Raw genomic sequence first — 71,636 nt, 5'->3', positions numbered from 1 at the left:
ACGCCGGGGACACACCCGCCGCACTTAAGTTGCATCCACCGCCAGCGGCACAATCACCTACATTAACCCATCAAGGAATCATTTTTCAAAATCACAAAAAGATTTTATATATTCTCTATATTTATGATTATTATGAATGAATCAAACCCAAAAACAAATGCATGCACACCTCATGGTCTTGGGCTGAACGTCAGATGGCAGGTGAACCGCCATTAATGAAGAAATTTAAAGCTTCCCCCCACCCCCCCATCCCCCAACTTCAAACTCCAAACAACAATCCTCTCCTCCTCCTCCTTATCTGTATGATCTCTCTCTCTCTCTTTCTCTCTATATATACGTCCTTCTCCTCTACCACTTCCTCAGCAATTTCCTTCCCCTACTTGTAATTTCTTGTCTTTCGTATCAGCTGATCGACCAGCAGCAATGGCGTTTTCCGGCAAGCTTGACGTGGAGGTGGAGGTGAAGACCGGCGCAGAAGAGTTCTGGCAAAGCATAAGAGAGTCCACCACCCTCTTCCCCAAGGCCGTGCCTCACCAGTACAAGAGCATCCATGTCCTCGAAGGCGACGGCAAGTCCGTCGGCTCCGTTCGCGTGGTGCATTTCGCCGAAGGTACCTCTATTCATTAATTTAAATTTAGATATCTCCTCCAATTCATATAATAAGATATAGAAACAGATAAATCGAATTGGGTTGCGAATGGGGACACGGACACAGAGAAGAGAAGAGAAGAGAAGAGACAATACCATTAGAGTTGCAGACTTGGTATTTTAAGTGACCTTAAGTGACAATTTCGTCGGATTATTGTGGCTGTGTGTGTGTTATGTGCAGACCGTTTATATAGTCTTTTCATGCAAAATCTATGTCGTGGGAATTAATTGAGTGAGTTTATTTTATTATTGTCGAAGAAGAATGATTTTCATGTTGAATTTAAGGGGCATTTAAGAAACTAGAGGGCAGACTGGGTATTTCACTCATGGATCGGTGTATATGGATGCATAGAAGAAGATTTTATGATCATTTTTTTTTTTTCGTTATTCCGATTATTAATTTTTTATTTAATTTTATTCTTGTATTTCATAACAATGAAATAATAAAAAATTTAAACGAAAAAAAATATAAAAATATTGATTCGGACAACATTTTATATTTAAGTATTTTTATGTCATTTTTTTTTTGGGGTCCTAACGAGATTGTCTTGTTATCGGGACGTGAAAAAGGGTCGCCGCTGGTTAAGACGACGGAGGAGAAGATCGAAGCGGTGGATGAGGAGAAGAAGACGGTGGCCTACAGCGTGGTGGGCGGCGACATCCTGAAATACTACAAGAACTTCAAGGCGACGCTGGTGGTGAGCTCCAAAGACGGGGGGAGCAAGGTGAAGTGGGACTGCCAGTTTGAGAAGGCGAGCGAAGAGGTTCCGAGTCCAAACCTCATCAGAGACTTCGCCGTCCAGACCTTCCAGGACCTTGATGCTTATCTCCTGGCGGCCGCTGCAAATTAATTAATTAGGGTTTCCTTATTTCCTCTTTCTGGAACCTTAATTAGTTATTATATATGGCGAAATGAAATCGGTGGTGGCGTAGTACTAAATAATGTGGAGCACTTGAGCTCTGCAAATCGTCTTTCTTCTTCTTCTTCTCAAGTTGTGGTTTTTAGTCCACTCTTCTGTGAACGTCTTCTGCCTGTTCTTGCAGTTGCAGGTTATAGACATTATACTAATGGAATATTGCATTTTACAGTGGGGCTTCAGTTTCTCTGATGGGTTTAGTTTCTTTCTTTGCTTATAAAACCTAGGAATCTTTGTGCAAATTATTTGAATTTCCCATATTTTGGGTGGGTTTTTAGTCCACTCCTTTGGTGGGCTTTTATTGTCGGATTACATTCATCAGACATGTCCGGCAACTGTGAGAGCACGGGGGTGGCCTCGGCCGTGGTCCCCCCTCCCCTCTTCGAGCCCGTGTCGAATAACAGAACAGGCAACATATCAACACTTATTAATTTTAGTTTAGTGTGAAGAGACTTACCTGGATGATAATAACACAATAATAAGATAAATTCACTCAATCAGTCAGTGATACTGTTTATGGGAAACTACTAGTCGCACATTGTTTAGACCAACGCAAGCATTCAACTTTAGATGATCAATTATTCTGTTTTTGACTTAGATGAAATTGATTATTAAATTGTGATACTCATCTCTAACACAGATTAGATGACTCGATTACAAAACTCTCATTATTGACGCAACTTTAGTACCCATTACCAAAATTTAGTCACTGTCACATCAATCTAATTAACTAGCAGCATTTTCGGTTGGAAAAATTTGAAAAATGTCATTTCCCTTGCATATAACAAGTCAGACATATGAACAAGTTGATTCATTCAGACTATTAATTAACTAATTAATTAATTTCTTGATATTCCAGCCCATGAAACATCACATCTGGCGGTTGAAGAGTTCATATTAATTCTAAGTGTGACAATTTAAACAATCAAATCATCACATTCAAACTTTCTTAATCAATAATAGGAGAGCCCTATAACATCACCACCAATTGATGATCAGGCTGAGTGTTTCTGGGTCTTGTGTTTCTTTATTTTCCTTGTATTTACTGTGCTTTTATCTTCAAATTTATGTTAAAATTGATCTTATAGATCTGTAAGAGATTCTAGAACGAACCGACTGAGCTTACTTGAGTTGGGTTGGTTTGATTTTATTTCGTGATTTAGTTAGTCTTGAATCCAAAATTTTGAACCCGATCACTGTAGTTCCCCAAAATTTTAAGGTTCAAACATTTTCACAACAATTCAAGCCTTCCATATACATGGTACATTGGAAGAAGATGAGCACTTGGTAAGATATGATGCATGGATGCAGCATAATCACTAACCTCATCAAATTTGAACACTGAAAACAGAGTACTTCTATAAGAATCAACTTCTGATGTACTTATTCATTGCCTGATGCAATTTTAAAGGTGAATTCTACTAGAAAACAGAGTGGCTATATGATGAAGATTTAGAAGGTTCAACATGTTACAGCAAATGAATGCTTCCACTGGCATTGTGTGGTGCGAAAACAGAGTACTAAAGATATGATGTACATGAAAAGAGTATAAGAACAACAACTTAAAACAAGAATCATGGGCCTTAATCCCACTAGGTGGGTTCGGCTATGTTAAGTATAACATTCTTTGTTGATCTAAAACTTGAAAGCTAGAAACAGAGTATTTCTATATGGAATCGAGAAAATATGTACTTACATGGATGCCGGAAAGACTGTGACCAGACCAAGAAAATGTAGACTGAATGCCTGCCAATTTGAACATGTGAATGGTGTATTATTCACAGATCAGGGTTAACTGCACCGAGACCAATTTTATGCATGATAACCATCTATGATGTTATTCAGACAATGCACTGTTCCCAGACAAAACAATTGAAAGGAAAGGGTCAAAACACATTGAAGTATAGCCAAATACCTATTAGATCTAAGAAAAATTATCTACAAAAGGTGGCACATTTATTGAATCTTGTGTTTCCAACCTTATGTAATTAGTTTACTATGTGTTCTACGTATTAATCGACTAAATCATCAAGTGTAAAACTCTGTTCTCCACAGTAGGCAAGGGAAAGGATCAAGAAACATGAAAAGATTATTCTATCAGAAAAGTTCCTCATTTCTTGAGATTATAATTGAAAGAAAGAACCTCTACAGTAACCCTTGTTACTGAAATGAAAATTTGGTTTGAATACTGTGCAATATACAACAGAACTACCGTTGCAGTAGGCGTGTTTGATGGGGGCCGACTTTAAACAAAACCCATCAATTATACACCCTGAATTCCAATTAAGAATTGATACAAAGAGATTCCATGATGAATTTAGAGTACCAAATTTGTCTACTTGGTGCTTTGTAAGAGAGGGGCCTGTTCGCTGGAAGATTCCAAACTGCTTGCTCCATTATCCTTCACTTTTGCTTCGTTGGCTTTTCCCCACATAACTGAGTAAAATCCTATAACAATAACAATTGATCCCACCATACTGCAAAATAATATGTTTGAAATGATGGTTACTGTGTTGTTACCCAAAAAGCTGTTCTTTTCTTTTCTTACCCTTATAAGATAAATTGTTTTAACAGAAATAAGTAAGAGAGTTCATACCTTCCCAAGTATAAACTATCACCTAAGAAGATGATATCCACAGCAGCTGCAATAATGATCCCCAAGGGGTGAAACATGGCAACAAAAACAGGCCCCCTCTTGTGCAGGCACCATGTGATAATGCTTACTTGGGCTGCAGAACCGATAAGTCCCTGCATTTGGTGACAAAAGGTCAATGAAGTGGATATAAGGAAGAAAGCTCAACCATCAAATAACTCAAATCATTCATAGAAGAGGTGAAGAATGATTGACGAGCTAGAGTTCATGTGGCCAACCCCATAAGTAGGCTTTGTTGCTTATTCATAGAAGTGAAAGGCATCCTATTAAAACTGATGTACATAATTAATGAGTGATTGTATTGTTTTTTGTGTTGAAATCTGGATCGACATGGATGATGCTGGAGATGATAAATTAACTACTGCACAATCATTGAGTTTAATAACAAAAATGATATAATATACTTACAGAGTAAAGAATGGTGAGCAATCTCAAGGTCGGTTGTAAGCTCCAAGCAGCTAGGTCTCTTTCCACAACCAAAGAGAACATTGCAGACATAATGGCCACAAAGAAGCAGTAGAAAAAGACTATAATCAGTTCTGCACTATATCTTGCTAGAAGCAATGCCTGAAAGCATAGAGAAAAATGTTGGTGATTGGTGTTGTATCTACTTGTTTCTACCATCTCTGAGATCTTTTCAAGGACTACCTGTGTGATGATAAATGCTGAAGCAGCCACACAGTCAATTATAAGGAGCACCCCTCCAATGACGAAGTTCGATCGTTGCATGAGAAGCTGCTGGGGGGTGTTTGGAAGGGACAGGGTCATCACAATTGATGGCCCCTTATAAAGAATCACAATGAGTGCCCCTATGATTGATACTAGTGTTCCAGTGGTTTTGGCTAGGGTACTTGACCTTCTAAAATGGATTTCTTCCATCCTAAAAGCATTGAACAAGTTTAGGCATCTGGAAGTCCTCAATTAAAAACTGTTTATGCACATATGCAGTTGGGTGGTGGATGACTAAAAAATTGACAGCACAAATCCCCAATAAAGAAGCAACTTAAGGTAGTGAAACCTCAAAGATAATCTGCATTCTGACATGAAATGACCAACAACTATCAAGCACAATTCCCAAATTAAGTGATTCTACAATCATGGAGATTGCATTGGGTATTTAAAGGATCAAGGGTGGGGTAGAAGTCCATTGATTTCTCATGTGCAAAAACATCACAATCAGCACCCCCGGTTTATACCTTTGAAAGGGGATCGATTCCAACAAATCACAACAAAGTAGATGCATTATGTTCTACTAAAATTCAGTCAAATTTCATGGAGCTTTCCTCCCTCAAAAACTTAAAATAACACATATTTGACTTCAGGCTAATAAGTTCAATTTACATTATGGCAAGTTAAGAATGTCAAGCAATTAGACAGATAACAAGAGCAGAATGGAACCTGAAAATAACAGCAAGTATGAATGTAAAACCTGGGACCAGGTTGAGCATTGCTGAGCAAAATGATGCAGGAGTAATTTGTATTGCAGCATTCCCTGTTACCTGTGCTATGCATCTGTCCAGATGAACAGTCTCAATGGTCAATCAAATGAAAAAACTTTACAGTGCGTTTGGGAGAAGGGGAGGGAATGGAATGGAAAAGGGTTCTCCCCGTTCCTGCGCAAAGACATTAGTTATGAGATGGAATGGAAATGGAAGCAAACACTTTATATTCATTTCCATCCAAAGCCTTGCTTTCTATCTCCTCCAAATTGGGGGAGAATGAATGTAATAGAAATGAATGGAAAACTTCCTTGTGTGTCATAAAGCAAAAGCCCACTAAAAGACACAAAAGTCCAAAAGCCCAAAGTATTATTTTGTGTTTAAAACGGTAACTGGAACGTCTCTGGGAGACATGGTCTTGCAGAGACCGAAAGAATGGGAGACCTAACAGTCTCCTGGAGATCGTAACCAAGCTTTGATAGGCTGTAACATCCCGGAGCTTGTCTTGTAAATTTCCCCTTGATGGGAGAAGTCCCGAATAAAGCACAAACAAGATAATTTTAACATCTGAAAATTCATTTGAAAGTTTCGCGAAAAGGATATATATTATCCATAAAAATCCTAGTTTTAGTGAATCTAGAAAAACTAGAGATACTTATCACAAATTCTCATGTTCCTCTATAAATAGATAAGCTTTCATTCCAAAAAAGGCACGTCTCCTACGTTCTCTGATCATTCTCTTTCTTGTAGAGTCTAAGTGGTTTGACAAAGACATTCTCAATAAATAAATTTATTATTATGTTTGAACGACCACACTTTCTTTTGTGGTTTGACAACAATAACTTTAATTATGGCTCTCCCAAATTACATTTCATTTTCTCCCAATCTTCAACAGGAAGACAACCCTCAGCAAGCCAAGCAATTTTGTGAACGATCAATAAACCCAATTAAGACATCGATGTGGGTAAACAAGATAAGAGCAAGAATTTACAGACCCAAGTAAGCCAAGCAAGAAGAATTTGCACAGGAGCGAGAAAGTTATTGGAGGACGAACGGATCTGCAAGCAAGGGGCGAAAAAGCAAACAGAATAAGCACATCAGATTATTATGCACAAATGATTAAAGAAGAGCAGAAATTGAAAAGAGAAGGGTATAATTAACCTGTGAAGCAGAAGGGAAAGAGGAAGAAGGAAGAGGGAGGCCAGGGCATTGGAGTAGAAGATAAAGGTGAATTTGGTCATCCCACTCGAAGTGGCGGCTTTGATTGCCGCCATCAGCCCCACCTGAATAAACTGCACCGCCGCCATCCCCACAAACGGCGCTACTTCCTTCACTCCCATCTTGATCATCAATATTTGGGCTTCTCTTATATCTCTGTATGTTCAGATGAATGAATCAACAAAAGAAAAAATTCACATCTTGTTGTGGAGATGAAGAAATTCCAGCAAGTTCTGAGCCTTCGGCAGAGATGGAGTTGTCGTCTTGCGGAATTTGTTTATTTAGGCAAGCTGTGGTGGTGGTTCTTGGAATATTTAAGTATGAGTCTCGTATATGAAAAATTCTATTTGCAATCACAATTTTTACTTTTTATAATTTTAATTTTTGTTATTTACAATTAGAGTGATTACCTTTTATAATTATCTATATTTTAAATATACCCTTCAAACACCCATTCCTCAAAAGTCACCCTCTACGTGCAATAAACCCTCTTCAAATCACTATTCACATCAAATCTTCTTCAAACCACTGTTTTTTTGCCATTGTAAGAATCGCTTGCCTCGCCCGCCCACTTCACTGGAGTCTCTCACTTGCGGTCACCCATCATTACAAAGTTTTCATCGGCCACCATGTCGCTTCTACTGACGACTGCGACGAATGTGCCTACCCATCATCGCACCCAAACTCCAAGGTTCGGGGGCTTTGAAAGCACCTGAATCCATGACTTTAGAAAAATGTAATTCTCCTAAACCCCATGAATTCTGAAAAAATGATTTTTTCCTAATCAATGGATTGGACAAACACAACATATATATGTAATATAATATTGCTCCATATATGTATGTAATATGAAGTCATTTTTATAAAATATTGTTGCATTTGTAATATTATAACTATATAACATTATATAGTTATAACTATATTTTATGAGAAAACTAAAATTTTATTATATATATATACATACATATTATAATTATAATTATATATATAATATATAATTATATTACATAAACTATTATATACATACATATTATGATCAATAACATATTCTCAATTCTCTTGCACCATGGGTACAGGAGAATTAATTTTTTTCGAATTCATGTTGTTAACTCTCCAAATTTTGGGGTTCCAAATTGCCTGAACCCCAGAGTTTGGAGCATCCCCTAAGCCCCAAACCTTGAGGTTCGGGGTGCTTTAAACCTCTCGAATTTCGGGGTTTGGGAGATGCCCCAAATCCTGGGGTTTGGGGAACCCTAAATCGCCCGAACCTCAGGGTTCGGGGCATTTCCCAAGCCCCAAATCTCGGGATTTGGTGCTTCAAGGCACCTCCGAAAGATATTTATTATTTTTATTTTTTAATTAATCTTATTTTTTTTAATTAATCCTTCATGTATGTAAATTATGTAATTTAATTCATCGGCAATGTATGTAAATTATGTGATTGAACTAGTTATAAATTATGTTATTTTTAAATATAAATTATATAGATGCATGCTATTTGATAATATTGAGAAATTATTTTAATTTTTAAAAATATTAATAATTTTTTTTGGTCTTATATTGATATAGCTATAGTTGCTACTATTTGAATCCTACTGGCTAGGTTTCTCATTTGTTTGAAATTTACAATATTTTTCTCATTTGTTTGGAATTTACAATATTTGATCATGTGAAGTGAATTTTATGTTGATTAAGGAATCAACCATTTTTTGTGTTTGAATTAAGAATTGAATATATATATAAATAAGAAGAGCACACTTATTTAATTAATAGTTATAGAACCTTACCAATTTGAAATAGCCGTCAAGAACACACTTATTTAATTAATATCTAACAAGTTTTGGACTTTATCCATTTAAAATAGCCCTAAATCTTTGAATTCGGGGACCCATGCAATTCCCCAAATCGAAAGATTCGAGAGATCCTCGAGTTCCCGAATCCTTAAGTTCGGAGACTCAAGAAGTTTGCGAATCATTGGATTCAGGACATATTGACTCTCCCGAATTCAAGGATTCAGGGGATCCTTGAGCTCCCAAATCCTTCGATTCGAGGCACACTAACTCCCCTGAATCTTCGGTTAGGAGACTCAAATTGCCCTAACACTCAATTTGTCTCGTCAGTTGATTTAGTGTGATTAGATAAAAAAGAAAATCAAAGATGCAAACAAAATTTAAATACTTTATAAACTTTATCTTCAATCGATTTGTGTTGTTTCTCGTCGGAATATGAATATTTGTTATCTTATTCGTCAAACTCCAACATAGACATTTACGTATAATAATCTTTCATCGCTAACTGTAACTGTTAATCGGCTATGGCGAGGAGAACTGGGCTGAGCAATGTTGAATAATAGTTGCTGCGTGATGTTCAATTGTGAGCGAGTAAAGTGGCTGTGGCGATGGCCAGTGAGAAAGTAGATGCACGCGCTTGAGGAGTAATGGTGGATGGTTGAGTGTCAACGATTTAAATGAAGGGCAAATATGAGTTTTCATTTGAGAATATTTTAAAAATATTAAAAGTAAATTGCGAAAAACAAAAATTATAGATACAAATAGAATTTCCCTATACATATATACATAAAAAAAAAATTTATACATGTGAGTCACTCATACACACATAGTCCACTCTTATAAATTTTTGTTTATGATAGATAACTTGTTGTTATGTTAGTAATGACCTATATCTCTTAAATTAATTTTTAAGTATTAAATAAAATTATATTTAATATAATTATTAAAATTAAAATATTTAAATAAATTTATAAATTTAGGAAAAGGTTTAAACTTCTTTTACTATTTACCCTATATAATAATAAACTAACGAATGAATTTTAAACTTAAGGCTAAATTTCACCAACCATACTTAAAAGATTAATTTGTTTAAATTATATAAATTATTTTTATATTCTTAAAAATAACATTCATCTCCCCTTGTGATTAACATCAAGTAAAATGACTATTTTATTATAATATTAATTTTTTTTCTGTTGTCATTAATGCATCTCCCTTGTCGACTGCCACCAGTCCATGCTTCTTTCCCTTCTTCTTTCTCCTTTATTTCTTAGCTCTTTACTCTCTCATTGTCAGCCATTTGCGTAATTTAGATTTGTCTTCAAACAAATTTAGATTCAAACTTAAAACCATAGTGGTGAAGACGAGGCGATGGTGGAGATATATAGCACCACAATAACAAAAATGATGTTTTGGTGACTTTTCTTTCTCTCTCTCCTCTTTCAATGATTTTTTCAAATCAGGCTCGGTCCGAAAAAGTTATGGGCTCTAAATAAAATTTTATATGAGCCCTAACATCTCTGATCCCTAATATTATTTAATATTATATATATATATATATATATAATATGAGATGGGCCCATCCAATGCCAACAATGCTAGGACCGGCCTTGGTGGGGGCTCAAGGGAACTGCCTTAGTTGTCCACTCTCAGGGCCCTACTTCAAATTCAAAAGGTTTGTTTGTAGTCAATAATATGTATTTTTTTTATCTAATTTTTTATATAATTATAACTAGGAGATGAGCATTTTGAGAATTTAAAAAAATAATATTTATTTTAATTTAACTTAATTTTTCAAATAAAATTTTTAGAATGTCCTCTGTAGCTTTTGTTCCCAACAAATTAGAAACCATTTTTAGTACTTTTTTTTATAGGTTTTCGTGTCGAGACAAAATTTTGATGATGAATCCCAACATTTATCCTCAATAAATATGTTTAGCGCATCTCTGATCATGCAAAGTGTTAGAATTGTTGAACAAAACAGCTAATTAGCATTAATGAAGAGATCAAAACACAGACTCTTTGAATTTTGTACAAATAATTAAGCAAGTGCTGTAAATTAAATAGTCCAGCATGTATTGACTTATTCACATCCATTTCATTAACACATGAGATATCAGAATACTTGTGTATTCTTCTATCAGTTGCTTCCAAAGCTTTTCAGCTAGATATAGATATAGATATATATATACATATATATAGATACAAGCCCTAATAATAAATTAATTAAACTTGAGAGTCTGGTTCCTGCAGAAGAGGACGCTTGGCATCAGCTGGTAAGCTCTGATCAGTAGCTTGATGATGAACATGGTGGCTTTCATGTTCTGTCATTTGTCCCCACATCACTGCGTAATATCCTATCCCAACTATGGCTGCTCCCATCATGCTGCATGCGCATGCAACAGAACGTAATTGTTAGATAACTTTTCAAATTTAAATACGATAGAAGATGAAATCTCTCAAAAACCCAAATATGCTGCCTTTTGTTTTCTTTCGTTTTGTTGGTCTCGATCGTATTGTTTTTGGTTTAGCTTGTTAGGTCTGGTTATAGACTTCATGCTGCTTGTGGGAATGCTACAATGGAGTGACACTCGATAAAAAATTTCTTTCTGTAGAGATCGTCTTATGATTTACACTCTTAATATGTCTCCAAAAAAAGTGAAAAAAAAAAAAGAATATGAAGGAAGATGAGATAAAATATCTAATTTTATTAAACTTTCATTGACAAATGATCACCCCCTTAATATTTTAAGAGATAAAATAGTCGAGTTGTTAAGATTATGTGTGTCAAAGATATGTGTACAATAACTCAAGGGATCCTTACCTTCCATAATGGAAAGTGTCGGCAAAGAAGACACAGCCACAGAAGGTTGCAATGGGAATGCCCAGCGGCTTGAAGAGTGGCACATAAAAGGGGCCTTTCAACTTCATGCACCATAGCTGCACCCGGCTGCGAATCACACTGCCAAAAATAGCCTGCCATAATAATTAACATCAAACATATGCTTACGTTAATTCGTTATACTAGTCATCCAAGGTATGCTACTACTTCGTATCATACTTGGACTCGAAACTTCAAGTGTCAACGCAAGAAATCTCACTAGCTGAGCTACCACCTTAAGAGGGTTATAATTGTCGAGCAAAAAAAAAAAACTTAAAAAAATAGGTCATATATATATGTCTGTCCTCACCGTTAGAACAATGATTAGGAGTTGCATGTCAAATTTCACTCTCCATGCAGTTGGATCTCTCTCCATGAACATTGCAAATATTGCAGTTTGGATCGTCCCAATTAAGGTGTAAACCGATGCTATTTTCATCACTTCTGGGCATAGTTTCACAGTCCCAACCTGAAGAGAAATTAAACGATTAATTAATTGCTTCATTAATTATTTGATATATGATAGTACTGCTAAAAGGAATTATTTCTACCTGAATTATGTTCCAAAGTGAGAGGGCTAAAGAGGCAGCTGCCAAGGAAATGCAGCCCAGAACCCAGTTTTCATGCCTCGAGGAGAAGACGAAGATTCGGGGCACCAGACGAAGCAGAAGATGAAGAGAAGAAGAAGAAGAAGAAGATGATGATGATGATAATGAATATGGCTGCTGCCTAATTACTGGCCCCTTATAGAGAGTGAGTGAGATTGCTCCGGCTATTGATATCAAAGTGCCGATTACTCTCGCCCGGCTGCTCGACCCTCTCCAATCAAACGCCACGCTCCTAAGTGCGACAATACATAGTTAATCAAGCACACATCAAAATGAAGACTATAAATAAAAGTAACTCAAAAGTTAAAAGACTTTGATATGTCGTTCCACGGGGCTAGCTAGGCAAGCTGCGGAGCGGTTGATATTAGAACCCTATAATTGTGTGCATGATGGCTATTATAGAAGATACAGGGTTCCTAAACTATACATTGACAGTAAACTCTTTTGTTAGATCGATGTTTAATCATGACTAAACAGTACTCATGAGTTTGGATATTATCAGGATATATAATATAAATGTTCACAAAGAAACAAGAGAAAAACTGACAACTTTTCTCAATCTACGATCAGTTTGTAATTTGTAAATTAAGAGGTTCGGGGGAGATGCAATTTATATATACCTGACAATAAGACCAAGCAAGAAGGAAAGAGAGGGGATCAAGTTGCCCATTCCGCATGCCACAATTGGGGAGCTATAGCTTAGCCCAACAAATGCCAGGTTTTGAGCAATAGTTATCCTACAAATTAACCGCAAAAATAAATAAATAATTGTCAAGTTTATCCCTTGTGATCGAAATACAATCCCCTCAAAATGAAAAGTCTTAGTACATTAAAGAGAGCATTTTTTAAGATATCAGATCAATAATCTGCTCACCAGGCTAGGCATGAACAGTGGCTTTGTATAATATATGTTCAGTACAGAAAATTTAATCGGCCCAAGATCAAAAGCTGAAAACTTCAGCTATGGGCACTAGGCCTGAGCCAGCCCATTGTTGCTTGACATGGCCAAGGCCCAAGGCCCAGACACATACCAAACCAATTCAACTGTGAGAGAGAGAGAGAGAGAGAGAGAGAGAGAGAGAGAGAGAGAGAGAGAGAGCATTACCCTACGAGACCCAGGACGAAGCATCTAATGAGAAGAGGGAAGGTGATGAATGGCTGTTCTATCCTGCAATATATGTAGCAGATCGAAAACCAAAAATATTCAAATATAAGAAGAATATGAGAGAGAGAGAGAGAGAGAGAGAGACCTGCTGTGTTTGTAAGAAGCCAAGGAATAGGGGAGAAGAAAGATGGAAGAAAGAGCATTGGTATAGACAACAAAAACAAAGGGGCTCATCCCTCCAGCTATGGCCGTGGTTGCCGTGATTGTCAATACTATGGTACAAGCCTCCATTGCTCCCATCATCATCCATGGAATTACTTCCCCCTCCATCACTTCTCTTGTCACCACCATCATCTCTCTCTTTCAGTATATTTACCTGGCTCAAAAGCATACAAGACCTTCCTGCTTACCACGCCGGATTCTCCCTCTTCTATGGCACCCTTTCTCCTTTCCATCTCTCTTATTTATGGTGTGGCTGAACATTTTTTTTTTTGAGAGAGAGAAAGAAGTAGCCTTTCAGGGAAGGGTGAAGGTACCTGGGAGGGAAAGAGCAGCTCGTGTGTATGGATTGTAAATGTTTAAGCATAAAATATTAATAAATAAATGGACTTGTTAAGTGTTCTTGTGGTTGATATCCAACAAGGCCCTACCACGAAAGGTTTAATTATATAACAATAGGTTTTATTGTGGGGTCCTTTGCGCGAAATGGGCATCCATAGCCCACCATTTGCCCCTGCCCATACACCTAATCTAAAGCTACTATTTCATTGGTAGCCACTTCACACTGTGATTGAATATTCAGTGACCCTAGCTAGCTAGATCTCAATAATATTGGTGAATCATTCTTGGATCCCACTAATATTTACTATATCTATAACATTTGTTGTAGACATCACTAGTTTTTGGTGGTTATGTGATATATATATATATATATAAATATAAGACACGAATTTAAGGATAAGAGAATTAATAATCTTGTTTTGTATGATTTTTTTAAATAGGCCAAAAACATATTTATATCCCTAAAGTTTTGCATTTTTTTCTTGTAAAATTTTAAATTTTTCATAATTTTAAATGTACCCATGAACTTTTCGTGACTCTAAATATGTCAATTTTTTGGTGTCTCCTCAACTCCATTTCTCTCTCCAACTATGGTTCCTATTCGACATCTCTTACATTTCATCTAGCTGGGCTATGTAAGCTAGTTAGATTAGACGGGTCACTAATATGCTGGAGTCGATAATCATCTTGACATCTAAAAGGATCGAAGATAGGACTAGTTTGGGAGTAATATTTCTTGTAAGAGACGCAAGAAACGTCAGAGAGAAATGAGATGTAGATGAAGATAGAGATGGAGTTGAGGAGACACTGAAGAGGAGTGATTTTACATAATTTATGGACATATTTAGAACTATGAAAAATTTAGTTTCACAAAAAAAGAAAAAGAACCAAAAGTTTAGAAACATAAATATACTTTTGGCCTTTTAAATATTCTCAATGATACGTATATTAACTTACATTAAAGTATGATTTGTTATTGGAGTTTCAAATTAGTGATACGTGATTGTATTAATGAATCTAAAATCTTTAAATTCTTGTGAGTCTTAGGTATTTCTCTATTAAATTCATACTATATAATCTTATTTACATGACATAATGGTTACATCAAGTACTAATTCTCCCTTCTTTTGATTGTTTTAAAAATGTTCTCTATATGATTCTGGAACTAAATACATTTAACAAATTGTATTTCCTAAACTGGCTTCAAAAACTAATGGTCGTGTTTTTAATTATTTATTAAATTTTTAATTTTTTAGTGTTGGAACCAGACTTTTAATTTGTGCCATCGTCTATCTTTTGTTATAAGATCATTCGTTAATAAACTAATAATTCTGAATGTCATGTATATTCATCTTGTTAAAGGTATCAATTGCTTAGTTGACATATATATAGTCGATGTGTCTAATTTAGTTCATCATGTTTAGCAAGAACAGATTGCGAGAGAAGTAATATATATGGTATTTTAAATCATCTTATTTGGTCAATTCATTTTTATTAAATCATGTCATTCAATTAAACGTGACAAATCAGAAATTAATGGTCTCTTCTAAAGATAAAATCGATACTAATGTATATTTAATATAAATTAAAAGTCCAGACTTAACATTAAAAAAAATTAAAAGTTTGGTACATAATTATGAATACAATGAACTTTTTTCAGGATACTGGACGTCTATATATATATATATATATATAAGCGCCAGTGATGACCAAAGCTGGCACCTTCTTCTCTCTTTTATTTTTTATATATGTATATATATATATATGGACTTTGTCCGTGTCATGTACCTTAAAAAATTCATTTGACAATGAAAGTTTAATTTATTTTAACAATATTTACATGAAGATGAATTCAGGTGCCCTAATTAATATAATTTGTTTTATGTTATATGGGAGAGATTATGAGTTTAAATCATCTTGTTTACATAACAAGTTTTTATTAGTTAAATTCATATTTTTATCTTTTTATTTTCATATATTTTTCATGTAATTTCCTGAATTTTTTGTTGATAATTTCAATTACACCCCTAAATCTAATTTTTGAATCAATTTAATTTATGTACTATGACATTTTTTTCATGTGACAACTCAAATTTTTCGTGTTTCAATTACACCCCTAGACTTGAATTTTTGAGTCAATTTAACCCTTATACTTTTATGTGTAAAAAAAAATGTAAAGTAATATGATAAAATACACGTTATACTTTATTTACGTTAAAATACAGAGATTAAATTGATTTGAAAATACAGATTCAAAAATGTAACTAAAACAATGAAAAGTATAGCTTGCCACATAAAAAAAAAAAATTTAAAGTACAAGGGTTAAATAAACTCTAAAATGCAGATCCAATGATGTAATCGAAATAACAAAAAATTTAAATAATCACAAAAAAAATGAAAATACAGGTGTAAAAATATAGGTTTGACTAGTTTATATTTGTTTAAATAATAAAATAGAAACATAGGTGGGTGTGTATTTAATTGTTGATTGTTTTTTAATTACAAGTATTTTGGAGTAGACTAAGAGGTTGCTAAAATTGCTGAATTAGAAGGGTCAAAATATTAGCTTTTATAATAGAAGTAGTCTTTGTTGTCTATGTTATACTTATTACCAGCATCCAATGAGCTAATTATTTTAGAAGTAGTCTTTGTCTGTGTTATAATATTGTTTGAGTTTTGCTACTCTTCTACTCGTCTTCTTCTTCTTAATATGTTTCTTTGCATTCATGAGAAGCCACCCTTTCAAGAAAGGAAATGGTATTTTGATATTTGGGAGTGATTTTTAGTATAATATTGTTATATTAATTAGTGCATTATATTATGTGTCTAATCAATATAATTATATAATCTACTAATATAAAAGTATCACACACCAAACAATGTAAGTATGTATATGTACTAATCTCTACTTTTGTGTATTGACGATACAAAAATTGAATACCAAATTATTTATAGATTATAATATATCAGTTGATCATAAATTAATATTACAGATCGTAAGAGACTTGAACCTTAAAGTTAGTAAGACAAGGACTAAAACTCCTCTAGGACATTGTTGGAATCGTTATTCAATACTCAAGTCTAGTAATAAATTAGACATAAATAATTAATGAAAAGTGAAAAGAAGAAAAAAATAATAGCATGAGAACGATAAAGTTGCTGATACTAAGAGATCTTAAGATATAAGGCATGAGAAATATATTATCGGATATAAATCATGGGGTTCTAGATCTAAGTAAAGCTTAGGATCAAGGCATGAGAAATATAACATCAAATAAAACTTATCTTGTTAGTCGTGAAAGGCCTTTATCTATAGATTTAAGGAGTTCGGGTCTTACTAGAATTTTATAGTGTGATCAACTAAATTTAGAATTATGACCCAACAACGTGTCAAGTGTTCTAAATTTCTGGCCATCATATATATATATATATGTGTGTGTGTGTGTGTGTGTCTGTGAGAGAGAGAGAGAGAGAGTTGAAGCAATATGTTAGAGAAAAATTATGTTAAGAGATTGACACTTCAACTAGCACTCGATACATTAACAAACCTGAAATAAGGGAATAGGCAGAAGAAGAAAGAAGCCCTTATATTTGGCTCTTGTTGATATTTGGAGGCACCAAAAAAGATGCCTCTGAACTGATGAGGACATGCCCAACACTTTAAGTCGGATGACTTTCTATGTTACTTTGGGCTTGTTCAAACATTTGAAAACTGGGGAAAATTCCCATTTCAATGACTAAATTAAGATATTATATCAAAATATTATTTAGACATTTAAATTTAATATTTGTACATTGTGGTGATATTCTATTTTGATATCTTATATTTTATGCCATGTTAATATAAATATACGAAATATTAATATAAAGTATTGTTACAAATATCAAACTTGAATATTTAAATAGCGTTTTCGATATATAATTGTTAAGATATCAAACACTTTTCTTCGACTATCTCCCTCAGTTAAGCCAAGATTTTGTGTTGGATTCTTTATAATTTTATTTTTGGTATTTTGATTTTTTTAAATACTTTTGTTTTTATAATTTAAATAGCATCAAAACAACTCATTTGGACTCTTAACCAATTGAGTGAGATATTAGGTTTGAACTTGATGAAGAAATCTAGATCGTTCCTAAGTTTGAAAATATCTCTCTCTATCGCCAACGATCAATATTAGGGAAGAAATCATCACCAATTGTGGGTTTGTCATTTTATAATTTTTTTTTTTATTTTTCATTTTTTGTGTGATTTTAGGAGAGAGTAGAGAAGGGGAGAAAATTTTGTGAATTTGCACAAAATTAACTATAGTTAAATAGACAAAGGATTACATGTTGTGCGGTAATGAATCTCAATTAAGAGAGGTATGTGACATTTAAAATATAAGGGTAGTTGGTGCAATTTAAATAAATTTAAAAGGTAATATGTGAAATTATTTTTTCTTTTTTATTTTCTAAACTATATTTTCTTACCTTTATTGAACAGTTCAACCACCTAGCTAATGAGAATGATTAATTAAGGGACACTCAGTGTGAAAATGAGAAAGGGAAACCAAAACAAACTGCAACAAGTGATCCTTGAAACTGATACAAAGCCACTTCTCTTTGGAAGCATATTATTTATGGAGGATACAGTTTGCAAACTCTTCTAATTAAGTTTGCTCAAACATGGTTTCCCAATAATAGCGGAGCCTTTTCTTCTGGGATTGGTTCCTGCAGGCCACTGACCCCCTGCTGCTGCTCATCGATGGGCTTCCCTTCTTTGGCTTTGCCCCAGATTATACAGTAGAACCCAATGATAATAACAACCGATCCCAACAAACTGCACAAATTTTATATGTCATCTCATCACTTCAAAATAGTTATTATAATGAAATACGGCAACAAATGGCAAAGAAACGGCATCTCTTACGTTCCTAAGTAGAAGGAATCTCCCAAGAGAATGATGCCAATGACTGCCGAAGTGATGATCCCCAGTGGATGGAACATAGCCACAAAGAAAGGGCCCTTTTGATGAGCACACCATATACAAACCCCAACTTGGAATGAACCCCCAAGAACTCCCTAAAAATAATTCACCATTATACATATATACCATCAGTATTAGCATACTTGTTATGCTTTTTTTTGGCTAGAATATATGTTATGGCCAGGAGTAGTAATATTAACAACACATGCAAAAGTGATGTAACACATCAAAATGTTTGAAAAAAACAAAATGACCCCTTAAAACCATTAATGTTGGAGAGAAGCACAAGAGGAAGAGGAAGAAGGGTATTTTTGTTTTTTTTAAATTAACATTTTAGTACGTTGCTGTCACGTCTCTATGGTCAAAGCTAAGCTAAACAAATAGCATACAGAAGGGCCAAAGTCGGCTGTATAAGAGGGGAGGTCAAAACTAACAAAAGAAAGAAAACAAGAAGGGAGCAAACAAAGGCCTCTAGTCCATATATATAAAAACAAAGGAAAAACTAGAAAGCACAAAGCATATATAGTACTCTTGATACTTATAGCTCTTGAATTGTGGGGGAAAAAGAAAAAAAAATAATGGGTTTCATCAGCTTACCGCGTAAAGAATAGACAATAATCTAGAAGTAGGTTGCAAGCTCCAAGAACCATGGGATCCTTCAAAAATCAAAGAGAGTCCGGCAGATAGAATTGTAACGGAAAGGCAGTAAAAGAACAGTATGATCAGCACTGCTGGGTATTTCTTCATCAACAATGCCTGGATATATAAATAAAGTTTACTCTTAGCAACCAGTGTATATATGTATATGGAATAATTGTTGTAAAATGTAACTGGAGCAAGACCATTGCAATGACGAAAACTGCAGATATTGCACAGTCGAGAGCGAGGAGGGAGCCTCCGAGAAGCATGTTAGTTTGAGGAGCAAGAAGATGGTGGGGAGAGGAGTTTGAAGAAGAATTTGAAGCAATTGCGAGGTTGAAAAGAAGAGGGCCTTGATAGAGAGTGGCAATGAATGCACCGGCGATTGAAACTGCTGTTCCTATGGATTTAGCCACTGTACTTGAGCTTCCACAATCTGCTTTCTCCATCCTACAATCGTTCCCATCAATATCTGATTTTAGAGATGCATATATGTTTGTAGATCGATTGTCTGTTCACATTCAAGCAAGATTATCAGCAATGATCGTCCCCTCATTTATTCCTTTTGTTCGTTCTTCTTCTGTTTTCTTTTTCTTTTTTCAAAAACCCAAAATGTTTAGCTCACTAACTAATGAAATTAGGGATCCTGAGTGTTGTTGTTCGACAAAACCCAAACAAGTAACCCACTGATCAAAGAACCAAACGAGAATACTATTGGCAATTAATGAATGCAGGTCAACAGATGACGATCTATGATGATGAAGATGATGATTGTAGCACACAAGAAGAGTACCCCAAAATAATGGCGAGAATGAAGGTGAATCCAGGGGTGAGGCTCATAATCGCCGACGCAAACGACGCTGGAGTGTACTGAAATCCTGCATACCCAACGGCCTGCACCGAGCACCTGCATTAATTAATTCGGATCCATCCCTTCATGGTCAGTACTTTACATGATTAAGAATATATATATAAAACACACAGTAGGCTTCAACAATGATCGTCTGTTAGTTACCCGATTACCCCTAGCAAGAAGAATTCACAGAGAAGGCGACGAGTGAGAGGAGGGCGGGATCTGTGTATGTGAGATGAGATGATGAAGTTAAACAGAAGAAACTAATAATCTAATATACATATATAAATATATATATAGTTAATGAAGATCATGATCATGAAGAATGAAGATGATATGCATAACATACCGGTGGATGAGAAAGGAGGACGGAAGGAGGAGGAGAGTAGCCAGAGCGTTGGAGAAGAAGACGAAGCCGAAGCTTCTCATCCCACTCAACACTGCTTCTTTCGCTGCTATCACCAGCCCCCCCTTTGCCACCTCCATTCCCACCATCGCCACGTACGGCGCCAGCCCCCCTCTACTCATCCCCATCTCTCTCTCTCTCTCTCTCTCTCTCTCTCTCTCAGCGCACTTGCACTGAAAATCAAATCAGAAATTAGGGTTGCAGGATCACCTTATTCGTTAAACGGGGAGCTCTAGTCTTTTAATCCCCTACTGCTTGTACTGGGATAACAATACTCTAAATATTAATATCACTATCACATCGTTCTCTATCGTTTCCCACTTAACGTACCGGCACTTCCATTAATTAATAAATTTTATTACTTTGCTCTATTAAATGACAAAAATACCCCTCACTCAATTACAAATTTACTATCTTTCCTTGTCGGTCTCCTCTCTCTTCTCTCTCTCCTTTTTCCATGACTACCTCATTTCTCTCGTCGCCTCATTTACTCTCTTTCTTTGTCCGCCTCCTCTCTTTTCTCTCTCCCTTTTCCATAGCCACCTCGTTCTTCTCGTCATCTCATGCTGACCACCGTTGCATTCTCCCTCTCAACACGCAAAAGACAAGGCGACATGGGACAAGACAACGAAAGGAAGGCACTTGCTGGAGATATAGTTATGGAAAGGGAAAGAGAAGGCGACCAAAGAAATGAGGAGTAAATTTGTAATTAGATGAAGAGTATTTTTGTCATTTGAACATTGTTCGACAAACCTCTCGAGCAAAGTAGCAAGACAATTAATTAATTAGTTCATCTACTCATAGAAATTAATTAAATTAATTGTTTTGCAACTACTAGGAATCTTATTGAAATCTCCAAGGATCATGTATCATCTGAAGATTCTGAACCGAGTTGTCTCCTTTTAACTCATTAGATTATATTCACCGTCATGTCAGGCTGAAGTGGGGTTAATTAATCAATCAAGCTTAAACTAGCTCTCGAATCAATCGATTATGATTATAAAATTGGCAATTAATCCAAAAGCATCGGAAATGGTGATGATGGAATGCAAGCTTAATGCTAGCAAATGAACATGGTTTAACGTGGGGGAAGGGAAACTGATTTATTATCCTCCCTTATGTGGTACGGATTCCGGCTCACGTGGTAGTTTTATAAAATATTGTAAGTTTTTAAGATCTAAGATTTAGAATTTAAAAATATTATTTATACACTTAATTATAAATTTCTTTTTTGATAACTTAGGTTGCGTCATCTTTACTGTTTTCAAGTCATTTATAGTTTTTAATTTTCTAAAATAATAAAACAAGTTCTCTTTATTATTTTTAAAAATGTATTTTTGAAAATAAAAAAAAATTATAAAAAAAACTCAAAATAACAAAAAGTTATTTTAACTGTTTTTATGCAAAATAAACTCAAAACTCAAAACACATTTATTTATTTATTCATATTTTATTATTATAATGGAAAAAAATATTATAAAATTCATTAACTTTAAAATGTATATATTTTTTAATAATATATTAACATTAAATATTTTTCATTTATTGAATAATCAAATTTATTAAATAAAATATAATTAACAAAATATTTTCAAAATTTCAAAGAGAACACGTTTTCTAATTTTCTGTTTTGAGTAATAGTTTTTCAAAATGACAAAGAAAACGTGTTTTCAATTTTCTAAAACCAGACTACCAAAATAAAAAACTGAAAATGAATTCAAAACTTAAAACTGAAAATTAAAAAGTAAACAAAACGTAGCCTTAGGTTCCGAGTGTAATACCCCATATCTGTGTAAGGTCACCGCATAATTTAGATGAATCTAAAATATCGAAAAGTGGGTTTAAAAGTAAAATAAATCGTCGAATCAACTGGAGGGAGTACCTCCGGACTTAGATGTCTAAAGAAAATGGTACATCAGTAACGAGCATCCTGAGAAAAGAATTATGGCATCGAAAGAAATGAGATCGAGAATAGTTTTCGGTACAGTAAAAATACAGCTGTCGATTAGGTCGTAATACCAAATTGTTATAGACGATGTCCAAAAAGTCAACGGAGTGTGTCTAGGACTAATATTTTATGTATAGAACAACCCTTAAGTGATTTCAGGTTGAATCGAGTGGATTTAAGGTCAAAACGATCAGTCGGGCCTAAGTGCAATTTTTTGAATTTGCCCGAGCGAGGTCAAAACGATAATTTTTTGAAAGTTTCAAGGGAGAAATGAGAAGTACTAATTTTGAGGGTCTTAGTGATGGTACTGTAAAGATCAAGGGCTTGAGGATAAGGACCAAAAAAGAGAAACTGCAATTTCCGAAAAATCTGCTCAAAAATGGCAAATCTGGTCGCGATTTGTGGCCGAAAAATCTGGAGATTGCAGCTGTTCTTCGACAGGGCATGGCCAAGGTCGCATAAGGGCGAAGCAACGGCCTTTGATTGGTCGGAAAAATGGACGAATTTGGTTATAAATAGCTGAGTTTTTGTGAGGGTTTGCATCAAAGATTTTACTTCAGATTTCTCACTTTTGGGAGTGAATCAAAGGTCGGGGATAAGGGACTTTTGTTCCCCAGGTTGTGAGGAGCAATTCTGAGAATTTTGAGGATTTTTGGAGTAGTGTAGGGAGTGTTTTCGCATATATATACATTCAATCGTATATATATATACATATTGCATGAGTATTAAATCGGGTTGTAAAGTGATCGATTGAAGGATCTATTAAGGGGATTTTGGTCACAAGGCTATGGATAGCTAATCTGGAAAGTTTCGTGTCAATCGGAGTTCGAATCGAAGGTCAATTTGGCTCGCCGGAGTTCGGTGGCGAGTGGCTTAGACGGTTTGTTTTCGGTCAAATCGGAAGGCTTCTGGTGGTTTTTTCCGAGCAAGATGGGTACCATGGGGATCGACTAAGGGAGAGGAACAGCCTGGTGTCATCGCTTCAATTTTACGGTGTGCCGTCGCCGGAGAAGATAACTAGAGGTATTTTCTGTATTTTTTTAAATGCTGAAAATATAGAAAATTCGATAAAAAAAAATAGAATTAAAGGAATTAAAGTTCTGTAAAAATATCCGGAAATTCAAGGAAAAGGAATAGTTTATTTTGATGAATTTTTATCTTGGAAATTTCTTGAGGAAATAATTATTTTTGATTTTTAAAAGGAAATGTAAATGAAAAATAAATATGAGGGATTTTTAAAAAATTATGAGAAACTTCCAGAAGGATAAGGAATTTATTTTATGAGTTTTGGTGATTTTTATTGGAGGATATTCGAAGGAAATCAAGGAGAAATAAATTTTTCTCAAGGAAAAGTAATTATGGAAATTTGAGAAAATAGGAGAAAATCTGGAAAATTTCCAAAAAATTTCAGAGGCTGATAAATATTGTTTTATTAATTCTTGTGGAGAAAAATTTGGAAAAAAAATACTTGAGAGGATTTATTTGGAATTATCGAGAGAAAATTAGGAAGAAATTAGAGAAAATTTATGAGAAAATTGAGAAAATAGATATTGATTTTCTTTTGAATACATATGATGTCTAGGGTATTATTGAGACTCGAATTTGAACTATAGAGCGCCTGACACGAGAATCGAGGTTGGGCACGCATTTCGAGGAATCTTAAACTTAGCCCCAAAAGTGAGTGGTTATATCGAAAAACTCGTTTGTGGCATATGAATGGTTTACTATGAGTGTTCATCCTCATGGCTAGGTTTATTGATGGTTTTACAAATGATTACTTACACCTGTATTATATTTCGTATGGTAAATTACATACATTGAGATGTTGACTTTATGCATGTTATGATTTTTCGATTGACATGTTGTGTTGTCCATGTGGACGTGGGTTGTTAACCCGTGACGTAGCTCTCGAGTGTCAGCACTCGGAATGCGTGCCAAGGGTTAATGTTATGTGACCCACTTGGGACAGGACTGAGACAGACTTCATCCTACGGTATTCAAGTGGCGGGGCTGAGAGTGGACACCATCCCAGGTTTCTTTGAGCAATAGCATTAGGGCCGAGGTGTCGTGGATTTCGGGGATAATGCTGATGTGACACTCTTGGGGCTAGGGTTGCGTTGGGTTTTGGAATGCTTTTGAGTAGGAACGTAAAGCCTAACAATAATAATGGGGTGATTCCCGGGTTCATATGTCGAGGTTGTCCCTCTTAAGCATGATTGGTTTGCCAATGGGTCGGTGCGGTCGTGTCGCCTTTAGAGAGATTGCATTTTCCCCGGTTAGGGCTAAGTGCTATGTGGGATTCTCTTAGGCTAGGGCATGTCGGGATTTATCGATTTTATATATGGTTTTGCATATCTGCATGAAAATATTTTTGAACTCTCACTTAGATGATTCAGCATCTAATTTGGACTATGTCCCTGGAATATTCAAACGTTTCAGGTGAATGCAGTTGTGCCAAGGGAAAGAATGTCATCGAGATGTAGCTGTTATGTTTAGTTTTCGTAGGTTTTTGTCTATGATTACGATGTTCAGAGGTTATGTAATATTTTGATATTTTCATGTAAAACATCGATTTGGTTATTGTAAAATGAATTGTCGGTTATATATCATTAAGGTTTCGATCTTGCTTCCGCTAATGTGATTGATAATACATGTCTTAGTCTATTAATTATTAAATTTTGATATGTTAAGAAGGTACGATCAGAATTGTCAGGAAATGATTATGATGAAGGTATGTGTATCGAGAGACTTATGTTATGTGTTTGATATTGAAAAAAATATATATTCCCGAAATCTCGAGGTAATGCACGTTCTGGGAAGATGCGGCGTTACACCGAGTTTAACCCGACTAATCTTGAGAGACAGTGGTCTTCTCTTCTGATTCGCTCTCCAAATAAATTCAAATGTGGCCGCATTTTATACACATTCGATGGAAAACTTTCGGGAGGTAGTTTTTTTTGTGGACCTCATCAAGACCTTATCTCTACAAAGATTTGAATCTCCGATACTCAGTTCAACTTTCAAGTCCTTTACCATTAAGCTATGGGTGTAAGGGCACTCCATTGTGATTTTGTATATAGTGTGTTACATTGATATATATACACATATATAACATATTAATGCATGAGTATTATAAAAAATATGGAAGAACCTAGAGCAACTATCTATTAATTTGGGTTTTACCCGTAATAACCTCACCCTCGTAAGGACAACTCCTTAGGCCCAACCCTGACATCCAAAATATAATAAGATCAGCCCATGAATGAATTCCCGAAAGAAGACCCAAACGCTGTCTTTTGGGCTCAGAGAAGGCCCATTAACTAATTGGGCCAACGTAATACATGCAGCCCAACTTTGTAGGAACCTTTGTGCTATATGCCAAAAATGGTCATTTTAGAAAAGGAAAAAAAGTGTAAATCAATTTGATTCAGAGTAAATTTATATTAACTTCGACTCGTAATAAATATAATCGATTTAACAATTTTAATAGCAAAATTTGAACAAATCGACAGCCTCCAAAAAGGAGATTTGGTTTCAATTATTGAGCCCATTTTATTTCTTCCAATGCTCCCAACTTTCAGACCCATTAAAAGTTCAAAACTTTCTTTATGAGAATAGATAACAAAGAAGCATCTTGGCTGGCTAGAAATGTGGCCATGCCCCCCCCCCATGTGATGTGCCATCCTTTCTGTAAAGTGAAAATTAAATAAATCAAAGCACTGATGATGATAAGACATTGTTGGGACATCTTAAAGTGGAAGAAAATGAAATAAAGTAATTAGTTAATTTAATTTTCAATTTTATATATATATATATATATGTATTTATACCATGGTTGGTTGTTAGGAGGAATTCCTCCACCCATCTCTCAAGATACGCCCTCTCTTAGGGCATCTCCAACCCCTTTAGCTGGGATAAAGGTATAGTTTATTCTTTTTTTTTATTATAAATATTATTTTATTTCTAAAATTATTTATTTATTTATTATATATCAACTTAAATTATTACCTAAAAATTATATAATTAATTTTTTTAATTATTAATAATATTAAAAAAAAAAAGTATAACAGTTATTATCTCAATTAACAAAACATTATATTGAACACGACAAAATCTGGATGATTCAAACACAAAATAAGTTAAGAAAGTTGACCATGGTTGAATATACGAGAATATTTTTTAACTGAACATATGAAAATTTAATTCCTTTCATAGAGGATCCGAATATACGAGAATATTTTTTAACTGAACAAATGAAAATTTTATAAAAAGGGACTCAACAACAAGCTAGTGAATCTCAAAATACCCCCGATTTCTTTTACCAATTTTTCGATAGTATTAGAGGATCCAGAAGTGATCTATCTAATTATTAAATTATTATTTTTATTTATGTAGTATTTAAAATTCAATAATATGTAGTTTTCAAAATGTATAATGTTGTAGTGTTCATTCAACATAATTTTAATTAATTTTAATTATCGTGTTTGTAACTTTTATTTAGTAATTTTTAATTTAGTACATTTAATAATTATTAATCAATTATTATTTAGTAATTTCTAATTTAGTGCATTTATTAATTATAATTTATTAATATTATTTAAATATTATTAATACTAATAATAAGTAAATAAAAAATATATAACAATGGAATATAAAAGAAATTAAATTTTATTATAATTAAACTGGGGGCAAAATTAGAATAAACATATTATCCTAAATTTGAGGTCTCAACCAAATTTGGGGGTAATATTATTCACAACCCCAAATTTGGGGTAGAATTTAAGAGTGTGATGGAGCGGATTTTAGGCTTTTTTTTTTTGAATTATTTGATAAATTATTATATATAGTTAAATAAATTACTCTTGAATGTTGAAATTCATTTATAATGAATCGCATATAGAATTTATTTTCAAATGAATTATTATGTTTACAATAATACAATTTAAATAAATTTCATAAACTTATATTTAAAATAAACCCAAAATTTGTTCTTACTTCCTAAAGTACCTTTGACATAATAATGTTCTTAAAGTTAAAAAAAAAAGAAATTATTATTATTAAAAATAAAGAGAAAAACAAGATATACATACATAGATTTTTATATTCTGCAATGTTTAGAAATTAACTAAATATATTATATTTATTAATTTAAATATAATTAATTAATTAATTAAAATAAATTATATAAAAATAGCTTAATTTGTAATCCTTAACAGTGATGTCAGAGTAGAAAGGGTCAATGTCAACGTCAAACAGTGGTGACAAAGACAGAGATAAGTGGTGGCTGGCTATGGCTAGGGAAAGAGAAAGAGGGTATTCTTATCCACAAATAAATTTTATTTTTAAATAATTTTTTTTATTTTTTTACACCCTTCTAATATATATTAAAAGGATTAATAATTAACGCTTAAAGTAAATGCATACACTGGGGGGGGGGGGGGGGGGGGTTTGTACTGGCAATGGCCCATGAGATTTGTGAGTGATTTGATGATCAAATGTCACTATCTAAGGAGCCCCACATATCTCAGTCCTCTGTCTTGAGCAGACCCTTAGATGCTAATCTCTGTCTCTCTCTCTCTGTCTCTATGATTGTATGTCCCTTTTCAAACCCTGTTAGGCCATCAAACTAACATCACCCACAAACTCTACCCGAAAAGTCTTTTGAGAGATAAAAAAGCTTATTGACCAACTTATTGAATGAGGTAAAAATATAAAAATATCCTTGTCCACTTCGTAACTTTGTAAAGTAAGTCACTGTTTTGCTTTATCCTCCTTTCTCATAGTAGTCGCCTCATCACTGACTTCACCTCGCTGCCATCGATGAGCCGAAAGCAACGGTGAAGCAGCCGTCATGGAAAGAGAGAAGAGAGAGTAAAGCAATAACTCACTTTACAAATTTGTAAAATAGACAAGGGCATTTTAGTATTTTTGCCCCTATTCGATAAACCCCTCTGTCATTGTGTCTGGCCTTGTAGAAGAATCCACCCAACCTAATCTCTCTAATAACCAATAAGCATAGTTATATACATATATATATATATTATAATTATGAAATACGCACCACTTTAAGAAAAAAAAATGTTATTAGTACTTATTGGGCTATAATTTGAACTACCTAACTTGCGTTGCCTCACCACTCGTGCGCAATCGTCGCTACATCTTTATGGATGATCAACACGCGAAAGGCCAGATGACAAGGGGATGGAGACACCGAATAGTTGTTGGAGACGGGCCATAAGAAAGGGTGAGAGAGGAATAAGCAGGCAGACATGGGTTGTTGGGTGGGGAAAGTAAATTTGCATAAAAAAAATAAGTATTTTTGTCATTTTAGCATGTGTGTGTAGTGCTTCTTGTAGCCTAAGGAGTACAAATAGTATGGTTCCTTTATGAGACACATAAAAGGTATAGCTTTTTTAAAAATAAATAAATAAGAATTTCATTGAAAAAAAAAAAAGCGTTTGTGGCTTTAATATAGAGTATACCCCGATCGAGTCTTGCAGCAAAAAGCCAAAGTAAAAAATCTAAACAAATAATAAAAATATATAATCCTCCTAACATTAATAAAAAATTGTACAACCATCAATTAGAAAAATCTTTATCAATATTGCATTCTGAATCCATTCAGAAGAAACAACTTCTCTAAGAATCACTTAGGATACATAAATATACTTATAGCTCAAGTCACAATTTTATATTAATGTTGGTATTTGTGATGTTAACCTCAATTACTAAGCAGTCCAAACTAGTGAAGTACACAACGAATATTAGAATAAATCGTCAATTAATACTCATAGCCTATTTGAGGTGGGGGCTACTCATTTGGGTGATATAATTAACAAAATTCTATCTTAAGATATATATTAATGGTCTTTTTTTTTTAATTTTAACATAAAGATAATGAAAATGCATTATTAACAATTCATAATCCTTAGAAAAATTCATGAATCGACAATTCATTTTAGTGTTCGTCTCTATTTTGTTGGTTTAGACTGTTTAGTAACTAAAGATTAACATCATAAATGTCAACATTCATATAAAATAGTGACTTAAAGTATGAATACGTGATTCTTAGAAAAAAAAAATTTAATAAATTTAGAATGTGACGTTAATGAAGATTTTTTCTAATTAACGTTTGTACATATTTCTTTTAATGTTAGGATGATTGTATATTTTTATTAATTTTTTAGATCTTTTAGTTATCTTAAAATTATACACGTTTTCTTTATTATTATTTTCAATAAAAAAATTATTTAAAAAAATGCATTATTAAGAATGAAAGATCATAAAGATGGAGTTGTTTTTAGGGGGGGAAAAGGTAAGAAGAAAGTGGCTGTCTGGCTGTCTTTTCTTTGCTTTTACTTTCTATCTCTTTAATTTCTTTTAATTTGCTTATATGCCTTTGAATGGTATACACATCCGCTTTTTGTTACCCACAAAATGCCTTCACGTGATGCATTCATGGTTTTTTTTTTTGGTATAAAAAATGCTATTTTCACACTTCGTATTGATATTTATAATAATATTTTATATTAATATATTATATATATTTTATATTTTCACACTTCGTATTTGCTTAATTTACCCTAATGTCTATATCTATCTATATTTATACTATTATATAAATAAATATTATATTTTAATATTATGAAACTTTGTCAATAAAATATTATTATAAATAGTTTATTACTCGTGCAAATGTACCTTATAATCTTTGGGGATATTTATGCATTGACGATTTCAAGTTTTGTTCATGTCCTTCTCAAATATCTTCTAAATGAGTACTCTTCCGAGCAACAACTAATTTCCCAAATCGCTTGATTATCACATCAAAATTTATTTTATTTTAAAATAAAAAAAATTATTATTACTATTATTAAAAATAATTTTTATTTACACGTGTATACTAGGGACCAACCCTCTAATATGTTATGTTAAAGTTATGAATTTAATATCCTAAAGTATTTTCACAAAACCCTAGATTAATTAGTAGCACCGCCTTATTGCTTTATTGGGAAAAAAATTACATAAATTGTTGTCCCTCTTTTTTATCCTTTCCAAAAACAGAAAAGACAGTTACTATTTCTGTCTAGTGCGTGCACGGTTTTCCATACATTAGGGCTGCCGGTTAAAATAGTTCCCTCCCAATTGATCTTAGGAATGCTATACTTATAAAATTGTAATAATTTTATTATAAATTAATAATAAATTTAATGATTATTATAAATTATTGTTAACTTTAAATTAGAACTATTATAAATTTTATCAATTTATGGGGGTTATTTTTTGTTAAATTTATTTATAAATATAATATTTTGTATCGATAGTATTTTTTATTAGAAACCCGACCCGTACTTTATTCTTGTTAATATTCAATCTCTAAGTGTCAAGCATGTTTTCTTATCTCGGAGATCTTGCTTCTTATATAGATCGAGTTTGCAATGGCGAAACTAGATTCTCAATGAGATTTATAATCAAGATCTTCTGATTTAAAAGGAAATTCTTTAATTATGGACCTTTTTTATTATGATGCGAGTAGAGAATCTAGCAAAACATATTTCACTGTATTCTTTATTTAATGGGACACATCATGACATATCCTAAAAGATTCATCGAAAGGCATTCTGGGAATAGATTTATAAATAAACATGAAAGTATTAAAGTAAGGGAGAAATTGGAAATTCACCCATAGCTGTTTAAAGGGATAATTAAAAATTATTTATGTACCTTAAAATAATAAAAATTTGATCGCTAGCTTTCTGATTATATATGGGAAGATCCAAAGAATCAAATTAACACCCATATTGGAAATTGTGGAACTCATTTTAATATCTGAAAAGTTAAAAAACAAATGCAGATATGATCATCTTTGTTAGTTGGAGAAAGGCATTTCATCACTTCAAGAATCACTGAAGTCTAGAAAAAAGAAAAAAAGAATCACTAACCACTGATCATCTTCTTCTACGTACTTAAAAGGCTGAGATTTGAGGGGAATATATATATATATATATATACCTTAATTTTTGTTATAGTACTATCCTTGTAATCTCTTCTTATTGGTAGTTTTTTCTTATCTTGTGTCTTTCTTCTGGGCATGTCTTAGTATGGACTGTTGTTGTATCCTTTTAAAAGGTATCCTCTTTCTTTCTATATATTTAATAAAATTAAGTCTCATTTATAGAAAAGAAGAAAAAATCAAAACTCAAAGCCTTTTAAAAGGTATCTAATTAAATTTATTTATTATTTATAATTACTTTTAATATTTTTAATTTTTAAAATTAAGTATCGACCTTATATTATAACATTATCGTTTCTTTTATTATATATTGTTGTTCTCTTTACTGATCTCCACCCCTCAAAAATTTTATAAATGATCTATTGCGTGTCTTTCCTTTTTGAACATGCATGGGATCTATCAATATTAGTCTAATTCTATAATATGTGGTACGCAAAAAATAGTGGGTGTTTAAATAATATATATACATATATTATTTTCGTGTTATGCATGTGTAAGAAGAATAAAATATTTTAAGTAAAAATGTATTGGGTGATGCTTGACAATAATTGTTTATATTTTAATTTTTTTGGATAAAATTTTAAACAAAATAAGTTTGAATATAATGGTAAAGTTGTTTTAGAAATTGGTTATTGTTTAAAAGTTATGAGATAGTTAATTTTTATTTTTTTAAACAAGATAAATAAAAAGGTAAAAATACTTTATTAATAGGATTTTGTAACACTACCACTTACTTAATATTTATTTATATAATAGTATTGATATACATGCACTATTGTTTTTTTATTTCCTAATTAACTAACTCTTTATATAGCACCCTCCCAAGAGTGCGCGATGCATGCATGCATGGAAATAGGGATGGCAATTGAAATTGAAATTATAGGGAATAGAACTAAAATCGAACTGATCAATGCGGTTAAAAATTATTTGACTGGATAATGGTTTGATTTGGAGAAAAACCAAATACTATTTCAATGGATATGGTTTGATTATAGTTTTCACTAAATACAAAACAAAACCCGAATTAAATGTGTAGATAATTGAACTAAACCGAACTGAATATACATATATATAATAGATATTTATTTATTTAATATATTATATATACACACATAATATATATATTGACTAATATATTTTTTTACAAGTATTTTAACTAATGTATTACAAATATATAAAATATTTAATATTTATAAAGTAATTAACAAATAAAAATAAAACCTAATCTTAAATTATTTTATTTTTATCAATCAAATAATTATATCTAAAAAGTTTGAAGTTAATTTGTAATTTTATGCAAGAAGAATATAATTTTATTAGATCAATTTCAACTTTGAACACCAAATTTGGCGCTAATTTGGTGTCCAAGAGGGTTTTACACTAAATTTTTTAATAACAAATTAGTGTGGTCTCCAATGTATAACACTAAATTGTGTAAAAGAGAATTTTTAAAGAATATTTTATAAATAAATATTAATTAATTTATTTAACTTAGCATAATATAAGAATAGAAAGCATTTTATTTTTAAGCCACGTTGTTGTTGTTTTTACAACTTTTTTTCTATTTTCATCATGTATTTTTAATTTAAATTAAAGAAAATGTTATTTTTTTTATTATATTATTGATTTTTTGTATTAAGAATATTTTCTTTCTATTAAATAATTATTAAAATAAAAAACTTTCATATACATAAACAAAAATAGTTCATTTTATATTAACATGGTATTTATAAAATATATTCAATATTATACTCATTTTATAGATCTTAATAAAATATTTACATCGCTATATATTTTTTTATAACAATTTAATTTATATTTCTAAATATTAATTAAAATGTACAAATATAATAAAAGTGATAAATGATATAATGGGAATAAGTTGTTTTAAAGTTATACAAATAAAGGTAAAATTAAAAATAAAATAAAAAATAAAATTTTGTGTTAGTAAATAGTATAACATCAATTTGGTGTTATACTATTCACTCAACATCAAAGGTGTTATACTATTCACTCAACATCAAATTTGGTGATTAGAAATTGTACCCAGCACCAAAATGGTATATTCGTTGGAAAGTTTTTTAGCGCCAAATTGAAGTTGCGCTGGAAATGATGTATTACTTGGAGTTGCTCTTAGAGTTTGTCTTTATTTATTGTGGAGTCATCAAAAGAATTTATAAATACTATTTACAAAAATTTATCTTCGTTTGTTGATATGGATGAAACTAAAAAAAATTATGATTAAAACTGAAACGAATGATTTGGTTATAGTTTTTAATTTAACCAAACCAAACCATTGCCAACAATGGAAGAGTGAACTTTGTTATATATTTATATATATATATATATATAATATGCAACCACGAAATTTATATAGAAAACTTTCCAACCCTAACGAAACATTCAAAGATTGTGAGTGACAGACTATGGAATCAAGCTAGGGTTCGTGGGGAGCATGCAGGAGTGGGACCTGGCTTGGACTAATGGGTCATCTAAGTAACTTAAAAGGGCCAAATGAAACAAAAAAATGCCCAAAGCAAGAAGATATATATAGATCCCAAGAAACAGACACTAAACAAAAATAAGTCATAAAACAAGCACCGAAAGCTCAACCATTGCCACCTATATATAGGGGCTGGACCGAAAGGAGGAGGCAAGACCTCGCTCACTATATATAGTCTACGTACACCCCAAAATCCATGGCCAAATCAGCAGCAGAACCAGAGGACAAATGTTTCAATTAATTAGGTTCATGCCATCTGTTAATCACCATGCATTGTGAAAGGAAACTGTTAGAAATATTGAATCTCAAACTCAGACAAAACCCAAGTCAAAGAACACAAAATAGGTAATTTGGTTCCGACACAACATCCATGATTTTATAATAATGAGATAAAGTTAATTAATCACTCGATCAATCTTTATAACTTGGTCACTTACATTTTGAGAACTCTTCTTAACTTCATTTGGGGAACATTATCGACTACAAAAATTACGAACATCACATCATTTTAGTGATATTTTTTTTTAATAAATTACCCAAAAAAATTTACAAAGATATGATTATTTTCTTGTGTTGAGACATGGGGCAATGGCGAGGAATCCCTCCAGTTGCTTAATGGAGGAAATTGAAAGGATGGGACATATCATTCAACACTTGAAATGGTAACTGCTTCACCAAACAAACAGAACACTATATATATATATATATATATATATGTTCTCGTGCCCATAATTCTTCACACACCACACACCAGCTCCATTTCTCATGCCATCCCATGCATGCCATATTCTCATTATCATAATTGCACCACACACCAGCTCCATTTCTCATGCCATCCCATGCATGCCATATTCTCATTATCATAATTGCACTACATATATATATATATATATATTAAGAAAAAAAAAAACCCAATATGGTAACAAAAGCCAACAACACTATTAATCTATAATCATCAGTACTACCCATCACTATCCAGCAATAAATCCAAGGCTCCCCCACTGCAACTCTCAATATAAGCCATAGCTTACCTCACTGCATCCAGCAGGCTTTGTCCCCAACTTCTCTCTCTCTCTCTGAAATGGGGTTGCAATGGTAGGGAAAAGGCTAGGAGAAAAAAATAAAGTGGAGAGAAAGCAGCAGCAGCAATGGCTGTCACGTACCATCTACGTACCAATATTGAACCATATGTGTCTCTGTGTGTGTATACAAATTACAAAATGCCAACAAATTAAAGCATTCCATTTTTGTTAAAAATAAATTGGTCAAAGAGGTACTGTGGGGGACTGGCAAGTCCGGCTTCAGTGCCTGTCAGGTTGGTAGAAATGAAAAAGGCTCCAGGGAATTGCCTTCCACCCTATCTACTTTAATTTTCACCATAGCTGTCTACATATTTATATATATAATGTATATGAATATAGTTTCATTTTTATATATACTGATCTAATTGAAGTTACTTGTTAATCAAATCTCTTGCCTAAACTCAGTGTGTCTGTCTTGTATCATTCTTTATCTTCAAAATAGGTAAAATAAAGAAATTATTTTTATATGTTTTTGGTTTTATTTCTAAGTATATATTCTAATTAGGGCAGTGTATACCCACTAGGTTAAGCTTAATCCAGTTAAGCTTATATTAATTTACTCACTTGCACATACTTCATGGGATAGATCATGCCCCTTATTAGGCTTTAGTAAAAGTACGTACCTCCGAGTCCTTTTACCATTAAACTTGAATAATTCTTTATGGTGAATGACCAATCAAACCCTAAATGATAAAGTTAAAGTTGATCATATCATTCGAACTCGAGATCTCTCGATCACGTTAATTCACCTTTAATTATCATTAATTTATCACCATACATGTTTATATATCCATGTTTTCTAAGAAGTAGATAAAATTATTGTTATTTTTTGGGTACTTTTTCACCAAATTAAAGTCATTAAAATAATTCAGGGCTATTAATTTTAGATTTTAATCTAATATATGAGAAGATTTATATTTGGTTGTGATGAAAAATTCACAAAACAAGCCATTGTGTATAATAAGATTCAATGTCATATCTAAGCTTTTATGAGTTGGACAGTGACTGAGAATTCAGTAAACTTTTAGATTCATGTGATGTGTCATACAACTTATTAAATATTAAATATAACCAATTAAATACTAATAATTAAATAAATTTAAAAAATTCAATAAACTGTCCAAACTTTATCTGAGGTTTTAAGCCTTTTCTATGGGCCATAGCTCCATAGACTAAGACTTGCCCCCCAAAAGCGCCATCCAAACATATGATCTTCCAATTACAGAAAAATAATTTTATAATTGCTATTAAGATTTATCCTTGACAAAAATATTTGTATAATTATAAAAAATATTATTCTAACATATAATTATTAATAAATAATATCACTTTATAACTAGAAAAATAAATAAATAAATAAATTACATCACTTTGTACAAGTTTTCTTCTAGTATAATTTTACCCTATACAAAATATGAGCCCTCAATATTATGAACAAGATATAGAAGATGTTACCCGTGTTCGACTTTTAGTCGTTACGGACTTCCTAATTTACCTCCTTTACTATCTTTTGGAATTGGAAAATAAGGGTGCTCGCAAGGCGGCGTCATCCCAAAATATGGAAGATATGAAAAGAAAAATATTTACCATTTACAAGCTTGGATAACAATTGGCGATCTTAAACTAACAACCATAATAATTAAAAATCTTTATTCTATTAGGAGAAGTGAAGCGCGTAATTTCTAGACATATAAAGATATCTTTGTCAATAGTCATATTCTCTATAAAGCTTTTATCAGTGCTTTTTTACGTCGGTCTCTATCTATTCTGTTACAAATTTTCTCTATTTCATCCACTCTCTTGGTACACTTCTATTAGAATTCTCGTTTAAACCATCTTAATTGTTTGATATTTTAAAGAGAGAGAGATAAATGTGAGAATTCCAGGATGATAATGGTTTATATATGTGTTTGTGTGTGTGCGCGTGCGTGTGTATATATATATGAATAGATGTGTGGGTAAAAAAGAAGGACTAATAAGGAGTAGGGCAAGGACTGAAGAGGGAAGAGTAGCAAATAGCAAGATATATGGAGGAAGAATTCAGCCCACTAGCCGTCACTCATCTCCTTCAGCACACCTTGAGAAGCCTCTGCATTCACCAAAACTCCCAATGGGTTTATGCAGTCTTCTGGAGGATCTTGCCCAGAAATTACCCACCTCCAAAGTAATAATTATTAAATTATTTGAAAGAAACCTTCATATGCACTAGAACTCCTCCCTCTTCAACTTATTTGCATTCTTCAATATAAGCTGTAAACTCTCTCTCTCTTTCTCTCTGACCTGTATATAAATATACACACACGCGGATGTTATGAAGATGACCACAAAACTTATGATCCTTCTCTGCTAATTCCTTCTCTTCGCAGTTGGGATAACCAAGGAGCTTATGACAGGTCAAGAGGAAACAGGAGGAATTGGTAATTAATCTCCTTTCATTCAATGCTTAAATTTTCCATCCACCTATCTCTCTCTCTCTCTCTCTCTCTATATATATATATATATATATATTTGTGATGACAGGATATTGGTTTGGGAAGATGGGTTTTGCAATTTTGCTGCCTCAGCGGCGAAGACAACAAGTGGAGAGTGTGGTGGTGGTTCCTCGGGTGAATATCAGCACTGCAATGGACTCCAACCGGAGCTCTTCTTCAAAATGTCCCATGAAATCTATAACTATGGTGAAGGGTAAGCTTTTAGGTCTTCAAATTACCCAACCAACACAGATATATATATATATATATATGAAATCTTTACCTTACTATTTGAGTCAGTTCTATAAATTTTAACTTATAAATGTCTAAAGTTTGTTTATGTTGTTTGAACCAACAAATTTTACGCCAATTATTATCTGCTACGTGTGATGGGGTCATGGGTGAGTAGTGGTTTTCTGTGTGGCAGTGTGATTGGGAAAGTGGCTGCAGATCGAGGTCACAAATGGATATACAAAGACCCAACTGATAAGGAGGCCAAGTTCTTGGGTTCCTGGCAAAACTCAGCTGACTCAGTGAGCAATTCTCCTTGTCCATGATTATGGAAACAAGTTTCTGATGATTTCATGTAATACGTGCCAAATGCTGTCTTCTTCTTACTAAAATGTTTCTTAATTCTCAGTATCCGAGGACATGGGAGGCCCAGTTCCAATCTGGAATTAAGGTAAAACCAAAAAGAAATGAGAAGAAAAAATTACAAAAAAAAAAAAAGGAAACAAAATCTGACAACCTCCAAAACAATGTAGTTTGATCAATCACAGTATCTAAAAACTCACACATCTTGCAGACTATAGCCTTGATTGCAGGAAGAGAAGGTGTTGTTCAGCTGGGTGCTGTTCACAAGGTTCTCTCCCTCTCTGTCTATGTATATATGTATATCTTCAAGTTCTGATTTCTCATTGACGGCATTGAAGGTGATGGAGGATCTGAGTTACGTTGTGTTACTGAGGAAGAAGTTCAACTACATTGAAAGCATCCCAGGAGTGCTACTGCCACACCCATCAGCAGCAGCAGCAGCATTTCCCTTCAATGTAGATGGGCTAAGTGCACCAGAAGCATGGCATCTCCTACCCAATCTTCCACCTCCACCTTCAGAATTCCCACCTGCAGCGGGCTACTTCATCAATATCAACCAGCAGCCCATGAGAATAACTCCTTCCATTAGCAGCCTTGAAGCCCTCCTCTCCAAACTCCCGTCGGTCGTCCCCGCGCCGGCCCCGGCCGACTGTAGTGAGGCTGATCAGCCGCGGTTGGGAATGGAGGAGGTGGCAAAGGAGGAGATTGATGAGGACCACCACCACAACTACAAGCAAGAGAAGCATGTGGGTGAGAGTAGCAGTTCCATGTCATGCCCCCATCTCCATCAACAACAGTGGCTCTTGAAGGGTGATTACTAGCTAGGCTTCATTCAATCACTCAACTCATTTCTGTCTTAACATTGTGGGTTTTAGTGAATCGATCTCAGTGGCTATTGCTTCTTCTCTCCTTCCCCAGACTGGTAATTGTTGCGAATTCCAAATGGTAAGAGTTGCGGGCTCTATCAATTAATTAAAAAATAAAGCAGCAAAAAAGCACAGTAACAACCCAGAGAAAGGAAAATCAGAATGGGGTAGAAAGCTAGGGCTGGCTCATGGCACTGGGCATTGGCATGGTGATATACCCTACCTACCATTTGGTTTTAACAGTCTAAACATATAGTCATTGTTTGTACAATCGAATCTACCACCGTAAATTTAGAGGCTAGTACACTGCCACAGGCTGTTAACTCACACTATTTATGCCGAAATTATGCAGACCCAGAAGTGGGCTTTTGGGAGAGCGTGCCCTAATTCAAGAAGTCTGTTCGGGCGTGGCCCATGGGAACTGCTATGCCGTCAAATAAATTTAATCAATATTTTTTATAAATTCTCACAACGTATATAAATTTATAATAAATTATTATTAATCTAAATAAAATTATTATAAATTTATATACACTGAATTTTATTTTATAACACAAAAAATTAAAAAACTCCATGCTTAATCTTATTTTACCCTTTCTAAAACTCATAATCTATCTATTCCATAACCTTAGGTAAATGGCCAAATTCATTATGAGTCGACCTCAGAAAACCTAATATCTTGAATAAATCTAAATAATTGCACAATGTCATACAAAAATAAATTCAAACCCATGATCTTGCACTATTTTAAGCTCGAGTACATATGATGGACAATTTGTACTACTCCAAGGGATTTATATGCACCTCAATTTATAAGTTACTTGTTAAAACTTATTTGTGAATATAATATTTCTCATATTTGTTATTTTGCCGTTTCAATGTCTTACACCCAGAGCTTGAAGTATATAAATGGAAACACACAAAAAAAAACACACACACAATAGGGGCAGCAACAGCAAGAATCTAGGGAGTGAGTCTATTGAACTTGATGATTATAACTGGAGAAAATTTAACAAAACATGAGTATATTGGTACTCAAATAATGGGGAGAAAGAGAGGAATAGATGTATTAGTTGGCTGAGTAGTGGATTAATTAATAAGTCCTACAACAATCACCTAAAAGGTTGCGTTTAATGACACCATCCCTCCGTCGACCTGTCTCCTACCGGAAAGCTGCAGCTTCATCCCTGAAGAATTTGAGCAGGTTTTCGACACTCATGACTGAGATATCTGCTTTGTCTTTCACGTCTCTCACTCGCAAGCTTACCTGTAGAAATTTAAAGTTATTAGGTTGGAAACAGGGAAGTTGAATAGAACATCTAGGAGCAACAACCTTTAAAAGATGCTCCTAAAATACCCAGATACAAGCAAATAAATACATATGTTTCAATAATAATTCAGTAACTTCGCATATAGCCCATGATTCCCATGAATAATACTAAATCAGACATACAAACAAACAATGACTATTGAAGACTCCATTAACATTTCTAGCACATAATTTCAAAAGCTCAATAACTCGAGTAAACGTCACTAAATTCCACAATTTGCCTACTTGTTTCTTCCTGTCACACAATAACTTCATTATTCAATGTGTCCTAATCCCTGAATGTCAAAAGTTCAATATGGCAATTGAAGATGGATTTACAACTGATCAGTGTCGAACTCAGGGGTGAGATAGTACCTGTCCCGTTTTCATTTCCTCCTCGCCAACGACTAATATGAAATTGTATTGTGCTAACTGCGCTTCTCGTACCTGCAGGGAACCAAAACCGTGAGTACATAGATAGTAGTCTGGTAAAAGGTAAAGCAATTATAAATAAGGGACAATAAAGAAAAGAAAAAGGACCAAATATTAGAATTTTGGATACCAAAAGTAGAAGAAGTTGTCAGAAGGAAAGTCCTTTTTATTCTTTAGTGAAAAAACAAAAATTTAAAGATATCAAAATGAAACTAGTTCTGACTACACGAATATCATCAGCACAAATGGCAACATGACAAGTGAAGAAACAAGAGTAATCTAGTAAGTGAGACGAGGTGATGGGGAATGGATTCATAAGGAAGTCCAAGCCATATGGGAATATATTACAACTCCACATGAATGCAGCTACTTTTGGAAATGGACCGAGCAATATGTTCAGAGTCAAGTTCAATTATATGAAAACATACAAAGGGAAGAAATTTCCAAATATTATGCACAATCTGAAGCTGATTTTGGAATTCACATCAAAACAGGGCTGGATAATTTCCTATGTTTGGCTAACGGGGAGATGGGAAACACCAATTGGCCTCAATTGAGCAATCCCACATTGATAAAGACAAGTGAAATTCAGAATATGTGACCTAGCAGGATAGGGAATGCCAATAATCCCTCCTATGAACTGTTCTGACACAGGAGCTCAACAGTGATTCTCAACTGTTAAAAGTTAAAAGCCACATTAAGTACAAAAAGGGAAGCTGTCTAATGAAGAAGCATAATTCCAGCCACATTAAGTACAAAAAGGGAAGCTGTCTAATGAAGAAGCATAATTCCAAGGTCTGTACAGAAGTCATCCAAGTCAAGTCCATTCCTCTTTGAATAGCTTCTATTTATGTAGCATGCACATTCCTTTTCTTAACAACTTATATCTGTTGACCACGTGGTAGTGAATTTGAATAATGTCTCAATAAAGACCATAGACATATTGCTTCCATCAGTTAACAGTGATATCACCTCCTCATCTCTTCTTGTGCATGAAATAGTCAGGCTAAGAAACCTAACAAATCCATCAAGGTAATTGGTTATCACATTGATTTTAGTGACAATTGTAACATACTTAGCAATGTTATGTTGCAAGGATTGTAAGGTGATACTAAGAGAATGTTTGACTACTTAACATAAACTTTTGGTATTTGACGTCCAAGTAAGAAATTGAAAAAAAAAATCACATAAAACAAAATCCAAGAATTAGGTGGTGGGATTTAAAAGAAGAGAAACAATTAATCTTTAAAGAAAAATTAAGGGGTAGAAGAGAATGGAATGGAGAAGGACAGGCGAACCAAATGTGAAAGGAAATGGCTACTGCCCTGGGAAGCATGGCAAAGGTAATTCTTGGAGAGATAAATGGTAGAGCTTCAAACCTTAAGGAGTCTTAGTGGTAGAATGAAGAGGTACAATTGAAAATTAGAAATAAGAAAACTTGCTATAAGGCTATATATCAGTGCAACAATGAAGAAAACCTAAAAAATTATAAAGAAACGAAAAAGGCAGCAAAAAGAGCTGTTAGTGAAGCAAGATCAAAAGGATATGAGAATCTATATAAATGACTTGATACAAAAGATGGAGAAATGGATATATATAAATTAGCTAAAGCAAGAGAAAAAAAAATAGGGAATCTAAATCAAGTGAAATGCATAAAAGATGAAAACCAAAATATATTAGGGAATGAGGGAGCGATTAAAGAGAGATGGAAGGAATATTTCACAAAATTATTCAATGATGATAGGGACACAAAGAGTTAGGTTGGGACATTTTAGTAACTCCAAAGGAAACGTGAGCTATATATTTTATCGACGCATAAGTTCAAAATAAATAAGGCAAGTATTAAAAAAGATGAAAAATCATAAGACGGTGGGACCGAATAATATACCAATAGAGGGAGAAGAGGGTATCTCCTGGCTAACGAAATTATTTAACGCGATCCTTAAATCAAAAAAGATGTCAAATGAGTGGAGGAATAGTACTTTGATTCCTATATACAAGAACAAATGAGATGTTCAAAATTGTGAAAATTACAGAGGAATTAAGTTAATAAATCATACCATGAAATTCTAGAGAGAGTAATAGAGCAAAGCCTTAAAAAAGAAACAGACGTCTCGAAAAATTAGTTTGGTTTCATGCCTGGTAGGTCAACAATGGAAGCTATATTCCTACTGAGGTGCCTAATTAAAACGTATCGGGATCATCAGAAGGACCTGCATATGGTGTTTATTATAAATCTAGAAAAGGCCTATTATAGGGTCCCTAGAAAAGTATTATGGAGGGTTTTAGAGAAGAAAAGAGTCCGAATAACATATATACAAGTCCTTAAGAACATATATTACGGTGCAGAGACAAGGGTCAGAACATGTAGAGGAGATACTAAACCGTTTAAAATTACAATGGGACAGCAACAATGTTCTGCACTAAGTCCATACTTATTTGCTTTAGTAATGGATGAACTCACTAAACACATTCAGATAGAGGTGTCATGGTGTATGCTATTTGCAAATGACATAGTCTTGGTGGATGAAACAAAAGAGGGAATGAACACTAAGCTTGAGTTGTAGAGAAACAATTTAGAATCTAAGGAATTTACATTAAGTAGAAGGAAAACAAAATATATGGAATGTAAATTTAATAAAAATGCAAGAGTGGAGGATATTATAATAAAATTGGAAGACCAAATCATACAAAAAAAATACCATTTTCGATATTTGGGATCAGTGATTCAAAAATATGGAGAAATTCACGAGATGTCACACATAGAATTAAGGTAGGTTGGCTAAAATGGAGAAATGCATCGAGAGTGTTATGTGATGGTAAAATCCCATTAAAACTGAAAGGAAAATTCTATAGGACAGGACAAGTTTTGTTATATGGCTCAGAATGTTGGACAGTCAAATACCAGCATGAGTAAAAGATGAGCATAGCGGAGATGAGGATGTTAAGCTGGATGTGTGACCATACAAAAAAAGATAAAATTAAAAATGAGGTTATTCATAATAAGGTAAGAGTAGTGCCAATCGAGGAGAAGATGAGAGAGACTAGACTAAGATGGTTTGGTCATGTGAGAAGAAGACCAAGAGACGCTCATGTGAAGAAAGTTGATTAAATGGAACAATTAGTCAAAAAAAAAGGTAAAGACAGACCCAATAAGATTTTGAGAGAGACATTAAAATTTGATATAAAGTGTGTTGGCCTAAATGAAAATATGACAAAAGACCAAAATACATGGAAGTTTAGAATTTATGTAGCTGGCCCCACATAATGGCTGGATATGTTGTTTGTTATTGTTGTTGTTGTAACATACTTAGCAATCTATTCAGAGAGTTACATAAAACAGTGCAGCAATATAGGGCACAAATGTATGAATAGACTGTGCACTAAATATTGGCTTCATAGTTAAGCAATTTGAATAAAACGCAATTTGAATAAAACATAAAAATTCACAAATTCCTATTATGGTATATGCACCGTAGATTTAGTTTTCTAAGGCTTACTTCACTCATAACATGCAACTTCAACAACTGGAATAGAAATTTATTCCTGTCAAAACCTAAACCAGTATGACAATGTGGATATAAACTTCAAGTACCAATTGAAGCTTAATCAGCGCCAAGGTACAAAAAGGAGTCCATCAAACCAAACCCCATGAGCAAGGACAGTCCATTAGTAAATATCCAATACATTCATACTTATGGTAAACTGAGGCTGAGAGAGGCAGTCATTGACTCACCTTTTTCTGAATTGTTCTGTCAGTTGTATCAACATCAACATAAAAACCAGCTTCATGGATCTGGTCCTTTACCTATAAAAAAAATACAAGAAACCGTTCACACCCCTACTTCTGAATAGAAACTGGAATAGAAAAGAGGAGTTGCTTAAGTAAAGCCAGATGCAACATTAGTTTACACACAATAAGCAGTTTATACAAAAATTTCCAAATTATCTTCTTTAAAAGAACAGTAACCCTACAGAAATTTCACATTACAAGTAATAAATAATTGCTCAGATGAGGATGAAAACAAAATTTGTAGCAATAATATGTAAACATCACTTAGAAATAAACAGAGCAAAAATCTGATCAGATTCATTTGAAGAAATTTACAAATCAGTTTCAGTGATTAGATTTCACATTAGCAACAAGTGGAAGTGGCATTTACACCTACTAGTAAGAAGGGAAGAAGGAATGATTGCGATTTAAGTAGATTAAAAAACTATTAGGCAAGAAGCTTAAAAAAGAACATGTGGTTTTATAAATGACAGTAACAGATATCAAAAAAGGCAAAAAAGTTTTATAAACAAATGGCAGAGAAAATTAACAGGAAGTAAAAAAATATATTTAACTTAGGAAGTAAAAGACTTAGAAACAAGAGACTGACAGTGACAGACAGCAAGACACTTCACAATTTATAGAAGTAAAAAAAAAACATCATAAATCATTGTTAAGCTCCCCAAATTGAGGTAAGCAAGGGCAGAACCAGCAAATATTGAGTGGGGGATCAATTGACCCCACTATAAATTCTTTTTCCTTTATTATGCATATGTAAATTTTAAGGTTAATTGTAGTTTGACCCCACTAAAAAATGAAAAATTCCCATTGACCCATTATAAAAAAAACTGCAAAAACTAATTAAAAAATCAGAGATTATGTTACTTGTGGTTTGATTTTTATTGCACGACATTGTTGGACGTCTATTAATAAATTTAGATTATTTAAGCTTATGGTAAGGAAAAAATTATACAACACTTTCAAAACATGAAATTTTGTCATGGACAATGGTACTAAAAAATTATATATTTAAAATGTTATTATAAGCATAGATTTTTTTTGTGGTTATTTCTTTATCTTGTTTGATTTTTAGGTTTAATTGACCCCACTGCCCTCAAATCCTGGCTCTGCCACTGGAGGTCAGCACAAAAAACGAAAACCAACCTGCATTGCATATGACTCTGATTTCTCTGAAACAGGGCACACAATTGCTTGACGTGGACTAAGCCAGAAAGGCCATTTGCCCTTATAATGCTCCAAAAGTATAGCAAGCATACGCTCAACAGAACCTAGAATAGCTCTGTGTATCATAACAGGTCTCTCCTTCTTAGCTTCATCTTCTGCCGAGTATGATAAATTGAAACGAGAAGGAAGTTGGAAGTCCAACTGCAGATAACAGGTACAATCAATTAAATGATAACTACACAACAAGAAAGCAAGAACAAGAAAAGAACAAGAGGGCAATAAGAAGTTAACCTGTAAAGTTGCACATTGGAATTTCCTATTCAGTGCATCAGAAACACTAATATCAATTTTTGGCCCATAAAATGCTCCGTCAGCTTCATTTATCTACACAACAACCCAAAAAGTGAGTTGCACTTCTTGCAGATGCCAAAGGGGATATACATCGCAGACTGCTTAAAAAGTACAATCTCCACCTGGTTATTTTAAGTTTAGACCATTAGCATCCACAACTGAACCACGCCCACCACTTATTCCACACATATATCACTTACAAAACAATTCCTCCAACCATATATGAGATAAAGATGCATGTCCAAATTACCGAAATTTGTCAAAAAATTATTGGTTTTATTAGGATATTAAGAAAAATCATAAACGAGAAGGTTCATCCAATTGGTGCCTGTAATTATTGCACACACCATGCTGTTTAGCCTTAAAGAAGTTTCATATTCAAGTTAAAAGTAAGACTTTAGGGGTTGTCCAGTTGTGCAAAACAAGCCCTGTATTTCAGAAAGTTTTTACAGAAGAGAACAAAAAAGATCAATTTTCGAGTTTCTCTAATTTACACCATCTGTTGGAAAACAACTTCAAGATGTTCTCCATGGTTCAGAGAGAGAGTTATCTTTGTATTTTTGAAATAGAAAACATGAATTTTCAGCCCAAGAAAAATAAATACTTAATAACTTATATTAATATTTATAGTAAAAAGACGAATTTCAAAATCAAAAAATAATAGATAACATTATAACATCGCATTAACAACCACACATCCAGCTTTAATCCCATTAGGTGCGGTCAGCTACATGAAATTTAGCACACCAAGCATTTTTATCTATAATCGTATCTTTTGAAAAAGACCCTTATAACTCATATCATACCTAGAATCTCTCATCAAGTTTTTTTCTGTCTTCCTCTTACCTTTTTTGCTGAAAACTTGTTCCATTCCCTTCATTCTTCCCCAAGGAGCCTCTATTGGTATTTTCTCACATGACCAATCATCTAAACTAGGAGCCATTCTGACCTTATTATAATATGAATAATTTCATTTTTAATTCTATCTTTCCTCGTACGGCCGCATATCCATTATAACATTCCCATCTCTATTACACTCAATCTTGTGCATTTTGGCGCTTCACTACCCAACATTATTTGCCATACAACAGAGCTGATCACATAGCCAACGACAACATATCTAGCCTTTATCTCATTATGTGGGGTCGGCTATATGAATTCTAGACTTCCATGTATTTCTGTCTTTTGTCATATCTTCATTTAAACCCATACACTTCATATCAAACTTTAATATCTCTCCCACTGTCTTCTTGGATCTGCCTCTACCTCTTTTTTTAACTAGTTGTTCCATTTCATCAACTCTTCTCACAAGAGCGTCTCTTGGTCTCCTTCTCACATGACCAAACCATCTTAGTCTAGTCTCTCTCATCTTCTCATCGATTGGCACTACTCCTACCTTATTACGAATAACCTCATTTCTAATTTTATCTTTTTTTGTATGACCGCACATCCATCTTAACATCCTTATCTCCGCTACGCTCGTCTTTTGCTCATGCTAGTATTTGACTGCCTAACATTCTGAACCATAAAACAAGACTAGTCTTATAGTTGTCCTATAGCTAATCACGTAGTTGTCTTACAAAATTTCATTTTAGTTTTAATGGAATCTTACCATTAGAAAAAATGACAAACGCACTTTTTCATTTTAACCATTTTGTCTCAATTCTATGAGAGTAACATCCCCATTAATCTTAGTTGTCCAATATCAAGGCCTAAATGGAAGCACCAAAACAGTATGCCCAATCCTTGTCTGTTAAAAAATAAGTATTTTTCAAACTACAACTTACCACGCCAGTATAGTTGACAAAAGTTTGTGCTTGCCGAAGCTCAAAAAATGCTTAAGAAAAGAACAGCTTCAAAACACTATCATCGTCAATAGTTACATATCCATTGCTTTAAATTTATCTGTATAAAGAAAAAGTAGTCCAAAATAGATTGCGCAGTTCGGTATCTGTCATCTAGATGTAATTCATATTGAGTGTGCACATGAAGAAGTTAATTCAGCCCCAAGACGTGGCCAAATTTAACCCATCAAAGCAGGTTAAAAGAGATCAAGCTGGCTAAAACTTCAGTGATATCTAAAAACCCAGCCTGTTAACTAAAGCAAACAAATGATGCCCGGGGTGCAACCAGTTTCACCAAACAATCTATGAATTTGTGAAATTCAGTTTATTTAAAGCAATGATGTTTTACAACTTGGGTTTTTATTTTCATTCATAAAAAAAAAAATCTTCTTTCCAGTTTCCACTGATATATTCTTGTCAAAAACTAAACGGAGGGAATGTTTATTTGTGGGACACCGACCCCAGTTTTTTAGAAAATTACTCCACAAAAAAAATGAAAATTTAGAAAATTTGTTCAAATATAAATATTTTCTAAATAGAAAATGGAGATTTGGAAAATGTGGTTCTCCAAAATTGTGGTAAACCTGGAAAACTCCTAAAATGGGTTGTTCCAAATTTTCCTTTCTAATTTGGAGATTTGAGAAATTCACTCCACAAAATTTTACCTAAATCATATCCATCTCCTTCTCTAACACAAGATACACAACAAAAAACCTCTCTTTTTTAAACATATTTTCCAATTTTCTATATTGGAAATTATTTTATGTACTTCTAACATTTGAGTGTATTTTTCAAATTTTCTATTAAAAATAAAAATTAAGGATTTTATAAAAAATTGGAGATAGAAAATTGGGAACATTTTTTCCAAAACTAAACAGCCCCTGAAAGTCCTCTTCATTAGCATTCCAAAAAGCTTAAAAGCATCAGGCACTTCACCTACAGGGAAAAGCATATGCATAAAGGTGTTTATGCATAGCATCCCTCCCTCACTCTCTAGAACACAAGGTAATACCACTACAAGCCTAGAAATTTTCCACCAGGAAATATCAAAATCCCTTTGTCTATATATTCTTCAATAATCCTCTCTTTCACACACATGTCTGTATCAGCATGCAACCATAGCCACACAGCAAGGAATCGTTGCAATATATGCATTCACTAACCTTTTCAGTAAGCCATGAATAGAATGCTTTACTGACGATAGAAGTGTGAAAAATGGCACAACTAGACCCTCAACCTTATAAAACAAAGAAAAGGATTTTGGTAACAATAGAGATAGAATTTCAAAGAATTGAACTATATTTGAAGACAATTGTTGTCTTACATAACAGGTATTTATAACTAGGACTCTAGGGATACCTTATAAGATTTACCTGCAAAATAATTAGATAATTATACATACCTTACTTCATAAGACTCATTGGCTATGAGAATCTCTTTATCAATGTGAATTAATTGTTTCCCTATTGCTTTATGAGTAACCTTTATCTTGCCTGCGTTTGCATCCGGGGATTCTACATAGTTCATCTGAGAGTGCAACTCATACTTGTTCCCTACCAGCAGCATTATCTCAGGTTTCAAAACTGTTACAAGAATTAGCAACACTAAAGATCATACGTATTCTAGTCTTTTCAAAGACAACATGGGTATCGTGGAAAAAAATACTATTAAAAATCAAGACGTAAGGATCACCCCTTCAATAGTTGTTTCGCTCTATATTTAGTTCAACTCCCATTCCTTCTCTTCTACAATCAGGCAATTTGCCCCACCAAGCTTAGGCGGCTCCTTTCCATTTGTAGGGTACCAGCTTTACCCTTCTTTCTAATGGTACCACCTTGTAATCGAATAATCTATCTATTTCTTCCACTCAATCCATAAAATCTTCCATGTTACTAGTACCACTAAAATTGGAAATACCTTGATAGAAAAGTTGTTTTGATTTTTTTGACACTTTCTGTTTCCAGCATATCTGATTGAGTTGACTTTAAAAAAAAAAAGTTGTCCTTTGACCTTAGATAACCAAAAATACCCTTCCACTTTGGAAATGTTAAAGAGTTACTTGAAACCCCATAACAATTAGCATACTGTAATATAGAGGACTTGTAGTCAATGGAATTACATCCACATATGACTAGTAATTAAACTTGAATTTATTGTAACTTTAAAAAAGAGAAAAGTGGGAAACCATGTAGAAAAAACTACGTTTGTATATACAAGAGTATAGCTACCTCCCAGGGTTTCCCAAATTCATTCAATGCTTCCGCAAGAGCTGCCTCCGCTTTCTCCCATGTCGGTAAGTCTCCAAGATATTTCTCTGGCCTCTATCATGCAAAGCATGTGTTAACCGTAACAAAGAGTATTCTTCAAATTAAGTATGATGAATAAAACAGAGCAAAGACAAATTTATGTAAATCCATAATACAATTGCCCTTAAAAGAGACGTAAGCTGATTCCTGAATGAATGTAGTATAAATAATACTTCTTACATGTTGCAAAAGATGGAAAAACTTAGGATTGAAAAAAAATGGAACCCATAATTTTATCACAACAAATTGCAATGTCAAAAGGCAAGGACAATATATTAGAACTAATCAAGATACAATTACGATATACTGTGTTCATGAGAGCACAACACAGATTACGTTCAGACCCACCCAAATTGTTCTTTGCCAGGACCAAACTTTAGACCATATCTACTTGAGATCAGGCACCACTTTCATCTTAACTTCATTGTTAAGAACTCAAAAACTGCTACTGATTATAGCTGGTTTTTTCCCCAATTTCTCCTTTGTTTAGGGTTGCATCCTCTTGATGATTTTGTGCCAAGTAATGACAATAACAGTAATGACAACAAATAATAATGTTTCATTTTGTTAATTTGTTTTTATTACGATTAGACCTGAAGCACGCAGTTAAGTCCATGGGGATCTGAGATTAGCTTCCTTTATGGGGTCATTCAATTCTGCTTTTATTAGGTCAAGAATGTTTAAGTAACATACTGGGTGCACATAATGTCATATTTTCAAAATGCAAATACTATTTCTTCTCTGGTAACTTCTTTAAGTCCTAATTACCACATAAGTAAAAGAAGCAGCCAACCAATAATTTATTCTATTTTAATCAACTCATATGTGCAAGGCATTGCCTGAGTCAATGATAAATTGGAAACTGCCATAACATAAAGGACAACCCTACCAATAAAACCATCAGCATCAACAAACAACAGCACATCAAATCTTAATCTCCCTACTAGCTTCAACAAACAAACAGATAACCAACACTTCAACACAAAAATTTTTAAAAAAGAGAGAAAATGTGCTATATGTAATACCGTTGACAGCTTCAAGTCAAAAGTGAATCCAAATATCTCGTAGGTGTGATTGATGAATTCTAATGCACTCTTGACTTCATCTTTTATCTGAACAAATTAAGAACAAAAGTTATGCCAGCCATAAAAAAGAAATAGATAACAGTTCTTAGCTATATATGAGAAAGTTCATCTAACCTGAGACTCCCTGCAGAAGATGTGAGCATCATCCTGTTTCAAACATGTTCTGTTAGACAGAAAAAGGCTTCCACCAGATATGAACTAATATTCAAAAAGAGTATGAACATATTGAGCTTTCTCAACTTTTTTCTTTTATTTTATTCTTCACTAAAGCCTATCTTTACATGACTCACGGGTATAAGTACTTGATGAAGGTTTCCATCCAGACCAGCATTTTCTTATCCTTAATCTTTATATATATCTTAGATGTAGGAAATGAATGATTATGGAAGGTACACCATGCAATATTCTAAAATTACAAAATTCTTCTAATTAAGGAATGGACTTGAAATTGAAGGGACATTAAATGAAAAAGAAAATTAAATTTCTATCTTCCATTCTGTTACAGGCTTAAAAATTTTACTTAGTGACAAATGTGAGCTTCACTTTTCTTTAAACACCACTAACATCTAGATGATTCAAAAGCCTAATTTGGCAGCAGGGCTCAAACATTATCCTGCACCATCATACTTATGACAAACTCGTACCTGGTGGAAACAAGTATAAAGGGGGACATAGAAGAACGCATTATTCCACAATAAGAAACCAGCTTAAGTTCAAAAATTGATATTGCCATGCTCTACTGTAGAATGTAGGCAGTTAAGCAACACAACAGATTACATTAACATCTAAATAGCAAGGTACTGCCTGAATGGATAGAAGTATTCAAAACTCATCAAGATCACATAATTTCAATGTAAGGACTAGTTCCGGCATGATGCACAACCCAAGTTCAGATTTTTGTTAAACCATAAAAGCTACCTGCTGAAATCTCCTGACACGAGTTAACCCACTAAGTGCACCACTTGCCTCATTCCGATGTAAAACCCCAAAATCAGCAAGGCGAAGAGGAAGCTCTGCGGAATTATTGAAAATCATAAAAATAAGAATACAAAAATCCTAGGGTTCAGGTTGCACAAATAGCTTAAGAAAACATTATGATGATGGCAGGACTATGATTAACAGCAAATGCCAGTGATGACACTAAAAACAATTTCATATCAGAAAGATTGAAATACACAAAACAAATCCAAACAACTGGATATTCACTTCACATAATGACACTCAAAATAATACAAAGAAAAATCCCCATCTGATCCATGTAGCACAAATTCTTGACGAGGAAAGAAAAGATCAAGTGGAACAGACATGTAAAAGATTGAAGAAGAGAAGAATTAGGGGAGAAGAAGTTTAGAACAAGTAGATGGCTTGGATAAGACCAGAGAGAGAGAGAGAGGATTCAAGGAGGGGAAATCATCAGTTTCTAATCAATATCAATCAAATATTAATCACTGCTTAAATCATATCCCAACTAAAGATGACTACCTAAATTACAACTCACTTTGGTATGTTTTCATATAGTCTACGTTGTAGTTTGTTAAGTGCTTTATCTGGCTCAACATATTCAATGAGTTCATTCTACAGTGAAAAGTAGGAAGGATCACTCATAGGACCAAACTCGTGGCATGTTGAAGAGTGTGCAAAGGAGAAAGGTGGTTTGGGAATTCTTCAAGGAAAACATTGAAATTCTTCAAGTACCTGACAGGCTTCTTTTGGTACTACCATCTGAGCATCTTTACAAACTTCCTCAACTGCTATAACAGATTCTCCCATTAACTCATGCTCAAGATTTTGTTGGTTAATGATCTGAATTCCTTTTCTTATGTAACTTTCTTAATTTTGTGATCATAATCAAAATAAACCTTCCACTGAAGGTTCAGTTCCAGATATAGTACGGTAAGTAGTCTTCCTAGGAGGCTGTACCAGCACTTGTGTATTGACCGGGTTTATGTAACAACTGTCTCATATTAACAACAGGTAGTGGTGTAAGGAGAGGTCCACTGCCATAACTAGCCACAGGCAAAGGATTAACCAGCAAGGTAGGATCTAGACCTTTGGGATTTGAGTACAGATGCATGAAAAAGTACAATGGATTTTACACTCTTCAAGCAAATCGAGTTTTACATGACAAGGCCCCACTTTTCTTTAGTGCTTGGTAGGGTCCATGTAGTTTTGACTGAGCTTGTGATGAGACCCATGAACAAAGGGATTGCGGTCTATGAGGTTGCAACTTAACCCATTCCCAAGCTCCTAGTACATATTGGACTTCCCTCCTATGCTGATCTCTCTGGTTCTTCATTCTTTCCTGAGCTTTTTGGTTTAGTTTTAAGCTCCTCAGGATATCAGTTCATTGTTGTTGGATCTGATCAACTGCTTCTTTTGGGAACTTGCAGCCACATAATTTGGAAGACAAAGGAGAATTCTGCCACAAAGCGCTCAAAAAGGGCTCATTCCTATAGCAGAAGGATGCAAGTATTACCACAATTCAGCCCAAGTCAGAAGCTGCACCCCCTGTGGCTGGGAATCTCCACCACAAAGGACATGTCCAAGGTTCTACTCACAAATTCAGTTTGACCATCAGTTTGTAGGTCATCAGATATTCCCACCAATGGTCCTCTGTGATCAAGTGGAAACCAGAAAAAAAAAATTGAAAACTTCAGTTGAATTGGCTTATGTTAGAATTATTAGTATAATTGTATATATTGTAATTATTATATGCGTGTGTTTTATTTGTAATTAGATTAAGCCCGTAGGTGTTCAAGGCCTGTCATGCCTATTATAAATAACAAGCTAAGAGAGGTTAATCTCTTAGATTTTTTCTTATAATTATTTTCTCACATGATATCGGAGCTACTGGTGAGAAAAACCCTAGCCGCCGTCGTGTATCTTTTTCCAGCACATAGTTCTGAAAGGCGCGAAGCGCAGCGAGGCGCAAAGGGTCCTGGAGCTTGAGGCACGAGGTGCACGAGGCGAGGCGCGCCTTTGCTAAGCGAGGCGCACCTTTTAGGAAAAAAAAACTAAAAATCTTGTAAAATCATAAAAAACTATCAAATTATCAATAATAACACATGCATATCATTAATGATTCATTATCTTCAAATTCTAAACTAACAACATCAAAGTTGATTCATTCATCATGCAAATTCTAAACTAGAATCATTATCAAAGTTCAAACTTAAAGTCTCAAACTCAAACAAGTAACAATCATCATGCAAAGTTCTAAACAAACATATAAAGACTACAAGTCCACAATCAATAAAGAAGTTTTAATCAATCATCATCAAGGAGATCATCAACATCAAGGTCAATATCTTCATCATCCCCTTCAATCACCCCTTCATCTTCTTCTTCCTGTCCCAATTCTTCTCCCTCTTCCAAGTCTTCATCATCTTCGGTCTCGGCCTCGCTTTCCTCCTCCTCTTCAATCACCTGAGTTACTAGCCGCTTTGAAGTCGAAGTCGAAGTTCAACCCGATTGTGATCGAATTTGTTTAATACATTGGGTAGATACATTGGATCTTTTTCTACTTTGAGGCAACCCCTCCTCATCATCATCATACCCTTCACTAAATTGAAAATCATCATCTAACGGTGCCATATTTCGCTCATCCCTGTTATTCTTCTTCTTTTGCATGTACTCTCAAATCTCTTGTTTTACTAATGGAGGACATTTTGGACAAGTTTTAGTACTCTCCACAACCAATAAACACTACAAGTCCACAATCAAGAAAATGTTTTCATTTTGAAAAATGTTATTTTTCTAATTCTGGAAGATTAGCGTATTATGAGACATATAAGAAAATGTTTTCATTTTAAAAAACTATCTCCCGGTATTTTGATAGCTAATATTCATTGTTGTTAAAATGATTTTTAATGAATTTTTCAAGAAATATTAGGTATGTATTTTGGGGGTGGTAAATTGCTAAATCCCAAGTTTGTACTAAAATCAAAATTCTATTTTCTTATTGTTATGGATTTTGATTTTTTAGATATTTTTATTGATTCCAAATGGGGGGTACTTTCATGCTGGAACCGAGAATAGGGGAGGCCGGAGAGGAGAGGAAGAGAGGATGTAGGCGCAGGTTGAGTCAAGAAGAAGATGGAGTGAGGAGCGAATTGGGTTGCCCAGGTTTTAGTTGAAACCTAGGTTTCATGAGGTGCGCCTCGCCTCGGCGCCTCACCGTGCAAGGCAAGGGCCTCGTTGAAATCGCCTCGCCTTGGCCCAGGCGAGGCGCCGAACTAGCACCTTAAGGCACCTTAAGGCGCCTTGCGCCTAGGCATTCCTTTAACAACTATGTTCCAACAACCTTCAAACCCTAGCCGTCGCCATCGCCGTCACTGCCCATACCAAAACCCCATTGTCCGACCACCACTTGCTAACACCGCCACCACCCTAGGGTTTGTCGCCATTAGATCGGCTGACTGCCGAAGACTTGCTGCCTCCGCCTTCACGCGCTGACGTGTGACGACACATCCGCCGGTCAATTCTCTCTGAATTCTCCAAATCTGATTCCCAACGACCCCTCAAGCTCTTTCCGGTGTCAGAGTCCTCACCATGTCTGATCTTAGTGACGTGGTTTCTGCTGGTGCTACTCCCGCTCCGGCATCTGTTGCCCCTGCTACCTCTCAATCATTTACTGTCTCTTGGGATAGCCAATATTACCACTATCAAGTTGATAGGGTCTGTTAATTATCTATCATGGACAGCCTCTGTCAAAATGTGATCAAAAGGCAAGGCCAAGTGGATCATCTTACCACAAAGGCTGAAAGTGTGCCAAAAGATAATCGGGTTAGATGGGAACAAGTTGATGCCCAGTTATGTAGCCTCCTATGGCAACCTATTGATCCGTCCATCATGCAACTCTTTCGCCCCTTTGAAACTTTTGTTGATGTGTGGAAGGAAGCTGAAGAGTGTTATACAAACAACATCCAACGTTTGTACATTGTGGTCTCTAATATCAAGAATCTCAAGCAAGAGTCGTCCATGGAATCTTATCTGGGGCAGGATCTCCTTCTGATCGTCAATCAACCTCTAGATATTGTATTCTTGTGGGAGGAAATCTAGTTTCTTTGAAAAGTAAGAAACAAAATGTAGTGGTTAAATCTAGTGCGGGGGCAAAGTATCAGGCTATGGCTAATGCAACTTGTGAGCTCATCTGGTTTAAACAACTCTTGCAGGAACTCAAGTTTTGTGAAGTGTCCCCTATGAAGCTTGTTTGTGATAATCAGGTTGTCTTAAACATTGCTTCCAATCCAGTGTTCCATGAGCGAACTAAGCATATCGAAATTCACTGTCACTTTATTAAAGAAAAGCTAGTTGAAGGTGTTATTATTACAGAACTTGTTAACTCCAATGATCAACTTGCAGATGTCTTCACCAAGTCTCTAAAGGGTCCTCGAGTGGAATATATTAATAACAAGCTTGGTGCATATGATATCTATGCTCCATCTTGAGGGAGATTGTTATAATTATTAGTATAATTGTATATATTATAATTATTATATGTGTGTTTTATTTGTAATTAAATTAAGCTCATAAGTTAAGCCCGTAGGTGTTTAAGGTTTGTTATGCCTATTATAAATAACAAGCTAAACAACAAGCTAAAAAAGACTAATTTCTTAGGTTTTTCTCTCATAATTATTTTCAGACAGCTTAAATGCAAGCCCATGCTCCAGTTATACATTCCATTCTAAGAACCCTTACCAATTCTGAACTTCATTAAAACTCAAACCATAACATAGAATACATATATATTACATAGTAGAAGGTGCAGCATCAATATCAACAAGTTAATTGGGATATTATATATGTATATATATATGTGCCAGCCCAAAGCCAAAAATGTTTCTAAAAAGATTGAGATTGCTCAATAAAGATCAAGATGGAGCATAATTTTGCTTAGAAGAATTGGGACAAATAGAACAAGCATGAGAATATAATTCAAGAAATGAAGCAAAATGAACCAACCCCTGTATGAGCGAACTCTATGATCAAATATTAAACAGTGCCCTGGGCAGTTCATTGGCTTAAGTCCAAACTCTTGCTTTTCAATCTGTACAGCAAGCCAGAAATATTAGTTTGAAATAACATGCAATCAAGAATTTATTTTGAAAAAAGAAAAAAGGAAATTTGAGCAAGGAAACAAATTGGTGTTACTCTGATATTAAATGTTAACAAAGAATTTAATTCCCCACTAATTTCCAAAATCTCAAACAAACTGCACCAACATAAAGGATTTTAAGCCCACTGGAAAATAATAAAATCTACAAAGAAAACAGAAGTTACATATAAAACAGGCTCCCAAAATTGTACATAATCAGTGAGGACATATATTATACAAATGCCTAGGAAGTCAGTAGTGAACCATTATACACAGCACAACTACAAAACAATATTACCTCCAATAAGAACATATTCTCCCTATAGTTTGCAGCATGACCAGATGTTTCCCAGAGTTGCATGTTGTAGATATTTGGTGTCACAACCTACCAAAGTTGAGTAACATTATAGACCATAATGAACTAACATGATTTATAGCAGTGAAACAAGGGCATGAATCACTCACCTCTTGGTATCCTCTCTTCCAGTATTGACCTCGTATAAATTCCACCAATTTGTTGTATATACGAGCACCATATGGAAGGAAGACACAGCTTCCCGGACTGGGAAAAAAAAAAAGAGAGAAAACAACAAGACATATCAGCCATAACCTGACTGCATAGATGTCATATTTAAGTAACTAACATAAAAGTCCTATGAAGTAACTGAGAAACTGCACCTAAGTGGGTGAAAAAAGAAAAGTTCCTGATTCTTTCCAAGCTCTCTGTGGTCATATTTCTTTAACTCTTCAAGTCTGACAAGGTACTCCTGCAACCAAGTTTGTATTATAAGTGTAGAATCCAAATAACTATTGTTTTTTATGTTGGCGAAATTCAAGTGACAAAACAAAAAATGTTCTAGCCAATGTATTTTATGACTTGACTTGTAACTTGCTTAGGATTTTGGCCAAGAATGGCCTGGGTGAGTGTAAGGTTTGACATCAATTTTAAGGATATTGAGGCAGCCATACATCAGGGATATGAAAAGTGCCTGTAAGTGCCTTGCATTGTGAATATCAAGATTTGAGAATTCCAGAAGCCACCACAAGATAAATGTGACCGCCAAAATACATGTAAAAGTAGCTATATATTGCACCAAATCCATATAGGAATAGGTAAAATATTGTCAAATTCATTTAAGAATAGGTATGTACTATAACAAATTCATATAGAAGTTAGGAACACATATATAATGTGTCAAATCCAAGTAGGAATCAGTATAAACCATGCCAAATCCATGTATGAATATGTATACATTATTGCTGAATCCATGTAGAAATAGATATGCATATACACATATAACTTACTAGGCAAAATCCATGTAGGAACAGGTATATACAACACCAAATCCATGTAACAATAGGTATATAATATGCCAAATCCATGAAATAATAGGTATATACTAGCTACATCCACATAGAAATAGGCATATATAATTGTGTGTATGCATAGAGGGGGGAGAGGAACACAAAGAAGAGGAGAGAGTCAAACGGACAAAAGAAACATTGGTGGAAGTAGTGGTTGGCAAGTCATAGTACAACCAGGTTTTTCAGAAGATTGTAATCCAAGTTCAATACGAACATGTAAAGTTGGGCTGATTTAGTGATGAGTAAACAATTTTTGTTATGGCATTATTTTATTATTTTGGGTAAATTACATTGCTAGTCCCTGAACTTTGCATTTCACAATAAACTTATCACTGTACTTTAATTTTTGTCACCACAGCCACTATAATCTTTGATTTTTGCTATAATTCAGTCCCTATTTTGATTTTCTTCTCAAATTCTCTTAATGAAACTAACCTGGTATACATTAATATAAACCTCTAAATAGATTGAAGATTTTGGGTATATATTTTTGTATATTATGTTAGTTTTCGTCAATAAAATTTGATGAAAAGTCAAAAGAGGGACTCAATTATAACAAACATTGAAGTTCAGTAGTTGTGGTGACAAAAATTGAAGTATGGTGACCAGTTTATTATGCAAAAAAGGCTCAGGGCCACAGAAATGGGAAGAGCTGGCCACAAGTTATGTTCGAGCAAATAGGGTAAAATCCAAAAAGAAAGAAAGAGATGGCCTTGAAGATAAGTTTTAGCAAAACAAAGTCTATGGTAACGACTCTCCAAACTGAAAACTTAGTTTTCCCCCAAATCAATGATTGGAGGAAGGATATTGCTGAGGAAAATAAAACTAAATTTGGATCCAAAATTTCTTCTTTATAAATGGAATTAGAGAAAGTCAACGCCTATTTCAAGAAGTTCAATGCAAGTACAATAAGACTTGATGAGATTTGAATTCACGGCAATGTAACAAAAACAGGGGCCCTAAGCTATTCAGGGGAGATTTCATCCAAAAATAAGGAAAAAGTGAAGAAGGTGTTAGTTCCAGACAAAAAGGAAAACTAGACCAACCTAAATCCAACAATAAGGTCAAAGCTGCAAGAAATGAAAAGAGAGCTGAGAACCCACCCAAGAAACAAATCTGCATGCAGCCCCATAAATGATGGGTGGAAAGCCCACAAAATTTAAAAAAAAAAAAAAGAACAATGACAAAAGAAAACCATGCAAAGGAAACAGTAACAGTATTCCAATCATCTTCTTTTAGATCTATTACACCTAGGGTACCACAATCTTTAGCATTTGGGCATGCTAAGATTCAAAATTCTTTTTCCCTCCAGCACGCTTCTTTTCTCCCTAGCAGTCAGCACTGTGGCATTAAAAGCAACACAAGGCCTAATTGCACTACAACAAATTTCTGCCTGAGTATCATTGGGACAATGGAATAAATTTGACCTCATTGCCACAATCTTCACAGGGTATAGCATACTTTTAATGGTAGGTCTAAGGGAACCTCAAAAAAAAGTCAACCAAAGAAAAGTCTGCAAGGCATAACTCTCCCCAAAAGATGAACAACAGATTTTCAAATGCCAAGATCATTCCAAAGACCTCCTGAAAGACTTAAAGAGTCTCTATTTCTCTGCAATAGGAATCAGAGGTTTGATCTTCAAGCCTACCTGTCAAAGCTTCTTTCTCTCCTACCTTCACCAATACTTCTATTCAAATCAGGAGGTGTTGGACTTGTCAAGTGAGTCCATGCTTCTCCAAACCTATGGTTGGCCCAGAACTCATCCAAACCTTTTAGTTAAGATACCAAAAGAGTAATATTTTTCCATAGCCTTGATAAATATGAAGCGTGTTACAAGTTTAAAAAGTAAAATTAAAAATCTACTGATAAGATAAATGCATGCAAATATATACCTACAAATCCCTTTTTCCTTGGACATTTCATTGAGGAATTCTAGGATTCAAGACGTCTAACTCATTTGCAAATAGAGACTTATGGAAAAGATATTTGATCTTTTTGTTCATACTTTTCTAATATGAAGAATGTAAAATTAATTACTTATTTACTTGACAACAAAATATGATAAAATGTCTATTACTATTTGCATGCATGTATGTTTTCCCATTTGATGGAATGAAATAGTTTACTAAATAATAAAGCTATGGCATAAATCTTTTTGTTTTTAGTTATGGTTAGTTTGTATGTTTCCATCTTTGAATTAAATATTAAACTGCAAATATATATACTTCTGTCATATCCCTTTCATGACATTTTAAATACTTTTTGATAATTGCAATGCCAACATATTCTTATGTTGCTTCATAGCTTACAAGATGAAGTGATTTTTGCAAATCAATAATTGATACAAGTACTATTAGAGCATAACTTTTTATACCCAGTCCTGCCCTCAAATAACTCACGGAAAAATATGATATAAAATTGTTTCCAGCTTTTCTTAAACTAAAGCAAATTTTGGACATCTTATTCTTAATCTATTCTATTTTTCATTTATTGCAATGATCTTACTTCAAGCAGAAGCCTTTACATGGATTAAATTTCTAGTTCCAGTGAATACTAAGATTGAAAACAAATATCAGTCAGTAACAAGTGATGGTTGCAACAATTTACTATGCCAGAAAATGTAACTTTGAAAGTGAATAAAATAGGTATGGGAAGTCAAAAAAAAGTGTGTGGCTTTGTGTGTAGCAGGTTAATAGATACACTTTATAAGGAAAAAATAAAAAATGGACCACTACCTTCAATCGTTTTTGATCAGGAAATGATATCCCATACACTCTTTGTAAACTTTCACGATCTTTATTTCCCCTCCAATATGCTGATGAAGCCTGAATATTAGATACATAAATAACAGAGATAAAATGCTTGCATACTCAAAGAAAATTAACCAAATTCTGTACCTTTAAGCAAGCCAATGCTTTTACAAAAGATGTATTTGGTATATGGGGCCCACGGCACAAATCTACCAATGGACCACATCTATATACTGTGATAGTTTTGTCTTCAGGCAATTCATTAATGATTTCAATCTGATCAAGACAACTAAAATTGTGAATATAAGACGCATCATAAAAAAATCAAATAAAAACAAGCAATTGACAGATCAAGTATTTTAGTTTAGTTAGACTTACCTTGAATTTATTTTCAGAGAAAATCTCCAGAGCCTGCTGCCTTGTAACTTCAATGCGCTCAAAAGGTTGTTTTTCCTGAAATAGAAAGCATTTAAGGTAACACATGAACATCAAATATTAATGTTCATAATACATTTCATACACATACAGTAGGATTTAACCCCCAAGCAAAAGAAACCTCACATTTTATCATGATTGTACAATTATCTAGATGTGGTATAAGATAATGATAACGTGTGCATGTATGTTTGTTCTTGAAGAAAGAAGATATGCAAATAATATTGCTGTGTCGACAGGAGATGAGATGATAAGAAGGTTTTGAAATTAAAGAAAGAAGATAAGGGGGAGATGAGAAGATAGTAGTTCCATAAAGATAGGATAAGAAATTGTCACTTAAGTTTAAATCCGACCTTATCCGTTGTATCAAATTTAAATTTGTGTTTTGTATCATATCCCTGTATTTTAAGAGCAAGCCATGGCCTACCTCATGTATAAATACTTCCTCTAAACTCAATACAAGGTGAGAAACATTTTATTTGTTCATCTCCAGGTCTACCTAAGGTTTTCCTACTTAGGTTGTTTAATTTGTTCATTTGTGCATATACAAATGTAAGAAAGAGACACATCATGAGTACAAAGGATAAACAGAGAATTCTACAATTATACGGTCACAGAAAGAATGTAGTTCAAATAGAGAAGATAGATTGATGCTACAGCTTTAGACACACAATGTCAGTGTGCCCTTTTTCAGATTTAACAACAAAAACATTGATAACATTTCATCAAAAGGAAAATGGAAAATAACTAGAAGAAAAGCTGTTGAAACAACTATCAAGTATCAAGTACTTCTCAAATTCCAATGCATGAACATAACCAAATAAGAAGAAACAACAAAAGAAAACCGAGTTAACATTGATGTGAGAAAGCATAATAGGGATACCAAACAATTATCATTTTTCATCTTGCTAGTATTTTTGCACTGCTCTAAATTTATAGCTCATTTTATCAGTAGAAATATATATTAGAATTAACTAAATTAAAAAAAACAACAATTAAACACCTTAATAACAGAACAGACACCAAGCCAAACTCTATGATGGCTCAACTGTTAAAACATGTAAATAGGCAGTACCCCAACAGCTTTTGCTGCCCCAGAATCAATCCTTTTGAAGTGATCCTCGTTTAAACCCAGGTCACCATAAAAGGCATCATAATAGAATCCCTGCAATAACAATTAACCCTTTCATGAGATACTAGAGAAATTAGCAAAACAAATAACAATCATATATAATGTAAGCATAAAACAGAAGGAAAATAAGAAGTTATTGAGTACTAAATTATAGATGGCAAACTAATAGTGACATTAGATAGTAATGACAAAGCACGGATCGATATACAGAGTACAAATTATATGAACACTTCTTATTTACATAATAACAAAACAAGTCACAACAACGGTGTACTCTCTAACTAGTACTTATTGCGGTATCCTAACAGAATATCCACTTGCAGATATATTTCTTGTTAGGTTCGCATAGACAGGATTTTCTGAATAGAGCAAACTAAGCAACCACGAACACATGGGCCCAATCATCAATCTAACAATGACCAAAATATTAATCTTGTGATCCGATTGAGAGTTAGAAGGGATGACCAGACAGGTGACCTGCCAGTGACTCACAAGCAATAGTTTCCCACTTGGAGTATGAATACAAATAACAAAAGTTCCAAAGAACTTGCAACAGAATTAATTAAAAGTAGAAAGGGAGTGAATAAATAATACTAAAGACCATTCCAATCAGCCTCAAGTAAATTAGTGTTGTCCCAAACTTCTGCCTGCCTTAATCAAACACTCTACCCTCAAGACTGTCGGAATAACCCACTCACGAAAGAGATAAGAAAACAGAATATAAAAGCACAAAATTAGGACATATACACACACACAGAATATAAAAGCACAAAATTAGGACATACACACACAAAGACTTGAGATTTATCCTGGTTTAGTTTCCCTTTCAGGAAATCTACATCTAGACTACCTTTAGCGCCTTTCTCCACTATCTTGAATATCAGAATCGATTACATGTACTGCCCACAGACTCTCTCTCTCTCTCTCTCTCTCTCTCTCTCTCTCTCTCTCTCTCTCTCTCTCAAAACCCAATACCCAGGCTATACAGAGATTTAGAACAGATTACAAAACTTTAAATCGCTTTCCTCTTACACAGCACAAGATAGCATAAAAGAATCAGTGAGAAAATAAAGGCCCCTGACCCCTTATTTATAGAACATAAGGGCGGACTACACAAGGTTTTAAAATAACCGAATAGCTAGAGATATAACTAACCAATCAAACAACTAGATGAAATACCAAATACATCCTTGACATAAACTGCTTTACCCGAGACAATAAACTAATCTAATACAAATTATTTAACAATTAGTGTGACAAAATTTAAAAAGCATTTCCTTTTTCTTGTTTATTTAATTGTGTAGAACAATTGGCTTATAGAGGAGATGGCTATAAAAACAGATGATTGGCAAGCTAGAATCCAAGTAGTTGGCCCACCTAGTGAGATTAAAGCTTGATATGTTGTTGTTATTGTTGTAGAGTAATTTTTTTTATCCTAAAGGCAGGTCTTGGTAGCAACAATAAGGTTGTTCCTCTACAATCAAAAGGTCACAAGTGCAAGTTATGGAAACTTACTCTTTGAAACACTAGGGTAAGGCTCGTAGAAAAATGACCCTTCCCTAGTGCAAAGCAAGGAGCCTCATCCACTGGAGATGCCTTTTTTAAACTCCTCGGTTTCCAAGGCCTTCAACCCTTGGGCTCCCAAGAGCTGACTAATTGAAGCCTCCAAGCTTCCCATTTTGGCATTGCAAATGCTTCTAAGGGGTTTTTACACACATTCCACGAAAATGTCAAAACAAATTGCAGGCATTTTATGTATAGCCATGAGGTGCATCATAAACCTCTTTCATGAATATATGAGAGCATGAAACAACATTTGCCTGCCAAGTTTCACCAAAGAGAAATCACAAATTACATTTTTCTTTCATAGAAAGCACATTTAGATTGAAAACCAAGCAAGTTTAAACCACATTTTCAAAGCGAAGTTTACCATACCTTGACTTGTAGCTACTTTATAACCCTTGAAACATGCTTCAAATTAGCCCTTGATTTGCTTCCCTAACGCCAACCAAAAGCTCCTTGTAGATGACTTCCCTAATTCTCCTCTCTTTCACTCTCTCCAAAACGCCTAGCCTTTTTTCCCTAAAGCCTCTTCGAAGATCATGAAATGTCTGTATACAAGAAGCCTAATGGCATTTTAAGGGGCCAGCCAAAGAGGAGGAGAGCCAGCATGCTTCTACAAAAACTCACATGCATTGGCGCATTCTCAACACAAAGCTTTCGCCAACCAGCATTTTTTTATTATTTTCTTTTAATCCAAATATTCTTGCATGTGCACTAGGAAAATTTGGACTTGATTTCAGACCTCATCTTAATCCAATTTAGTGGAACATTACCAGCCAAACAAGGTCCCGAGTTTTGGTTTTTTTTTTTTTTTTTTTTTTTTTTGGGGGGGGGGGGGGGGAGGCTTCAACTAAAACTCACATGCATTGGTGCATTCTCTTATATAATGCTTCACCAACTGCCTTTTTTCCATTTTTTTTTTCTTGTATTCAAGTATTTTTGCACATGCATTGGGCACATTTAGGGTGAATTACAGACTGATAGGACCTTACTCAATTGATTGAATTTCAGCTCTTACAGTAGGAACTACCCAATTACAGTAGCTTACAGCAATGGATAATAGGAATAGCAAGAAAAGAAAACAAAAGAAATCAGGCCTATTCGAGAGGGCCTCACTCTCCAACGGTTTCTTCAACAAATTTCCAGATCCCTTCTCTCTCCTCCACCCTCCCTTTTTATACCTCTCTCCCATTCTGTTTCAGCCACGTGAATGAATATTCTCTTCTAACCAACTTCTGACTCTTTTACCCCCTGACTCAATTCCCTTGGCTGCCCCTATTGTTCCTCTCCTTTAACGCCTTTGATAGGTGAGACTAATGGGAGTCCTAACACATACCTCATTCTAATCCAATTTAGTAGAAAGTTTCAAGTCAAGTTGGTTACCTCAACCATGTTGGCTCCTTTTAACCTTGGTCAGATTATGGGGTTCCCAATCTTAAAATTCCCAATTCCGGCATGATATACCCACTTCCTTCCTAACCTTCAGACTTTTGTGCCCCTGAAATTGGGCCTGTTTGTTTATGAGTTTCATCCAACCAGTTAGTTGTAAGTTGTAACTCTCCTCAAAAAGTTCCTTTTGATGAAAGTATTTTTGCATTGTATTCTAAACATTTGGGACTTCCAATACGCGTACAATTCACCCAATGTAGACTTAAATTTCAAGTTTTGGCGAACTCCCAAATTTGGTTGTCCTGTAATAACAGGCATTCATTCCAAGTCCAACCATACAACAACATATCAAGCCTTTATTCCATGTCCAACCATCATTTAGGAACTTAAAACCCATTTTCCTGACATCCTTTTGGCCTGATTATTGATCTCAAATTTCACATATCGAGTCCATTTAAAGTTTCCTTTATTTGGGCCAACCTTGTGTATAAAAAAGCAAGATGCACTCTTATTGCAGCAATCTATCAACTTTTCTGTTGGAGATTCTTTGGCCCATTTCCCTAGGAACCTAGCACAATTTCGTTACACATAATTTTGGGACATTTTGTGCTGCAAGTGAGAATTTTTCCATATCTTTCATCATATACCATAGTGCCTCCCTATAGGATCCAATCACTGACTGAAATGTAACCCATCTAATTTTTCTTGAAAACTATGACTTATGTACAAAAGCATTCAAGTTACCGTTTATAATAATCTTCTCTACTTTGCATAATTCTTGTACAATTCCTCTAAATTCTACCAAAATCCAGCTTAGCTTTCTTCCAAATCATTAGGATATGACTGATGAGCTAGAAGTGGGATAAAGGATTGATATATTGATGTTCTTGTATGTTTCCGCCAAATCCAACTTGTGGTGCATATGCACTAACATAAAATAATACCAAGTACTTAATGTAAGTAGATAAAGAAAAAACAAGAAAGAAACATCCAAGATACAGTTTAATAAACTGGGGGAGGACCCCCCCAATCAACCTAGTTGCCTCCATAGTTCTGAAAGGCGTGAGGCGCAGCGAGGCGCAAAGGGTCCTGGAGCCTGAGGCGCGAGGCGCACGAGGCGAGACGCGCCTTTGCGAAGCGAGGCGCACCTTTTAGAAAAAAAACTAAAAATCTTGTAAAATCATAAAAAACTATCAAATTATCAACAATAGCACATGCATATCATTAATGTTTCATTATCTTCAAATTCTAAACTAACAACATCAAAGTTAATTCATTCATCATACAATTTCTAAACTAGAAACATCATCAAAGTTCAAACTTAAAGTCTCAAACTCAAACAAGTACCAACCATCGTGCAAAGTTCTAAACAAACATATAAACACTACAAGTCCACAATCAATAAAGAAGTTTTAATCATCATCATCATCATACCCTTCACCAAATTGAAAATCATCATCTTACGGTGCCATATTTTGCTCATCCCTGATTCCCTGTTATTTTTCTTCTTTTGCATGTACTCTCCAATCTCTTGTTTTATTGATGGAGGACATTTTGGAATAGCTTTAGTATTCTCCACAATCAATAAACACTACAAGTCCACAATCAAGAAAATGCTTTCATTTTGAAAAATGCTATTTTTCTAGGTCTGGAAAATTAGCGCATTTTTTCTAAGTCTGGAAGATTAGGGTATTATAAGGAGACATATAAGAAAATGTTTTCATTTTGAAAAACTAACTCCCGGTATTTTGATAGTTAATATTCATTGTTGTTAAAATGATTTTTAATGAATTTTTCAAGAAATAGTAGGTATGTATTTTGGGGGTGGTAAAATTGCTAAATCCTGAATTTGTACTAAAATCAAAATTCTATTTTCTTATTGTTATGGATTTTGATTTTTTAGATATTTTTATTGAATCCAAATGGGGGGTACTTTCTTATTTACATTTATGTATTAAAGTAAATGGAAGGTAAAATATAAATAAAAGAAAATGTGGACATTTACTTAAACTAAAGAAATGTAAATAAGTAGTGATGTATACATGCTGAAACTAAGAAGAGGGGATGCTGGAGAGGAGAGAAAGAAATGATGCAGGCTCGATTTTCATGAGGCGCGCCTAGGCGCGCCTCAGCGCCTCACCTTGCAAGGCGCGCGCCTTGCAGAAACCGCTTCGCCTCAGCCCAGGCGAGGCGCCAAACTGGCGCCTTAAGGCGCCTTGCGCCTAGGCGCGCCTTTAATAACTATGGTTGCCTCAAAGCGCAAGAAAGCAGCTATCACATTCATGGCAATCCTAATTGTCCTAACAGCCCTATTGATTTATTACACTTGGGGTAGTTTTAGGGAGACACCCAAAACCCTTGAGTTACACATTTAGACAGATTCAATGAGAATATAAAATGCCAGATGTCATCACAATAACTAAAGTAAGCAATAACTTCATGCAAAACTTGTGAACAAGAAGTCCTACATAGAAAATCTTGTTAATGTAAATGCAATCCACAACTAAAACCAAAATCCATATTGTCACTAGTTATTTGGGTAACTTAGATATTAACTTCCATATTTAGACTTGCAAGTCAAATAATTCCATAATACTTAATTGCAGATGAAAGGCTAATCAACAAATCAGATTATTCTCTTCTATGAAAGGAAATGGATTGAACTAAATAATTGTTCAGAATTGGCACAAAGTGATGCAGCAGTCTAAAAGCTTCTTGAATAGATATATTCATAATTGTCTTTTGGTGTGTTGGTTGGAGTTTCTAAGCATTTCGGAGTTTGTTTTGTAAATAAGACTGTCTATTGCAACTCTACAGGGTTGGGCAATATTCTGCTCCAGATCTGTGCTATAAGAAAATGTAGAAAGGATGAAACAAGCTGGAAAAGAACTGCAGATTCTTGCATTCTATATTCTCGAGTAGTATGGGGTATTTATACACAACACCTAGGGTATCTCCTACATTCTAGGAACGTATTTGAATATGTTTAGAAGATAAAATAAAACAAAAAGAATTTAAAAAAAAAAAAAACTGCTAAGATATCTTGAATTATCTGCTGCCTTTATCCCTTTATTCTTAGAGTTTTCTAATCTCCAAATCATCTTATCACTTTATCCTTTTTATCTCCTATTTTTTCAGCCATAAGATTAGGAGAAAAATCCAGTTGTTAGTTGTTACTCGAGTCATCCTTCGAATAAACTGTCCACAATTTATTTTATTTCCACAATATCGATATCGTTGTGATATTTCCAACAGAAAAGGTTGATGAGCTGACTCAAAGACCATGTAAGCAAATTTATTGAAACTTTTGAAGCAAAATATATCAGTTGTACATCTTAGATTCAAAGCTTATTGGTTATTTAGCTTTAATGTGGGCTATCTAGAGTATTACATCTCTAGATCAGTCATTCTTTCAATTCCTTTCATTATTCTTTCAAAAGCTGTAGCTTCAGCTACATCATAAAGCTTGCGTGGCTAATCAAGAGTCCAGTGATGGTCTATCCCTAACAAAATGATTTCCATGCTCTCACGTCTCAAGTTTCTCCATGCTTCCACATGGATAAATCCAATTTTAAGGCAGTCAAACTAGACCTTTTGTGCCAATGAGTTCTTAACAATTAATGCCAGCTTCTACTCACATAAATAAAGATGCAATATTTAGTAATCTCATAACATAACTGTCAAGAGAAATAAGTAGTAACTCAACCAGGAGACCACCGACAAAAAAAAATTTAGCATAACTGGCAGAAGAATAACCGCTACTTCAGACAGGAGATGATCAACAAAAGAACATTTTAGAATTTCCAGAATAAGGTTAAACCTCTATTTAACTGTAATGCTTGCTAATGAATAAATATGTAATTGAGATCATTCACAGCATAAGATGTACCTCCCCTCGTGTAGTACACGGCCCAATGCACAACTTGCACCCGTATTGCATCTCCAGTGACTGCGAGTCACAACAGAGCAACCAAATAATTTTAGCTGCAAAATCAAATTCTACCCCAACTCCACTGAAATGCATGAACCAGCAAAGGCAAAGATCATACCTGCCCAAGAATGTGAGCGCTCGAGTGCCACAAGGTGTCGCGGCCTTCATCACTGTCAAAAGTGAATAATTTGAGCTCGCAGTCACCTTCAAGCGGCCTCGACATGTCCCAAAGCACTCCATTGACCTTCGAAATCAGCGAATTTGCCGCCAAACTCTTGGAAATCTCTTTCGCGATATCCAGCGGAGTCGACGCCCATTTCTTACCGTCCTTCACGGTCCCGTCCGGCAGAGTTATCCTTACAGCAACACACATCGAAATCAACACTCTATACACGACACATCATATACACGTACGCTACTAAAGATTGGAGAAGAACCAGTACTTGATCGGATCGCCGGAAATGGATTGGAGGTGAGCGAGTTGCTGAGCCTTGATGGACTCAAAGAGCGCGATGCGTTTGGGAATGATGGATTGGAGATAGGCCTCATCCTTTGGGTGGTCGGGGCCGGAGTCCGGCAGGGCATTGACCTTTTTGCCCATCGCTGAAGGCGAAAACAACGACGAGTATAGACGGAGCGTAGCGTTAAGCGGCGAAGGAGAGCGGAGAGGGGACGATAACCGCCACCAGACTTGAGAACATAGCATTCGTCGTCGAGACCTCGGTTGGCAGAGTGGGTTTTAGGGTTTAATATAAAGTATTATATACGGTGGGTTTGAATAGTTTAGTCAACTTGGCTTCTGCCTTCTGACGTTCTGCTAACGGGAAATGAATAAACGACTTCGGATTTGCCTTGGCGTGGAAAGCAAGCGATGGGCCTGTTCGGCTCTGATTCTATGGGCCATTGGGCCCTTAAGAGATATTGGAGGGGCCTTGCCGTGGCGTCCGACTCTATTGTTTCAACGGGTCTTCCCCTAGTATTTGACCCGCAATGTCAAACTTGGGCTCAAATTTGATGACATTATTGAATTGTGAGTGTAATATATTGAGTATTTATAGACAAAATTAACAAAGCAAAAGTAAATTTAAATAAAAATCAAATACCAATATATGATCTAATTTAACTATGATATAATGACCGTCTTTTAATAATTAAATTATATGTATCTAAAATAAAATATATATATTTTTTTTATATAATCTACTATATTAATGACAATATTATCATATTATTTTTTATGCATCATAAGTAAAAGTTCACCAAAAGACCTACAAAGTACAAAAACCCAAAATAATTTTGTAACTTAAAATGATATCATACTAAAGGGCGAGAGATCGTGATGGTTTCCTGACCTTCACTCTCCGAGAGACTAATACAGTATCTCGAATATCATAACCAAACTTTGACTTGGAGTTTGTCTTGTAAATTTTTTTTTTGATTGGGGAAAGTCTTGAACAAAGTGTAAATAAAATAATTTCAACATTAGAAAATTCCTTCAAAAATTATGCGAAAATAATAAATATTATCTA

At 34.2% G+C, this 71,636-nt stretch overlaps 6 protein-coding genes across 10 annotated transcripts; 2 read left to right on the top strand and 4 right to left on the bottom strand.

Annotated features, from left to right (window-relative positions):
• The first annotated feature begins 279 nt into the window (after positions 1–279).
• On the top strand, positions 280–1,752 carry LOC127788845 (MLP-like protein 423). Its single transcript, XM_052317488.1, has 2 exons — positions 280–610; positions 1,219–1,752. The coding sequence occupies exons 1-2, from the start codon at positions 424–426 to the stop codon at positions 1,497–1,499; spliced, it is 468 nt and encodes a 155-aa protein (XP_052173448.1). The 5' UTR covers positions 280–423; the 3' UTR covers positions 1,500–1,752.
• Positions 1,753–2,980: 1,228 nt separating this feature from the next.
• Positions 2,981–7,171, bottom strand: LOC127788844 (WAT1-related protein At3g28050-like). 5 transcript variants are annotated; one of them, XM_052317484.1, is made up of 7 exons: positions 6,819–7,171; positions 6,653–6,715; positions 5,617–5,730; positions 4,627–5,098; positions 4,162–4,313; positions 3,892–4,042; positions 2,981–3,311 (listed from the first exon to the last, which is right to left on the bottom strand). In XM_052317484.1, the coding sequence occupies exons 1-6, from the start codon at positions 7,004–7,006 to the stop codon at positions 3,901–3,903; spliced, it is 1,131 nt and encodes a 376-aa protein (XP_052173444.1). In that variant the 5' UTR covers positions 7,007–7,171; the 3' UTR covers positions 2,981–3,311; positions 3,892–3,900. The 5 variants fall into 5 exon arrangements, with proteins under 5 accessions (XP_052173444.1, XP_052173445.1, XP_052173447.1 ...); XM_052317485.1 differs by lacking the exon at positions 2,981–3,311 and having other exon boundaries at positions 3,695–4,042; positions 4,627–4,785; positions 4,867–5,098; positions 6,819–7,170; XM_052317487.1 differs by lacking the exon at positions 2,981–3,311 and having other exon boundaries at positions 3,695–4,042; positions 5,648–5,831.
• A 3,570-nt stretch (positions 7,172–10,741) lies between these two features.
• LOC127788994 (WAT1-related protein At1g70260) lies at positions 10,742–13,790 on the bottom strand. Its single transcript, XM_052317715.1, has 7 exons — positions 13,405–13,790; positions 13,260–13,322; positions 12,775–12,891; positions 12,098–12,386; positions 11,857–12,015; positions 11,490–11,641; positions 10,742–11,051 (listed from the first exon to the last, which is right to left on the bottom strand). Exons 1-7 carry the CDS (start codon positions 13,611–13,613, stop codon positions 10,892–10,894), a joined length of 1,149 nt encoding a protein of 382 aa, XP_052173675.1. The 5' UTR covers positions 13,614–13,790; the 3' UTR covers positions 10,742–10,891.
• A 4,548-nt stretch (positions 13,791–18,338) lies between these two features.
• LOC127789090 (WAT1-related protein At3g28050-like) lies at positions 18,339–20,920 on the bottom strand. Its single transcript, XM_052317863.1, has 7 exons — positions 20,628–20,920; positions 20,441–20,500; positions 20,219–20,332; positions 19,629–19,875; positions 19,384–19,542; positions 18,730–18,881; positions 18,339–18,639 (listed from the first exon to the last, which is right to left on the bottom strand). The coding sequence occupies exons 1-7, from the start codon at positions 20,810–20,812 to the stop codon at positions 18,480–18,482; spliced, it is 1,077 nt and encodes a 358-aa protein (XP_052173823.1). The 5' UTR covers positions 20,813–20,920; the 3' UTR covers positions 18,339–18,479.
• Positions 20,921–37,056: 16,136 nt separating this feature from the next.
• On the top strand, positions 37,057–39,579 carry LOC127788395 (protein RICE SALT SENSITIVE 3-like). The gene is made up of 7 exons (XM_052316586.1): positions 37,057–37,394; positions 37,597–37,647; positions 37,751–37,915; positions 38,129–38,234; positions 38,342–38,383; positions 38,507–38,563; positions 38,634–39,579. The coding sequence occupies exons 1-7, from the start codon at positions 37,258–37,260 to the stop codon at positions 39,114–39,116; spliced, it is 1,041 nt and encodes a 346-aa protein (XP_052172546.1). The 5' UTR covers positions 37,057–37,257; the 3' UTR covers positions 39,117–39,579.
• A 537-nt stretch (positions 39,580–40,116) lies between these two features.
• On the bottom strand, positions 40,117–70,861 carry LOC127788394 (threonine--tRNA ligase, mitochondrial 1). Its single transcript, XM_052316585.1, has 20 exons — positions 70,551–70,861; positions 70,226–70,463; positions 70,066–70,125; positions 63,168–63,257; positions 62,036–62,110; positions 61,805–61,933; positions 61,643–61,732; positions 58,221–58,309; positions 58,008–58,104; positions 57,841–57,927; positions 57,410–57,494; positions 52,364–52,458; positions 51,560–51,592; positions 51,386–51,472; positions 50,283–50,375; positions 46,151–46,243; positions 45,839–46,060; positions 44,639–44,710; positions 40,846–40,917; positions 40,117–40,428 (listed from the first exon to the last, which is right to left on the bottom strand). The coding sequence occupies exons 1-20, from the start codon at positions 70,811–70,813 to the stop codon at positions 40,324–40,326; spliced, it is 2,175 nt and encodes a 724-aa protein (XP_052172545.1). The 5' UTR covers positions 70,814–70,861; the 3' UTR covers positions 40,117–40,323.
• Between the last annotated feature and the right edge of the window lie 775 nt (positions 70,862–71,636).

The sequence above is a fragment of the Diospyros lotus genome, chromosome 13, assembly GCF_014633365.1.
Source record: "Diospyros lotus cultivar Yz01 chromosome 13, ASM1463336v1, whole genome shotgun sequence".
Classification (NCBI taxonomy): domain Eukaryota; kingdom Viridiplantae; phylum Streptophyta; class Magnoliopsida; order Ericales; family Ebenaceae; genus Diospyros; species Diospyros lotus.
Note: the sequence above shows the minus strand (reverse complement) of the source record. Positions and strands in the feature narration are given on the sequence as shown.

Coding starts and splice junctions, on each gene's coding strand:
- LOC127788845 (XM_052317488.1), top strand. CDS start 424: ATGGCGTTTTCCGGCAAGCTTGACGTGGAGGTGGAGGTGAAGACCGGC. Junction 611..1,218: donor CGTGGTGCATTTCGCCGAAG/GTACCTCTATTC, acceptor GACGTGAAAAAG/GGTCGCCGCTGGTTAAGACG.
- LOC127788844 (XM_052317484.1), bottom strand. CDS start 7,006: ATGATCAAGATGGGAGTGAAGGAAGTAGCGCCGTTTGTGGGGATGGCG. Junction 6,716..6,818: donor CTTTCCCTTCTGCTTCACAG/GTTAATTATACC, acceptor CCTTGCTTGCAG/ATCCGTTCGTCCTCCAATAA. Junction 5,731..6,652: donor TTCTTGCTTGGCTTACTTGG/GTCTGTAAATTC, acceptor TCATCTGGACAG/ATGCATAGCACAGGTAACAG.
- LOC127788994 (XM_052317715.1), bottom strand. CDS start 13,613: ATGATGGTGGTGACAAGAGAAGTGATGGAGGGGGAAGTAATTCCATGG. Junction 13,323..13,404: donor GCTTCTTACAAACACAGCAG/GTCTCTCTCTCT, acceptor CATATATTGCAG/GATAGAACAGCCATTCATCA. Junction 12,387..12,774: donor TTGCTTGGTCTTATTGTCAG/GTATATATAAAT, acceptor TGTCGCACTTAG/GAGCGTGGCGTTTGATTGGA.
- LOC127789090 (XM_052317863.1), bottom strand. CDS start 20,812: ATGGGGATGAGTAGAGGGGGGCTGGCGCCGTACGTGGCGATGGTGGGA. Junction 20,501..20,627: donor TCCTCCTTTCTCATCCACCG/GTATGTTATGCA, acceptor TCACATACACAG/ATCCCGCCCTCCTCTCACTC. Junction 18,640..18,729: donor GATTCCTTCTACTTAGGAAC/GTAAGAGATGCC, acceptor AAATTTGTGCAG/TTTGTTGGGATCGGTTGTTA.
- LOC127788395 (XM_052316586.1), top strand. CDS start 37,258: ATGGAGGAAGAATTCAGCCCACTAGCCGTCACTCATCTCCTTCAGCAC. Junction 37,395..37,596: donor AGAAATTACCCACCTCCAAA/GTAATAATTATT, acceptor TTCTCTTCGCAG/TTGGGATAACCAAGGAGCTT. Junction 38,564..38,633: donor AGCTGGGTGCTGTTCACAAG/GTTCTCTCCCTC, acceptor ACGGCATTGAAG/GTGATGGAGGATCTGAGTTA.
- LOC127788394 (XM_052316585.1), bottom strand. CDS start 70,813: ATGCTATGTTCTCAAGTCTGGTGGCGGTTATCGTCCCCTCTCCGCTCT. Junction 50,376..51,385: donor TTGACTTGAAGCTGTCAACG/GTATTACATATA, acceptor TTTGCATGATAG/AGGCCAGAGAAATATCTTGG. Junction 46,061..46,150: donor TCCAATGTGCAACTTTACAG/GTTAACTTCTTA, acceptor TGTTATCTGCAG/TTGGACTTCCAACTTCCTTC.